The 72,089-nt window shown below is 31.6% G+C and overlaps 5 protein-coding genes and 1 long non-coding RNA gene across 21 annotated transcripts; all 6 read left to right on the top strand.

Moving 5' to 3' along the window:
- Nucleotides 1-7,579: 7,579 nt before the first annotated feature.
- Nucleotides 7,580-11,298, top strand: LOC106765967 (protein NPG1). Its single transcript, XM_014650730.2, has 6 exons — nt 7,580-7,666; nt 7,838-8,008; nt 8,342-8,546; nt 8,776-9,977; nt 10,505-10,670; nt 10,765-11,298. The coding sequence occupies exons 2-6, from the start codon at nt 7,856-7,858 to the stop codon at nt 11,085-11,087; spliced, it is 2,049 nt and encodes a 682-aa protein (XP_014506216.1). The 5' UTR covers nt 7,580-7,666; nt 7,838-7,855; the 3' UTR covers nt 11,088-11,298.
- Nucleotides 11,299-22,509: 11,211 nt separating this feature from the next.
- On the top strand, nt 22,510-23,077 carry LOC106767612. The gene is made up of 2 exons (XR_001376172.2): nt 22,510-22,744; nt 22,881-23,077. It is a non-coding gene; the product is annotated as an uncharacterized LOC106767612 (long non-coding RNA).
- A 10,432-nt stretch (nt 23,078-33,509) lies between these two features.
- Nucleotides 33,510-37,852, top strand: LOC106769232 (probable methyltransferase PMT21). Of its 9 annotated transcripts, none has more exons than XM_022782931.1 (9): nt 33,510-33,650; nt 34,653-34,777; nt 34,873-34,941; nt 35,032-35,180; nt 35,288-35,483; nt 35,744-35,954; nt 36,193-36,865; nt 36,962-37,039; nt 37,142-37,852. In XM_022782931.1, exons 2-9 carry the CDS (start codon nt 34,688-34,690, stop codon nt 37,362-37,364), a joined length of 1,689 nt encoding a protein of 562 aa, XP_022638652.1. In that variant the 5' UTR covers nt 33,510-33,650; nt 34,653-34,687; the 3' UTR covers nt 37,365-37,852. The 9 variants fall into 9 exon arrangements, 8 of the variants coding, with proteins under 8 accessions (XP_022638652.1, XP_022638651.1, XP_014510246.1 ...); XM_022782930.1 differs by having other exon boundaries at nt 33,510-33,654; XR_001376313.2 differs by having other exon boundaries at nt 33,511-33,654; nt 34,653-34,941; nt 37,142-37,498; nt 37,591-37,852.
- Nucleotides 37,853-39,301: 1,449 nt separating this feature from the next.
- Nucleotides 39,302-43,921, top strand: LOC106768386 (probable methyltransferase PMT21). 7 transcript variants are annotated; one of them, XM_022782925.1, is made up of 9 exons: nt 39,303-39,454; nt 40,477-40,503; nt 40,695-40,983; nt 41,073-41,221; nt 41,330-41,525; nt 41,928-42,138; nt 42,619-43,291; nt 43,391-43,468; nt 43,645-43,921. In XM_022782925.1, the coding sequence occupies exons 3-9, from the start codon at nt 40,717-40,719 to the stop codon at nt 43,865-43,867; spliced, it is 1,797 nt and encodes a 598-aa protein (XP_022638646.1). In that variant the 5' UTR covers nt 39,303-39,454; nt 40,477-40,503; nt 40,695-40,716; the 3' UTR covers nt 43,868-43,921. The 7 variants fall into 7 exon arrangements, with proteins under 7 accessions (XP_022638648.1, XP_022638646.1, XP_014509010.1 ...); XM_014653524.2 differs by having other exon boundaries at nt 39,303-39,499; XM_014653527.2 differs by having other exon boundaries at nt 39,303-39,499; nt 40,637-40,983.
- Nucleotides 43,645-49,227, top strand: LOC106768385. 2 transcript variants are annotated; one of them, XM_014653523.2, is made up of 4 exons: nt 43,645-43,698; nt 45,134-45,587; nt 46,428-47,551; nt 48,553-49,227. In XM_014653523.2, the coding sequence occupies exons 2-4, from the start codon at nt 45,251-45,253 to the stop codon at nt 48,595-48,597; spliced, it is 1,506 nt and encodes a 501-aa protein (XP_014509009.1). In that variant the 5' UTR covers nt 43,645-43,698; nt 45,134-45,250; the 3' UTR covers nt 48,598-49,227. The 2 variants fall into 2 exon arrangements, with proteins under 2 accessions (XP_014509009.1, XP_014509008.1); XM_014653522.2 differs by having other exon boundaries at nt 48,549-49,227.
- A 14,769-nt stretch (nt 49,228-63,996) lies between these two features.
- LOC106767206 (mechanosensitive ion channel protein 10) lies at nt 63,997-69,339 on the top strand. Its single transcript, XM_014652046.2, has 6 exons — nt 63,997-64,584; nt 64,681-65,371; nt 67,949-68,072; nt 68,220-68,513; nt 68,657-68,859; nt 68,937-69,339. Exons 1-6 carry the CDS (start codon nt 64,065-64,067, stop codon nt 69,205-69,207), a joined length of 2,103 nt encoding a protein of 700 aa, XP_014507532.1. The 5' UTR covers nt 63,997-64,064; the 3' UTR covers nt 69,208-69,339.
- Nucleotides 69,340-72,089: the final 2,750 nt, after the last annotated feature.

Below are 72,089 nucleotides of genomic sequence, written 5' to 3'. Positions count from 1 at the left end.
TTTATATTTTTAAGGTTATTCTTGTAATTTAATATTGTTTTCAACCAAACACTTCTATATTTTGTCTTTTGTGTTGGCCTTAAAATAATATTTTAGTCCTTGTTTTCTTTGTAATTCTCACTTTCGTCTTTTATAATTTAAAATATAAATTTTTATCTTTCCTATTTTAAATATTAATCAAATTTTTCTTTTTATTGGTTTTAAATTAATTCCATTAATATTTTAAAATTTACTTTAGTAACGATTACAAGTTGACGCAATATTCAAATTGATTTCATTAGTATTTTTAATTTTATTTTTCAATTAAATTACTAAAATTGTTTATCTTTAACTGTTTAAAAATTCGTTTTCTATCTTCTTGTACTCTTTCACCCATTCTTTTTTCCACTTCTATTCATCTTTATGCTCAAAGACTGTATTATTGGAGGGTTTAAAAATTACAGATATCAATTCTAAATAGTATTATGTGAATTATTTTTGGTTAAACAGTCAGTCTCACTTGTTATCAATATTTTATATACATTTTGTATCTCACTTGTTATCAGTATTTTATTTACATTTTGTATCGTATATTCACTGTTCAAAGGACAAATATACGAGTGAGGTGCATGTTGGTTATTTGTGGAAGTAGATGGTTGATTTGTAGGTACTTTCGGTACATTGAAATGTCCACTTCAAATATAATTTTAAAATTATTCATATCAAATATAATATGGTTATTTATATTAAAAAATTGAAAATTTTAGTTTAGATTCAATTATTAACTTTCCCAATTATTCATATCGAATATAATATAGTTAGTTATATTAAAAAATAGTTGAAAATTTTAGTTAAATGCAATTATTAATAAGTTTTAGCATATGAGAAAAGAAAAGACAATCATTTATATATGTATGATTTTTTAATAGTTACAATTATAATTTATTTTCATTGAATCAATGATAGTAATTAAATATATAAATTTTAAGCGTGTTTTTTCAAAAGCATTAGTTAAGAGTTGTGATTAGGTATTTTCATCTTTTATAAGTGTTCTTGTTATTTATGCATTGTGTAAGTGTTCTTTTCTTTTATGTAAAATCATGCGCAACAACATGACACTCTCGTAAATTATGCATGCAGCATGCATGTAAATATTTCTACATTAAATAGTGGCTTGTGGATAGGGATTATAGATTTCACACTATTGGAATCGACTTTGTGGAGGTGGTAATCGATTCTCTATCGTAATAAAAGATTTTGTGGAGGTGAGAATCTATTATCTATCATGGGAAAAGATTCCTTATCAGGTAGAAAGAAAAGCTTTCTCTCCTCACCACATTCAATTTAGACAATCAGTCTTCTTACTTTTCAACTAATTCTTACTCTAATCTTATCAAACCAAGAACTTGAATCTTCTTTCTGTTCTAACCATTTGTTAACACTTCCTCACCTCAAGATTGACACTACAACTTGAAACCATAGCTTAGTTCATCTCCTTTGTTTACTGACCCGCTTTCTCGGTTCAACATCCATTAATACCCTTTGATTTCAAGGTTGACACCACAACTTGAAACAATAGGTTCACTTCATCTTCTTTGTCTATTGTTCAACCTTCTTTGTGGAATTCCTCACCTTAAGCTTTAAATTATCACTAACTACACTTAACTCCTTCATAAAAACAACATTTGTTAGTTTAAAAAAGATCCTACTCACAAGCTATCAACATAAGAATGAGACAACTCTTCTAGCGCACCTCTTATTGTTAACAAACAGGATTGTCATCATCTGTTGCACTATTCTAATGCTCATACTTCCCTACTCATCAATTTACCAAAAAGAATGCTCCTTTCATGTCAATTGTAACCAAAAAATGATCACCCTTGAAGAACCTTCTTCAAAACATCTATGATCTTGCAAAATCCTGAGAACTCTTCTCTTCCACTATAACCTTGTCATTCCATTTCCCCATCATTGTTTCTACTACTAAAAAATGTACGCCCCAAAAGCTACTTTTGTCTGCCAAAACTTATACTAGATTATTTCAACTTGTCCTCTGTTTCTCTTTTGAGATCTATTAAACTTTTAGTTATTCTGATAATCCTATTCACTTCTTACTTTGACTTTGAACCTTCCACCACTTTCTCTCTTTAGGTCTCAAGCATTACTAGTATGCATAACATGTTGCATTCTCCAATGTTGTTACTCCGGTGTGCATTGACATATTCCCTTCTTTTGAATTATGACACTACTAATATACAAAACCAAGTTGATTTCTCAAATATTGTTACACCAATGTTGACACCATGTCTTCTCTTATTCTAACCTTTGAACTCAACTTCTCTTGCAGAACGTGTGATTGATGATCCTCTAACTCGCTTTTTGAAACACCTTCAAAAGAAAATGTCTCTTCTACAATCCAACATCTTTCCTCATTCTTTGTGGACTAAAAACTCTAATCTTCTAACTCTGAAGCTCCAACACACCACATATCCCTGTCTTTGAGGCAAAACTTGTCTCAAAGGCTTTAATCAATTTTAATAAAGGTATACATTTTAGGTTATCCTCTACCACTATAGAACATAAAAAACTACAAAAGCAAGAGCACGACAAAAAACATTATAGAAAACAAAATTTGGGTCACAACTCTTCCTTCCCCAAACATTTAGAATTAAGAAAGGAAAATAATCTCTAATAGAGTCATGAGTGTGCATCTTCATTACTCTTATTAGGACGTTTTATGTTCTCAATACTTCCAATTAGATACATAAACCCCACAATCTAACTTGGAAAGATATGACAAACCACACTGCTAGATTTAACTCCACACTAGAAAGACACAACAAACTCACAACCCTTAGGTCCTCCTAAGGATGAACTACTCTTATACCATAATATAACATCCCAAAATTTTAACAAAACTAAACTTAGCAATTCATTTTACATAGACAAGAGAATGGTGAAAAACCAAACTTCCCATTATACGTCTTATCTTTGTTAGGATAAGACAAGTTCGTCTATAGAAACCTTGGTTTTGAAGTTTAACTAAACAACATGAAATGAAGAAGTCTCACAAGGTTAGAAGAATAAGAGAATAGAAAATAAACAATAAAAAATAGTATAGAAAACCCTAAATTGGAAAGAATAGGTATCCACATAGGATAGAAAAACCTAAGTTAGAAAGAACAGGTAACCACACGATAGGAAGCCTCATAGAATAAGAGAATAGAAAAGAAACCTTAAATGCTAGGATAGAAAAGAAGTCTAAAATATAGAAAACCATGTGTTCACACAACAAGTCTAAAACACCAAGAAGAAAAGAAGTAGACGATTCTCTAAAATATAGAAAATCACAAAAGCCAAACTAGGCTACAAAAGTAGGAGAATAAGATATCCAAAAACCTAAACTCTAGTTAGATACAACATGAGAAAAATAGGATTAGACTAGCTAAAGACAAATAAGAAAACAATAGGAAAACACAAACAAAGCATTAATATCAGGCAAACCAAGGTAAACACTTAAGACTCTAGAGAACATAAGACTTAGAACCAAAATCCCCAACATAGAAAAGCTTAGGAAAACACCTAGGATTTTAGGAAACAGAAAATTAACTAGGTTAAAACACCCAAATGCAGTGCCAAATGACTATTAAGTCAAAAACATCTAAAAAAGTTGAAGCTAAATACATAAAGCTTTCATACCTAAAGGGTATTCAGTTTAAATCTCGGGAAAACGAAACAATGTCAAGACGATGTCGTTGACAAAACACTCTAAAAGACTAAAACTTAAAATACCAAAGAAAACACAAACATTGCTAAACGATGTCTACATAAAAAGGCAGAATCACAAGAAGTGTTTACTCTGTCTAAATGATAACATGAGCTAAACATTACTTCATCCAACGATGAACTCTTTACTCAACATTGATATCCTTAGAAGAAAATCTTAATCGTCAAACGCTATCTTAATGGTAGGAAATCAAAAAGCACTTTGTTGTTTTGAGTAAGCATTAAATGAAGTTAAATGCTCAGTGTTCAAAAACAACAAAAGTGATATTTGATGAGTGGACTACACATCAAAAACCCCAATCAAATTAGTAGTAGGTGTTAGTAACAAGAAAGACATTCATAAAATGTTCTTATCATAGGAAATTGTGGCACAAGACCTACATTTAAACAAAACATGAAAACAATAAGTAAGCGACAACCAAGAAAGAGTCTTTTACATACTAAACGATATCAGCTCAACACACAAATGTAACATTATAAGATAAGCTTTTGAAAACACCAAAATAAACAGGAAATAAGATATACTTGTTGTACAAACTTTTGTTTTGTCTTGTGCAAGACAATTGCTGCAAACGTTCATATACCTCATCTTATAAGCATCAAAATAAATGTTGGAAAGAAGAAGATAAAAGAAGAGTTGATCAATTTGTCAAAAGTCGTGCCAAATGAGAAGTCAAATATGTTTTTGATAAAAGCTCTTAAAACATGTATGCTCTCACAAAAGACTTCATCCTATGACAAACACCCACGCTAGTAGCCATGAAAGAACAAATCTCAAGACAAGCTTCGTTAAACGGTCATATTATCAAATCTTAAGAAAAGTTTCGTTATAACAACTATATCATCAAGGTGTATAAATAAAAGACAAGAAGAAGAAAGCGATGATGATGTAGATAAGGTGGATATGCAGGTATATTATCATCAATTGAACAAGGAAATCCATTTTGAGCTACAAAAAGAAAAATTCCTCTAACCAGGAAGACGGTAAAAAAGAAGAGCTTAAGAAAAAAAAATATTCTCAAGCTTCATCAGAATATCCACAAGAGAGTAATTGAGTGAAACACTTAGAAATTCTCTCAAGTCTTATTGTAATATCATCTCAACTATGAGGGAAGAGAAGAGTGAAAAAGGAAAGTCAAGCAATACTCTTGAGCTTCATTACATTATTTGCTTACTTTTGTAAGACAAGAGAAAAGAGTAAGGAGAGAAACACCGGTGAGTGTTTAGACTACTTTATATTGTAATCACATCCTCTCTACGAGAGTTGTCTAAATCACCTGTAAGAAATTATGGATTGCAATTATGGGGAGAATAAAAACACTTACAACTTGACTCTTGAGATTTAAGGAAATCTAGGCAAGGGTGTCTAGTACCAGGAGTGGTGCGAATACTTTTCCAAGTCTATGGTAACAGGTGGTTATCCGTTGACTGTGGAGACCAAGAGTGGTGAGAATACTCAACTAGTCTAGGGTAACAAAAGGTTATTCGCTAACTAGGGATACAGGGAGTGGTGAAGAATACTGCACAACCAGGAGTGTGTGAAAATTAACTAAGCGGTGTCGGTGAACACCAGGAGTGCCTAAGGATACCAGGAGTGGTGCGAATACTCAACTGATCTAGGATAACTAAAGGTTATTTGTTGGTCAAGGATACCAAGAGTGGTGTAAATACTCAACCAGTCAAGGGTAATTAACAACTACTTGTTGTCTGAGAAACCAATAATGGTTTGAATACTCAACTGGTTTAGGGTAACTAGAGGTTATTCGCTAATCAGGGATACCAGGAGTGGTGAAAATAATTCACAACCAAAAGGAGTGATACTCAACCAGAAGTGGGTGATACTTAACAAGACGATGTATCATAATGATACTAGAACCGTCTAGGGATACTAGGAGTGGTGAATAATACTACGTAATCAGGAGTGAGTCAAACTCAAGTAATCAAAAGTAACGATAGTTACTCAATAGGACTAGGAACACCAGGAGTGGTTTAAAACACTCAATTGTACTTCATTCAATATTTAATAAAACTCTTTGAGTTAACTTATAGGAGAATTGAATGTAATCCTAACAGGTGGACCAATATAAAATTATTTGCGTGCTATAGTATTTTCTGTAAACGACTAGCTATTGTTGAAAGCAATCTTTCTAGGTGCTTAAGTTAGCTTTAAGCTTTCGGCTAGAGTTTACATCTTCAACGAGTTACTGCTTAAGTATCCTTGGAGAAAATTGAGTTAGTTATGTAAACGATCTTTATGGAATAATGTTGATAGACGAAGCATGACTAACTCACAAGTGTACATACATCATGCTTAGTTCTTCATCTGTGAAAAGATCTAGAAAACATTATTCAACCCTCGTTCTAGAGTTTTCTCACAGCTTCAAGCTCCATTGTTTCCTATCACTTGCTCACCCTTGACACTCTCCTAAGCTCACACCATTAAGGTGATTATTACAAAAGAGAAGACAAAACATAGAAACAAACAACACAAAAGCAAGGACAAGCTAATATCAAAAGAATCAACATAGGATATCAAAATTCATCATACATATAGTTCATACCAAATTAAACAAACATCTTAAATATACCATGAACCTAGACTTGACCATCCAAATAAGGTATGAATGTTGAGTTATGACGAGTCATGCACGGTTTGTATTGTTTTGTAGAGTCATTGTCAATGAGTTTCACCCTACCACATTCACAATGTTATAGTTTGTATCGCATCTTAGGTCATACTAGAAACATAAAGACTAAGACCTCCTACTACTCTAAAACTAAGAACGAAAAGGAAAAATGAGTCGAAAGTTACTTGTTCTAGAAGGAAACCTGATCGGATGAGTGATCTCCTAGGCACTTCCTGGTCAAACGGATGATTTAAGAGTTAGAAATTGTAAAGAAAAGTTAAAGAGAACTTAGAGAATGAGTTTTAGAAAGATTGTAAATGTTTTAGATAATGATACAAGTTTATAAAATTATATTTATATCATTGAATTATTTTAACATTAAAATACTCAGTCTCTTTGTTTTAAAACACTCATCAACTCTAATATTCTATTTTAAGAAAAAAAAATTAATTCAAGATTAAGATTCTCAGTTTATAAGTCATGACATTGAGTCTAAATATCATGTTCATTGCATTTTTAGCTTTTAAATAAACATTTGCTTCTCCTAGCTTATATTTTTAATAAAGGACATCTATATTTTTAGCTTTTAAATAAACATTTACTTCTCCTTATTTTATTTAAAGTTTAACACATTAACTTAAATTTAAATTAGAAAACACGAAAATTGGAAAACAAAATTTTAAAATATAAAAATTAAACAATTTTAAAGGAAAAATCGAATAAAGCTATTATCATATATTAAAATAAAGTGTATTATAGAGATATAAAACACCTTTTTTAATAAAATAATAATTTATCTTTTTGTTCACAAAAAATAATATTTCAGAAATAAAAAATCATTCAAACTGTTTATGAAAATGCTAATTTTGGTAAATTTTTTATGTAAGTTTTAAGTAGTAGTTATAAATATCGTAAAAGATGTAATATTATTAGTTTTGAAATTAGAAAGTATGAGAGTTATTTAGCAGTACAACTTTTAAGGTTTATATCAATCATTTCTTTACGTTCCTCATCTCATTTTGCATGGGAATTAAAACTAATTCATTATCCTTCCACGTTTTTTTCTTTTTATTTGTTTGTGTTACAGTAAAAGATTAAAAGAAAAAAACACGAATTTTCAAATAATTTGTTCGTGGGATCTGAAAATTGCATTGAAACAAAATTCAGAGTAAAAACAAAACAAAACTGCAAAATTAAATCTAACACCGAACAAGCAAAACCTCCCCAGAGATCGCTATTTGGAGCCAAGCCATATTGTTTTTGACGACGCTAAGGTTGTATTTCTAATCTTCTTGGTTTTATGGATCCACCCTTTTATTTTCATTAACTCTGTTCACAACAATGTTTCCCTTTCTTTCTGTTACGTACGGACATTTGATAAGCAACACAACAATCTTAAATGATAATGTCCGGATTTATTAAAGTTAATGCATACATTTGTGCAGGTGGTGAGATAATGATTGATGGAGTCTGACAAGAACGAACGTGAGACGAGTCGCGAGGTTTGCGCGAATGGAAATAGCATCAATGCGGCAGAACTTGAGGCCAAACTTGATGCAGGAAATGTTCAAGAAGCAGAAACAACATTGCGTGATGGGTTGTCACTAAGTTCTGAGGTTCACTTTTGTTTGTTAATTGAATATTCATCTTCCAACAACCTGAAACCAATGTTACAATGTCACATTGTTCATCACCATAGTTAAATTTGCTCCCTCACTGTTACTATTTTGAATTGGTAGGACCTTGTGATTGGATTTTGAATTGGTTCTGTTTATATATTATTATATTATTGACATAAAGTTGTTAAAGTGAGTATTTATATTATTATTCATCAAATTTCTTACAAATACAAATATACGACATGTCTCATTTCTTATTGGGATTGAATTGATGGATCACTTTGAGTTAAGTCAATGTATTCACTTGTTTTTATTTTTTTATGTTGATAGGAAGCAAAGGCTGTTCTTGGAAAATTAGAGTATCAAAGAGGTAACGTGGAAAATGCTCTTCAAGTGTTTGATGGAATTGATCTTCAACCAATCATACAACAATTACAAACTTCCCTTTCGGAAAAAGGACCAGTGAAGAATGCTTTGTTGTTTGAAGTCGTCTACCTAAGAATCAAGTGTCTACAAAAGTTGGACAAATGTACTGGTATTAACCATTATTTCAACTATTGAAAGTTGTTTTCTACTTGTGGTTTGATTTGTCTTTCTAAATGGAGGTGAATCCTCCATTATAAACTTTGAAGTATTCTATCTTTACCACAACATCCCACTAGATGAAGTTGGGTAAATGGATTACCCAACACTATTACTTGTTTAAAAACCAAATTCTAAGGGATATTAATACATTGAAAAACTTGTTTCATGGATTTATACAGAAGCTATTGATGAGTGTAAGTCTGTTCTTGATGCTGTTGAGAAGACATATGGTCAGGGTACATTTGATACACAAGTCGACAATAAATCGCAGGAGATAGCCAGTCGTGTAGTGGAGCTCCTTCCAGAGCTCTGGAAACAGGTTGGTCGTTATGATGAGGCATTGTCTGCTTATAGGAATGCCCTACTTAGCCAATGGAACCTTGATAATGAATTTGTTGCAAGAATTCAGAAGGCACTTGCTGTGTTTTTGTTGTACAGTGAAGTGGAGGCAAGTCCACCTAACAAGACGGATGGGTCTTATGTACCCAAAAGCAATCTGGAAGAGGCAATTCTTCTTTTAATGATTATTTTGAGAAACTTCATCCTTGGTAAGATAAAGTGGGATCCTTCAGTTATGGAACACCTGGCTTTCACACTTTCAACATGTGGACAAACCTCTATTTTAGCAAAGCAATTTGAAGAGTTGATACCTGGTGTATACCACCGCATTGATCGTTGGAATTTTATAGCCATGTGTAATTGTGTTGCTGGAGAAAATAAAAGTGCTTTGAATCTACTTAGGATGTCTTTGCATAAACATGAACGACCAAATGACCTAATAGCATTATTATTGGCTGCCAAAATTTGTAGTGAGGATCCTCATCTTGGTGCTGAGGGAGTAGGTTATGCACAAAGAGTAATCAATAATGCCCGAGGATTAGATGAGCATTTGAAAGGTGTGGGTTTTAGGATGTTGGGACTTTGCCTAGGAAAACAGGCTAGGGTTTGTTCTTCTGACCATGAGAGGTCTAACCTTCAATCCAAAGCTCTACAATCATTGGAGAAGGCAATTAGATTGGAGCAAAACAATGCTGATCTCATTTTTGAATTGGCTATTCAATATGCTATGCACCGAAATTTAACTGTTGCTTTATCTTGCGCTAAACAGTTCTTTGACAAAACTGGTGGCTCTACATTGAAAGGTTGGAGATTGCTTGCTCTAGTTTTGTCTGCACAAAAAAGATTTGCAGAGGCCGAAGTAGTCACTGATGCAGCTGTAGACGAGACTGCAAAGTGGGAGCAAGGGCCATTACTCAGGCTGAAAGCCAAGTTGAAAATCTCCCAATTACGACCCATGGATGCTATTGAAATTTATCGGTACCTTCTTGCATTGGTTCAAGCCCAGAGGAAATCACCTGGGCCACCTAAACAAGGTTCACAGGTATGATTATGCAATCTTCTCTTCTTCCAAGGAATATTATCTTTAAATTTAATTCAATCGTGATATGTTTTATCGAGTAATAGTGATGATGACATGTAACTTTGATGTAAAACACATTCAATCAATTTCATCCATTATTTCTCCCCCTTTCTCTGTTTTGTTGAGTTAAACATGAATCTTATTATCCACCATAACTTGTCATGTCATAGTTTTGCTGCAATGTTCCTAAAACACGGAAATATTTTGTCAAGCTGCAGTTTCTATTAGTGTTTAATGACGGCAAAACATAAAACACTATGGTTATTTACCCTTAAATTAAGGTAATGAAAAAAATAAGGAAACAGATAAACTAGTCCTAAGAAGCAAAACTTCAGAATATCTGTATCATACATAAAAAGGAAGTTTTGATTTAACAAAGGAAATGAGTTTTTTGTCTAGATATTTTAATTGCTTAATATGAAACTCTTCGATTATAAAACGATGATTCCAAGGCTAATCTTACATTTATTTTATTAACTCTTTTGTAGGTTGAGGATGATAAGATAAACGAACTTGAAGTTTGGCATGGTCTGGCAAATTTATATGCCAGCCTTTCTCACTGGAAGGATGCCGAAATTTGTTTGCAAAAGGCGAAAGAATTAAAGGAATACTCACCAGCAACAACACACGCTGAAGGCAAGAACAGATCTTTATGTTGTCAACAGTATACTTTACCACATTGAACTTGTGTTTTCCCTCTTGTTTTAATGAAATTGACATTTCATATTGTTCAATGTGATTGTCCCAGCTATTTTGTTCGAAGGTCGTGGGGAACATTTAGAAGCTCTCATTGCTACTTTGAATGCGGTTCTGCTCGAACCAAACTACGTGCCAAGCAAGATCTTGATGGCTTCTTTGATACTGAAAATCGATTTTATTTCTGCTGCACCTGTTGCTAGATGCCTACTTTGTGATGCACTTAGAATAGAACCCACCAACCGCATGGCTTGGTATTACTTGGGATTAACTCACAAGGCTGATGGCCGAATATCTGATGCTGCTGATTGCTTCCAAGCAGCTTCCTTGCTTGAAGAATCTGATCCCATTGAAGGTTTCAGCTCTATGATTTGACTACTGTCCTTGGTTAACTTTTACATATTCGTATAATCTTTGTTGTCACTTTTGAAAATGTATCATGTTTTTCTTTTCCTTTTTTTTTTCATTTTAAATTCTTATCATAAGAATCTAGTTTCTAAGAAGAAAAGTTGTCTTATATCCGAGATTAGGAAATAAGATAACAACGAGGTTCATTAATTGTAAAGAACTTAAGGGGTTTTATTGTGTTGGGTTCCTTTATTGCTTGTAAATGTGAGATGCTTACTTGAAAGGTATACTGGAAATATTCAATTTTCTTGTTCTTTATTTGCATATACCTTCATTGATAAAATAGTCTTTCACACTTGTGTTGTTATGTACGTCTGTGTGAGAATGTGAGAACTTGAATGTTATTTACTAGTGTTTTTACTCGTGCAATGCGCGAGATAAATTTAAGCACCATAATTAGAATTAAGTTAGAATTTTGAGAGATATATTTTATTTCTGATATATCAAAGTTTATACACAATAAGATTTTGTAAATTGTAAACATCATCATCATTAGGATTGTTAATTCTTCCACTTAGAAGAAGCAATGCCGAAAATATAGCTATCGTTACATAATATTTTTCATGTTTTCACTTAGAAGGATAAGAGTCCATACCATATGGCCTGGATGGCCATATAGTCACCTTATAATCAAGCCAATCGATTGGTCTCGTAAAGCCGAATGCAGCCAACTAATCGAGTGTGGTTGAAATTCTAAACTTAGGTTGGACGGTCAAAAACAGAACGTTCGATCTAAGTTAATAATTAATTTTTTTTTTGCAAAGATTAAAGTAAGTAATAATTTCTAAACCTATGACAAAAACTATAAATACAGTCAAATGTAAGAGATATATGATCCTTAATATTTATTGTCACTAAAAGTAAGAGATAGGAATTATTTGACCTCGTACCCGAAACATTTAATAAAAATAGAAAATTAAATAAAAAAACGAGTCATTAACAAAGACTTCAATATTTATAGCTTGCTTGTGAGCTTGAAAGAGAACTTGCAAGCCATTGTCACTACAAAATTGTCGTTGCCATTATATTCATTAGGATCACGATATGTTGGCAACGATTTTTTAACAACATTTTGAAAACGCCACGAGTCAACGTTGTATTGGCCAATTTTTTTTTTTAAAAAAAAAACTGGTTTGAAAAAGGGGACTTTTTGTTATTTCGAAAACACCCTCCCTCCTTCTCAGCCCTCTTTCTCCTTTTCAGCCCTTTTTCTCCTTCGAAGCTCTCTCTCCATTTTGGGATTTTGGTTTTGCTTTGAAGCTCTCTCTCCATTGCTCTCTCTCTCTCCATTTTAGGTTTTTGTTTTCCTTTGAAGCTTTTCTCTCTATCTCCATTTTTTGAAGGCGTTGAAGTCGTCATTAAGCAATCTCTGTTGACGTTGAGGAATTTCCTTCGTTGTTGGCAATCTTTATTGAGTTCGAGTGAGCGCTTGTTTGGTTGGGTGTCGTATTCTTCGAAGTTCTCACCCTTTATGTGTCATGGGTTCGTCAGGTAACATTGGTTCTTCGAACAAGGTATGAACTTTATCCTTGTTCTGTATTCGTATTTGGGTTATGGGTTTTTTTCATTTGTTGATCATTTTGTATTTTTTTTAGGGGGGGGGTTGGTCATTTTTAGCATTTATTGGTTTTTGTAGCCAAAGCTGTTAATTTTTTTTTATGGATTCGAGTTGTAAATTCTGGTGTAGCACTTTCATTTGGAGTAAAATTTATTCGATTAAGGTGAACCGTCAAATGTGCTACATTCGTTTGAGCAACTTGTATGATGTAACACCACAACAATAGGTCATTAGAACTGTTAAGGTAATTTGATTTGTTGTAAGTGGGTGTTTGGGGATAAAATAAGTTGGTGGCCACTATCAAGGACCACTAGAAATAGCACTATTAAGTGCTCATTTCTTATTTGCTGTCAAAAGTTATTGAGTATCACTCTAAGTGTTTTTGCTGCATAATCTTGGTTTACAACATGAATTCGTGATTCCATTGCATTTTTTTATTTTGCAGTCTTTTGTTCGCCATTCATTGAAAACCAAGTTTGTTGCCGGTTTGAATGAAATTTTGACCGAGGAGCAGAAGACTATTATTTCAAAGACTCCATTTCAATGGTTTTTAGAACTAAATGATAACCTTAAGATTGGTAGGAATATTTTGAGCGATTTATTGATTAGATGGGTTGATGAAATGGGTGGTTTTTCTTTTGGAGAAAAAATTGTGGAATTCAAGGAAGTAGATTTTACCTTAAGCTTAAGGTTAGGTTTAGTTGGTGACCAGATTAAATTGAATGAAAAAAACTTAGCAAAAGTCATTGTTGAAAGCACTTTGGTAAAGGAAAAGGAAAATATGAACTGCAAGTGATATATGATTTTATTTTGAAAAAGCAGAAGTTGCCTTCAATAGATGTTTGTAGGTTGTACATTTTGGTAGCAATTGCTCCACTAAGTAATTTCTTATTACATCTATTTAGACTTTTTACAATATATGTATGTACCACACTACTCCAATCATAATTTGACAAACCATCTAAGTCATCTAATACTAAACAAGGCATGTTAGAAACACGTCTCGCCTTCCTAGGAAAAAAAACACCACAAAACAAATTAATATATTCAAACGACATACAACATCTACATCAAGATCATCATTATGTATAAGGACATTAAACATCTTTATTAGGTCTTTCAATTTCATTGATTTTGAATTAAAATGTTCAACAACTTTACCCACAACTGACTCATCCAAAGGAACCTCCAAACCCCCTACTCTGAACCCTAAACTCATGACCACATCCAGCACATTGAAAGGCACCGATTGTTGCCTAACTTTAAACGCTTGATGGTGGAGAACCCATCGACGAACCATCGGTTTCAACAATTTTAGGTTAACCTCTAAAGGATCTTCAATCTGTAAACACATCTTAAATGGAGTTCCAGAAATGCGCTTCAGATGTCTCAATCACAGTAACGAATTCATTTGGGCAATATAGGATGTATCCATCCAAGCTCTAAGGCGCCACTGTTCAACAGTTCAATTTTATAACAATCAATTTATAAAACAGTACTCCAAAACAACAAAGAAAACAAAAAGCTTAAAAATCTACTTACATTACTTTTACAGGGTACCATTTTGAATTGTACTAATACCTTCAATCAAATATTAACCTAAGATAATAAATTTCAAAAGGGGAGAAAATTAATTTCAATACATTTCCTAACATTTCAAGTAACGGTGTTAAAAGACGAAAACCAATAACACATGACATTCAAGTAATCGTGAATAAAATGTGCCAATAAAAAGTCACCTAAAAAGTGTGGGAATACGAAATACCTTTCGATTAAAAAGCAAAACACGATGCACAGAAACTCACCAGCGCACCCAATACCCAAATCCACAATGGCGACAGCGAAAAAACACATCCTTTCAGAGTTCTTCACCACCGCAACCCAACAACCAAAGGCACAACGCCGACAACGACCCAACACCTCAAGGCACAATAAAGACAGCGAACAAACCTCTCCTTTCGACAAAAAACGACAAAGCTTGCCCCAACAGAGACTTCCTCAAACAACTTCACTGGCGGATATAGACAAAGGATAGGTCGACCCAAGCACCAACAAAAGGGGACTTCAGTGGCGCGAGAGACTTTGCAAGAGACTTTCGATTGGAAAACCTTGACAAAGAGAGAGCTTCGAAGAAATTGAGAGAGAGCACTAACAGAGATGAAGGAGAGACTTTCGTTAGACAATGCGAGAAACTTTCGTAAGAGTCGAAGGCGCCAACAGGTTTCAACAATTCGTTCTGCCAAAAATGCCCTCCAAAACTATTTTCAGTTCAATTAAAAATTCACTTAAAACAACAAATGACATAACGACATGTGTCGTTGTCAAATTGTTATCAAAATGGCGTTGTTGAAGAAACGTTATCCAATTCATTAACGCAAAAAGAAAAAGAAACAATATTAGTTTAGTGTAGGAATGAAATCGAAAGAAGACTAGGAGGCGCTGACAGAATATCCTCAAAATAAAATAACTTTAAATTATATAACATTTTAAAAATAATTAATGGAATTAATTAAGTAATAAAACAATTGAAATAGTTCCGTAATAATTTGAATTAATAATAACAATAATAGTCTAAAAAATATGATTAAATGAAATAAAAAAAACAATAAAGTAATGTACCATCTTTTTAAATTAATTGATGGTAAAGTAAAAATTTTAGTCATAAAAAAATTATTATTTTCGATTTTAAGATAATGATATTTTAAGGCAAATAAACTTATGTATAAAAAAAATGTGTAAAGTTGTAAAAAAAAAGTATGAAAAATAATGAATTACAAATTTAACTTCATTTTATTAAAAAAAAGCTTTTTACAATTTTAAATTGTTTCAAACATTCAACTCCAAAACACTTGAAATTTTAAGAAAGTCATCTTTCAAATAAATTTGCATTACCAATAAAAAGTTTTATGCCATCTTTTCAATTTTTTCTTGAGTGTTTCTTCTTGCACCTCACTCATCTTATTCTACACCTCCTATTTTATAATTTTATCTTTCATTGATTAAATTTAATGAAGACTTAATAATGTTTCAATGACCACCAACCCTAAACTCTTGTTTCTATAAATCCTACATTCACCCCTTTCCCATTTCTTCAGTTTTTTTCCTGTTAAATTTCCATTGGTCTTGGTGGTATATTTCACAGTGTCATTCGTGTCCTTTCTCTTTCTTCGTTTTTTTCCTCAATTTTGACTTTGGTTTTCTTTAGAGAATCCAATAGAACCCCATCCCACTTCTTCATTCAGCGTTTCATACACATTCTTCTCAAGAGGCCTGCATGTGAAAGACCATGTGCCACCACCATTTACATCAGCAAAACAAGCTCTTAGTCCACCCATGAAGAGCTCGAGTTCGTGATTATAATTCTAAGTCTTGCATCCATTCTCATTTATAGCATCCTTACAAGTATCATCTGAATCTTCTCTGAGTAAAACTTGCAAAGCCACCGCTTCAGCAATTGCAACGCCCTCTTCATCAAGTCTTTGTTGCTCCTCTTTCTTCTTTTGTTTCTTTTTCTCCAATTCAAAAATGATGGCAGCAGAAGCAGCTAGAGATTTTTCCAAGCACCTCTTTTTCTTTTTAGCATCCAACTTATCTTTCACTACCTTATGACAGTATTCTCAAGTCAAGTACAATCTATATTTGCTAGTGAGAAAAAACACAAACTGTATTTGTTAGAGACATGTTGAAGATTAAAAATTAATGAAGGGTGAAGAGTAATGCGGAAAGACATACTAAATAGCTGTGAGAATGAAAGCACACTTAACTGCAACTGGAATTGCGGTGAGAATGAACTGTACTTTGAAGTGCGACTACCGCATTTCCAAGTGTGTCGAGCTATGAACCGCACTTCCAAGTGCGGCCAACGTGGACTGCATTTCAAATTTCGGTGAGCTCTTAACCACACTTTTAAGTGTGGCAAGCTATGTAACCATACTTCCACCACCAGAGTGTTCTCAACCGCACTTCCAAGTGCAATTACGACCTTCAATCTAGCCGAGAAATGCATCCCAGCACATACAAACAATACATACAAACTTAAAGAAATCAGAATCAATCTGGACACCCAACAAATGAAAGAGAAGAAGAGACTACTATAAACAAATGAGGGAAGAGGGGAGGAGAAGCACTCAAGAGGAGAAAGAGGGTGTAGGGATTGTGAATATGAGATGCTGAGAGTGAGGAAAAAGGGATGGATGGTGTAGGCTTTTAATTATTTATGGGTGAATTAAAAAAAAAAAGTAACACTCAAATATTCTCTGACAAGGGTACAGATGAAAAAAAAAATAAGGAGGTGCAGGATGAGATGGTGAGGTGTAGGGAGGAACACTCTTTCTTCTTTGTTCTCATCAACTCATTTTAATACTTCAAATTGAAAGTGGGTGCTAGTCATGTCTGTTATGACGTAATTTTTGTCACAATCAGCGATCACGTGTTTCTTCTAGGATGAACCACGTGTAAGAAGGAGAAAGAGTTACAGTTACCATTAAATTTTTAGGTAATTATATTTTGTTTTGTTTTTGTTTGTGTATTATAGATAGATTGGAAAAATATTGTCTCCTTATGAAGATATAATAAATTCTCATTTTATGACAAATATGATTGTGATATGCTTTATTATATTTATCTATATATATTCCATTTAAATATATTTTATTTATTATTTTAATTATTTATTTTATACAGAACATGTAAAAAATATATATATATATATATATATATATATATATATATATATATATATATATATATATATATATATATATATATATAAATACAAGTTAAATGTATGGTTGTTGGGACTTTTATGATGTATTTATTATAACATTAATTGCTTACCTAGTCAAACCTGAATTGACTTAAGCATAAGAGTATTTTTAGTATATACATTTAATCAGTTGAAGATTCTACTATTCGAATAGAAGGAGGACAAAAGAGTAAGCGACAAATTATTTTTTTTTAAGTAGACACTGAACTTCGTGTACTTAAAACAATAAGTAAATATATTATTAACATAATCCATTATTATGTTGGATTCATAACAATAACAAAAAAATATATATATAAGAATAAGATTAAAAGAAAGTATTTTTCCTCTCATTAGAAGGTTTTATACATTAAATCATTATCATAAGACATAATGTGTTAGTTCAACTAATAAAGTTATTTATATATAAAACCTAAGAACCAAAATAATAGATAATTGTTAAGACAATCATGCTCAAACATTATTAATACACATTAAGACAATGACAATGTGATAGATGGTTTATTCATACTTAACATTACTATATATTGTATTGCTCAACAAAAGATCATGATTTAGAGTTTAATATTGCAATTCTCCACCCCAACTTCAAGTTATGGAAGAAATATTTGCATCACCTTCCTTGATCATGAAATGAAAAAGTAATTTGCTTTAGACATTGTTTGAATCTCGATCTTGATGAGGACTTTGTAAATACATATACAATATTCTCTTTTGAAACTATCTTCTCGATTCTAACTTTCCCAGACCGAACGTCATCTCCTACGAAGTGTTGTATAATATCTACGTTTTTAGTTCTTTTATGGTAAATATAATGATCATGTGTATGAAACTTTGACTGTCACAATGAGTAGTCATATAGTTATACACAATACACGAGTCTCCTATCATCCCTTTCAACCAGAATGTGTCATTCACCCTTTTCATGAGGACAATATACTATTTTTGGGTAGTATATAAACCCGTCATTAATTGCAAACTAGCTTTCCAACAAGCTTCAATTCAAAACAATACAAAAACATGCCCAAAAAGTGACTTTTGATATCAACATCCTTGACATAGTCTATAACCATAAGCCTTTCTATAACACATTCATTATGGGTATATCATTTTATACACCAAACTGTATAATATTGTTTCATTCATATATCTCAATATTCACTTCAAATCCTTTTAGTGAGCATATTCAAGATCTACCATGAATAACTGTTAACAATACTAATAGCATGCACTAGGTTCAATCAATTATGCATTACCTCGTACATGATGTTCTCTACTTCATAAGCATATGTGGTAGTTTTCATCTCCCTTTTACCTTCTTCTAAACTATGAGCTAAGGTAACTGAAATTTTCATTTGATGTCCCAAATTTGTACACATATTTAAATCCATGCATCATAAAACTCTCAACCAAATTTTCTAATCCATAATAAGATAGACACAATACCCTAATGGCTTAATCCATTTGTAAATCCATTCCCAGTATTCACCTTATAGGACCAAAATCTTGTTAGAGGACCTTATTTGCTTCCTGTGAGTAGACGGGACAAAAGATGATTGGTGGGTTTTGACAAAGGTGGTGATTGAGGTATACTTAAAGGGACAATAACTGAGGGACATTTGAGTGGTGATAAAAAAATCAGCCAACATAGTGTTTTCCTTTGTGCAACAACAACTATTTATCCATTGTCACTTTTATTTGTCATACCTTTACTATTTTAAGAAAGTTTTTGAAATTCAGCAAGTAGATCTTTATAAGATTTGAGGCACTAGACTTTATGCAAAGATTTTTACAATAAACATTTATTCTCATAAAATTTGCATAAAATGAAAACAAAAATAGTTAGGTAAATGTACCATGTAGAATAATATGTAGGGAGAAATGGAAGTCTTATGGAGAAAAATGTTGTATGGTCATCAACGAAAGGTGTGCTCAAGAGACCTTTACTGCTTATTGGTAAAGGAAGATTTTTTATCATCTTAGTGTTTATCTTATCCTTAACCTTAAAAAGATACTCAACTCTTGAATTAAATTTGTCAAGTCTATGCCAATGAAGGAAACATGGACTATGATAAACTTATTTCCAAGATTGTAAGCCAGGATTGTGGGGAGAACATTTCAGGTTAAAGAAGTTTTAAAAGGAAGAAATGTAAATTATGAATTGAGGATCATGTTAAGCACCATTGAAAGATACCTAATTGACTTTTCAACCATGTTTTAACTGAAAAAGTACATAAACTTATCATTGATTGGGGTAATTTGAAGGTAATGCAAAGTATTTGGAAAGCTTTTAAAAAAACCCAGTTGTTAAGATGAAGTTGGTTAGGATCCACATTCGTGGATATTAACATCCTATATTTAAAAGGCAAAAAAAAAAAAACAACTTTAAGCTCGTTGAAGAAGAACTCATATACAAAGATGAAATCTAATTATTGGTACTTGGTTTGTTGTAAACCTTATCCTTAGTATCGAAAGCCTCAAATGTAATAAATAAATCCATCCATGGTATTAAAACATGCATCAGAAGATGAAACAAGCTTTTCCACATTACTAAAGGAAAAGTCAAAAGGATAGACAACAAACCTCCCAAAGTATCTAAAAGTACTTGAGATCAATGATTAGAGGTAATTTGTCTTTTTTTTTTTTTTTTTTTTTACTTTTGACCATACTTGGCTCAATTATTTGTAGGCTTAATATCCCTGATAGTCTCTATTTTTGTCAAGTGCGTTCACATTGGTCCCTATGCTTTTTTTTTGTTCAATGTTGTCCTAAAGAATGTAAATTTTGTTCAATTTGGTTCTTTTTGTTAACGTCGTTTAAATCGTTAACGACAGACAATCCAAGTGTGCACAACAATGTTGAGATGACATTTAACTACTGCCATGTCACCATCTTCTTCAACCTTCAGCCCACCGAACCCTACCGCCACCGAACCCGAACGCCACCACTGCCACTGAGATCGTCCAAAGTCACCATGCCGCCGTGAAGTCACACCTGTAGAGAACCATGGCAACTATCACACGCAACCTCCATGGCCACCACCATCAAAGTCGTAATCTCTCCCAAATCATGAAACCCTAATCTCGAACTCCATTCGAATCTTCATTCTCGCGTCTCAGCCATGAATCATCCAAATCGAGAGCTTCATCGTCAGCGCGACAATCTTTGTCGCCGTTGTGCAAAACTCTAGGGCCATCATCTTCTCCAACCTACAAAGAACCATAACGAAATCCAGAAAAATCCCAAATCAAAGAAACCTAGAATCGCGCCGCTGCTTGCCTCCATCGGCCGCCATGAGTGCTTTCTTACACAACTAGGTTCGTCTTCTTCATGCTACCATGAGATGCACAATTCACAAAATCATCCTCCATTGAAGCAAAGCGAGCAACATTTTCCTTCTTCTTGCAGCGCAGGTGCAGAAAGGTTTCCCTCAAATGTAGAACCCTAATTTTGGGGTGGGGCTGCCACGAAATTCTACTTTTGGTGACGTGGTAGTAGTTAAATGCCATCTCAACACTGTTGTGCATACCTGGACTGTCTACCGCTAACGATCTAAACGACGTTAGCAAAAAGGACCAAATTGAACAAAATTTACACTCTTTAGGATAACATTGAACAAAAAAGAAAACATGGGGACCAAAGTGAACGCACTTGATGAAAATATGGGACCATTAGGGATATTAAGCCTTATTTCTAATACCTCATGAGAGGAAGCCTTATGTTTGATCACTTTAGAAGAACCAACCATGACCTTTATAATTGGTGACGTGGTGGGAATCACCACGTCCATGATGGAGGGGTAGGGAGAAAAAAGTTCATTTACATTGTCCCCTTTAGAGAAAAAGAGAATGTGCAACTTGAAAATGTCTATTCTTTACTCACAACAACTTTTTTGCTTATTAAAAAGTTATTTTTGTTCAAAGAGTTAGAAAAGAAAGAAGTAACCATAGGGAAGGTATTTGTATGAAAAACGGTGATAAACGATGATAGAAAAAGCTAAATGTTCTCATGAAGGCTTGAAAGGCAAAAAAAGATATTAAGTATTGCTAGTTGGAGCAATGTTTGAACATAAGGCAAGTTAAGAATTTAAAACACTCCACACTTCAAGCAAAATAATGAGAATTCTAAACATTATATTAGAGGTGTCAAAACGAGTCAATCTGCCTTAGTTTTGACCTGCCAAATTTAGGTTGGGTCCAACCAATAATGGTTTTAAAAATTGAACTCATCCTATCTTTGGATGGGTAAGTGGACTAGTGACCCTGAGTCTATGTTTTGTTTTGTTTTTTCATGTAGATGTTTAGGTGATTAACAAAAAGGAAATAATACATTTAAAACGAATTACGAGTTAGCCTGCATTATGGTCTAAGAGACTGATGAGTCAAGTTGCTTTAGGTTGACAAATTCAAATACATGACCCGACCGATATTTTTTTATCAAATTAATAGATTGACCCATTGAACAAAACTTTTTTTTAATCCCTAATTCACATCATAAAACAATATATATATATATATATATATATATATATATATATATATATATATATATATATAAAAAAAAAAAAATATATCATGAAAAAAAATGAAATGTCAACTATTAGAATGATATAATATCTAAAATGATAATAACTCATTCTTAAAGTTAAAAATTTCTCATAATATACATATGCTGAATATTTTTTATTATTCTTATTAATCTAAACACTGAATATTTCATAATTACTCTTTCCTTTATCTTCATCAAAAGTTCAGCAATTAAAATATTAAAAGTTTCAACTTAACATTTTAAGAAATTTGCTTTTTTTTCTTTACCTCGGTTGAGCAAGTTCTGGTAAATAAGAACAAAATCTAATTCAAAAATTAAAATATTTCTAGTTGTTTAATTTGTTTAAACAATGTCTTAGTTTTCTTTTACATTTTTACTTTTGTTTTAAAAAATGTATTAAAACAATTTTATTGTTTTTATTTTAATTTTTAATAATTCCTTTGCATTCTCTCTTTAAGCACAATAAAATAGAAATATTAAAAAAAAAAAGCATGGCTGAAAGTAAATCTAGAAAATAAAAAAGGTAAAACATCTCTTCGAATTTCAAATTAAAAAAATAACAATGTTAGTACTTTCTGGTTAGTTACGATAATTAGGGTTGGCTGTAGAAAAGGGCAAAGTGCAAACCCCGGGTGCGGCTCCACTCGCTATATATTCTCAACTCCTAACGCTGCCAATCCAAACCCTAGCCAGAGCAGCTGCAATAGAATTCACGATAGCTCTGGATCAACATTGCTCACCAGCAAAGAGCGAGTATTTTCGCTTCTCTCCCATTCTTGTATTTTGAAATACACCGATTATCGTTTTCTCACTGTTCATTTGCTGAATCCGTTTGTTTTCCCTTTGAATCGTTTTTTGCTGGTTTTTTGAATTTGCGGAAATGTCACAGTTGGTGTATAGGAATGTGTTTAAGACGCACCCTGTATCGTAGGCCCCTCCGATAACGTGGAGAGGCCTTTGAGCTATTGTGCGTAAAGTGAGAGCTGATTCGTCAGCAGGCAGCCAGACAACTGCCGTGGTGGATCCACAGATGAACGGATCATTGTTAACGCTGTTTGTCTACTAATTCCACCACACATCTCAATACTTTTACAACCGCTATGTTAATTTGATTTCCCCTTTCCAATGTTATTGCATGGTTTGTTTCTTCGAATTATATCTGGCTGTGGAACCGATTTGATCTTGGTTTTTTATCTGCAGATTTAGGTTTATCTTTCATTTTAATTTTTGTTTTAATTTAAATTAAATTGTTATAGGAGCTAATGGTATTATAGGAACCAAATATTAGTTCATTTTTATTGGATGAAAGTAAAATAACCTTTAAAAATAAGGGAAAAATACTAGTTAATTGTAACCGTACCCAAATCATAAACATCAGAACAAATATAGGCAAGGACCTCCTACACACTATCAAATTTGATGGTGCATGCACTCCATCAAGTTCGCAGAAGAACTTGGGGGTGATTGTATGCTAGAAAAGAAAAGATATATTTTAATTTGTTACAGGGTGTAATATAAGAAAATTTGATAGGGGTAGGAAGTCCTTGCTTACACAGATACTTAAATGGGCTTGGTTTTGTCCAAATATGTTTTACTAGCCCGCATTTCCATAATTACTAATTGTACCTTGTAAACATCTTTTACTTTTAGAACATTCTTAAAATTTCATTTAAAAGACATCATATATGTTCAGATAATTTTATTCCGAAAAACTGATTTTGAAATATATGTTTTAAAATTTGTGTTTTGGAAATTATGTTCTGAAAATTTAGTTTTAAAATTTGGAAAACTTTATACCCTTTTATAAAATTTAGTTTTATAAACATGTTAATAGTAACATTATTTTTGTTCTGTATATTGACCACATGTGAAGGGTATGGTTTAATACGATGGAAATTATTATGTTGAAGAAATAATTGACATAAAATTTTAAGATGAAAGATCTTAATCTAAATCAAACAAATTTTTGGGATGGGAATCTCTAGAAATAAATCACAAGTATTTTGAAGTTGTCGGATATGTTAAGAGTAGTAATATCCCTTTGGAAACTTACTTAGCCTGTGTTTATATTTGCATAAATACTATTTACACGAATGGCCCAGCTATTCCATGGCATGCAGAGGTTGGGGAAGAAACTCGTGTGTTGTAGGTGCTTGGATGAGAATGGTGATTGATTTTGGTGGTTTTGTGGGAGTCAATTCTCCTCCCACAAAAAAAGGTTGCTTAAGTTATCGGAAGCTAATTGATTTTGAAAGATTGATTGATCTATTCCGAAGCTAATTGATTTTGAAAGATTGATTGATCTATTCCGAAGCTAATTGATTTTGAAAGATTAATCTATTACTAATGTGGGTTGTTTTTTTATTTAGATTTGATTTAGTTGTATTGTATTTCATTTTTTTTTTTAACAAATTATGTTATGTCTTTATTTGGAAATAAAGAATTCAAATTGTTTTTAAATTTAATTATTGTTGAAACCAATTTACGTTTTACTAATGATAGTCTATACATGTTTAATACGGTGATTTGCTACAGTGAATAAATTCTTAAATACGAAATTATATGGTACTGAGCGTAATATTGATTTCACCAACCATGTTTTTTTGTGTGAAATGCATTAAAAGTAAACAAACCTAAACAACAGATAAGGGGATATAAATTCTATTATCCCAAATTAAAGATATCCTTTTGAGATGGAACAACCACATTCTTAGAGGATATTGAGTTTGGAGGGAAGAATAAGATTACAATTGTCTTAAGGGAAGAATTAGTGGAAATTCTAGATCTTATTCATGTAATTGCTTATGATGAAACAATTTCAAAACCTTTACCAAGTTCATCATCTCTACAAGAACAAACTTAAGATCCTCAGAAACCTCTTCTTCATCAGGAGTATAAGTTTATGCAAGATAATAAGGTTTGAGAACTTATTCCACTACTAGAAGGTGTGAGACCTATTGGTAGTAAGTGAATATTTAAGTCCAAGAGGGATTTTAAAGGTAATGTGGAAAGATATAAGGTTTGTCTCGTGGCGAAGGGAATTACAAAAAAAGGAAGGGGTTTATTATTTTTAAAGAGACTTTCTCTTTAGTTTCATCGAAAGATTCTCTTAGAACAATCATGACTCTTGTTGCACTTTATGATTTAGAGCATTATCAAATGGATGTTAAAACGACGTTTCTCAAAGATAATATTGACAACCCAATTTATTTGGTGCAACAATAAAACTTTGTATTAGAAAACCCAAATAATATGGTTTGCAGACCGACAGAATCCATTTATAAAGTAAAACAGATATCGACAGAATCCATTTATAAAGTAAAACAAATATCTTGTCTTCTGGTCTTGTATGTTGATGACATACTTAAAGGATTCAACATGAAGGATTGTAAATAAGGGGATTATCTAGTTTTTAAGGAAGACAAGTTCAATCTCAATTGATGTCCAATATAAATTTAGGTAGATATTTAAGCAATACATTAAGGGATCATTAGAAAGCATTAAAAAGAGTTATGATGCTTTTTAAGAGAATAAAGGTTTATAAGCTCACATATGTAAGGTCAGACTAGTTAGAGACCATTGCAAAGATCCACTTCAAGTTACATCTTCATGCTAACTAGTGGTATGGTTTATCGGTCTAATGCCAAGCAAACCCTTAGGCTTCATTCATTATGGTTGCATAATTTGTAGCATGCTATGAAACATCAAATCAAGGAATATGACTGAGTTTTTGTCACACGGTTGTGCATTGTATAATGAATTGAAAGACCACTTAAGTTATACCGTGACAACAAATCAACTGTATTATAGTCTGATGACAATAGGAGCTTAAGCAAGTCAAAACACATTGACACCAAGTTCTTGGTTGTTACAGGGTACATAGTGGAGATATTTCCATGATAGCATATCTTACTATTACACTTAAGGTCTTTCATGATCATATTCCTCATAGTGGGAGTTAATCACTTTTGTGTATTTGTGTTTTATGTTTGGTTTCATGTATGCATACATGGTTTTTTGGACATATTTGGTGTAATAAATATTTGGTTTATTATTCATAAATTACACTTTTTATATTAAGGTTATTATATTGATCTCATTGAGATAAAGTTAGGATCAATTGAAAATAGATCTGCACATGTCACTTTCATGCTACACATTTTGTGATGAATCTATGTCATTTGATTATGTCAACATTAGTGATCATTTTCAAGTTTGTTTGCGATTGATGCAATGAAAACTGTTTTGATTTTATATGCAGATGTAATTCATGGATGAGATCTTTTTTATATGTTTAAGATATATAATGATAATTTTGAGCTCATAAAGTCTAACATATATGTAAAGATTGATAAGATTATATGTATTTGTGACTGGTAGAAGATGATTAGCAATTTGAGTCATATATATATATATATATATATATATAAACCAAAAAAAATTAATATTTAATAAAAATTCAACAAAAATAATCATTATATTATATTAAAAATAGGATGATTATATTTTATTAGCTAATTGATCTAATTAATTAAGTTATAGTTAAGAAACATATGTCATAAACAATACTTTAATTTATTGAGAGATTAAATTAAAATATGAAGACTTAAAGAAAAATAACTAATACATATTAAATAAAGGGATTATGATAATCATCTATAATCACGTATAATTTATTTCCTGTTTTTTTCATCCTATAGAAAAAAATCAAGAAACTAAGGTGTTTTACAATTAGAAGATTATATACTAATTTCATTTATATTGTTGTCAATAGTCAATATAAATAAGCTGTTACATATTGTTTTAATAATGAGTATTAGAGATTGTTTAATTAATAGAAAATTTTATTGTTCATTAATATTTGATCTGTTTTAAGTTCAGAATGTAACATTATCATGAATTATAAATTCAGAGTTTGACCTTTGTAGTTTGTTATTGTTTTCATTGTAAATGAAATAGAAAATGCATTTAAGTTTTGACTTGTCCTATCTTGTTGTGAGGCAAAAGAATGGAACATAACACCAAGTGTTCCGTCAAATATGGAACTTATTATCTACAAGAAATTACCATTTTCAACCATTTATTACTTTCTCAATATGTGAAAGAAAAATCATCACAAAAAATTCGTACAAGTTTAAAACATTACCAGATATTAAACATCCATTTTCAAACCAAAGAATTTTTCAACAATTTTGTTCATAGCTTTTATTGATTCACGTTGTTGTTCCTGACATCGACGTGCTCAACCTTTGACAGTAGTACCACCAATAATGGAATAACCACATCAAAAACAACCTTATCAATCAATAAAGTCAACCGATAGAAAGTGCTCTCTTTATTTTTTTTTATTTTACCATCATTTAGTAGTGTTGTTGGATTTTTCAAAGATAGGTTAACTTGAAAATAATAATATATTAATCCAATCATATAAAAAATTGATATGATTTTTTATTAAAAATTTTAAAATAATAAATTAATATTTTTTTATTTTTATATAATGTTTTACTTTTTTTTTAATATGAAATTTATATTCACGTCTCGATTTCTAACAATTTAGGTGATCTAAATTCATATCTTCATCTTTTATTTAGCTTTATGTGATTATATCATGATATTTATAATTTTTTTTTAATACAAAAATGTTGTTAGATTCATTTTTTTATATTTTAATAAAATTACTTTTAAGACCATTTTTTTTATTATAAATTAAAAATCTTAAATACGTTATTTAATAAAGTTGCATTGAAAAGAGTGTGTTTGGACAATTGAAACCTAATAAAGTCGTACAGCTACCTGCCTCACCAAACTCCACAAGGAAGACATGTTAGCCATGAAAATTTTCGTCATATTTTATGAAAAGTATCAAACATGACTTTATTTGGTTATTATGAAAACATCCAAACCAAATATTATTGGTAATTAGGATTAGTTGGGTTATCTTAGTATTGTGAGAAAGTTAGTTAAACTTTTTTTTTGGTAATTTTGAATTTCATTTTTCTTTAAAATAATGGACTAAATATGTTTTTAGTATATGGACTTTAAGATAAATCTGAAATTTGTTCAAAATTTTGATACATTTTAGTTTTCAAGTTTTAAAAATGAATTATTTTAATTTAATTACATAAAAAATATTTGGCTTATTAAACATATTTCATATTAACATTTAAATTATTTACACAACACGATTTTGCTTTATTATTAGTTAAAAAATGTATTTGACATATAAAAAAAATAACGTAAATTAAAAAAAATTATATTTAATTAATTTTAAAATTTAAAAACTAAAATATATTAAAATTGAAGACAAAAATGAATTTAAATATTTCATGCTAAGTGTTTCGAGTATAGGGTTGAAGTCTCTTACTCAAAGTATTCCATGTTGTCTTGAAAGGGTTGAAGTCTCTTACTCAAAGTATTCCATATTGTCTTGAAGACCAGACGGGTTTCCTAGTTGTCCTCCATTCTCCAAGTTACATTGTTCGTTCTCCCTCTTCCTTGTCCAAGTCGTGTGGATGAGTATCTATCAAAGACACTCTGATGCTCAAGTTAGTAATGTAACTGAACGGTTGACACATCAAGTAATGCATATATTGTACATCGTGATCCAAAATTCATACCTGAAACCTTTATTTATACTAGTCGTGATAGGTCTTTATCTTTTGCTAGTCTAATGATGACTCAATAACACTTTAATTTGTATTAGAGACTTAATGAGTCATTATCGCTGGACATAGTCTGGAAGGAAGTTCTGAAGAGACGACCTGATTGGTTGGACAAACTCGAAAGACATCTTAAAAGAACGACCTGATTGGATGACAGACCATACGATACACAGTGGTGACTATAGAACATACGGTACACTAACTAATAAAATATTTAAAAGAAAAATAGAAGGCAAGTTTAAACAATAGAAAATGGTGGTTTGAGACAAAAATTTCTTTTAATATTGATGATGGTGATAAATGAACGTCCATTTATATTTATGCATATTTTAGTCCACTTTTTGGAGACTACAACTACTTTGCATTAATTACAATTTATTACGGTAGTTATTGATGCATGGTGACATGTTCTGTATGAGCGTGCTATAATACTGAGTTTTTCAACTAATGGAAGTTAATAAAACATCATGGTTGGTATGATTGCAAGCACGAAGCATTACTATGTTTCATGATCTTTAATAAGGATCTGTTTGTTTCTTTGTTGTTCTCTTGTCATTATTCAGGAACCAATTATGGTCTACAATACAATATGATATTCATCGTCCCATTAAATACTTTTTACAAAAATGAGTGAGAAATTGAGTTTTCATCTTCTTTTTATCGTCATTTCATTTCCCTTTTTCACATATATCAAATCCAACACACCAATAACGAATATCAACCATTAATTAAGTGTTGAAAACGATTCATATTAATAACATAATTACAATACAACGAAAAACAGTAAAATACAAAACATATTGTATTTTTCACCTTAAGTGTTGTTAATAAGAATAATGTGAAAGTTGTAAACAATAAGTTATAGGTACAAAGTGATAAAAATTTATGATAGAAAAATATTCTCGTCATCAATGAGTTTGTGTAGATCACTAGTAAAAAAAAGTGATTCAAACATATGTGGTAATAATACCATACGCTCATTTCATAACATGAAAAAAAAAAAAGAATAAATAATGTTGAAGCTTTAGTATGTTTTTGAAAGTCAAGACTTTTTAAATATATTTTATTCTATAGCAAATTAACTCTTAAACTTTTACTTTGTTTTATAAATATAAACATTTGACATCTTAACCTACTATATGTTAATAATGCCATTTTACGAAGAAGTAAGAAAATTTATTGGACGAGTTTATAAACTAAACAAGTTGGTACGTAGTCTTCAACAAACAAGTAGACTAAGAAATGAGAAATTTTGTTTTTATTTCACAAGGATATATATATATATATATATATATATATATATATATATATATATATATATATATATATATATATATATATATATATATATTTCAATTTTGGTCACTCTTTGTCTTTACAAAATACAAAGTAACACTATTTAGTATATGTAACATCTCATTTTAGTAGAATAAAACTACTAAAATAAAATATTACATGGATGATAACTTACGATAAAACTTTAAATTACTAAACACGAAGATTCTACCATTAAAGAATAAAACTCTCTATTTGGTTGTTTATCTCTCAACAAACTGATGGATCCCCTGAAAGATGTCCTCCCTAAGCTCACACTGGTTAAGGTGATAATTGCAAAAGAGAAAACAACATAGACAAACAAGCACAGAAGGAAGGGTAAACTAGTGATACAAAACATTTTCATAATACATTAAAACATATCAAACATTTTACTTAAAGATACACATCTCACACCAAATCAAGCAAACACTTTATGCATGACAATCCTTTTTTTTTCAATTTGATTATGCGGATTATTATGAATATGTAGCTATGACAATTCCTGCACTTGTCGTGGTTAAACAGCTGGCCTACCCCAAACTGTCACACAAGGTTAGTCCGTTATCACTTGCCTTAGGTAAAGGTAAAGCCCCTAGACTAAGATCTCCTGCTATTCTCACGACATGCCTCACCATTCTCTACTTGAAAATTGGGTGACCATTAGAATGTTAGGATGAACTCCAAGACTGAGTTTTCCATATTCATACTTACAACCCTTGAAACCACCATTGAGAAATTTCTCCTTGGAACTCTCTTCCATACATTTGAAACCATAATTATACCCATATACTTTCACATTGAATTACAACATATAACATTAATAATCATATAATATCATAAATACTTCTACACCATTCTAAAAATCAAAACATAGCTCAACGTTATCATAAAACAAAAAAAGAAATTATCAAAATAGGTTTTAGAATAGTCGTTCAACGCACCAAACTCGTTGTGCGAAACAAAAATAGTGGATTCTGCTCACTCACCTCTCGCTCAGCACACCAAGTCTATTCGCTCAGCTAAAGCCCACTCGCTCAACGTACCAAGTTTGTTTGCTCAACGAGACTGCATAATTCTGCAGCACAAAAACTGCAGAATTTTCACATCTCAACCACTCCTGACCAATTTTATGTCTTTTTTTCAACTTCTAACACTCCTAGATTGTATTATACACTCAAATGGACCTAAACAAATGTATCTAAACCAACCTAAACTCATTTTAAAGTGATTGCTCACAAGATTCCAATCCAAAATTAACCAAAACCTCACTTTATAATCCCAAATTGAATTCTACTAGTTTTAACTTGTTTTTAAACAAGTTAGGGACTCTAACAAGTCCCAAAAGACTCAAGAACATCAACCAAAATGACCAATTTTTCACAAAACCCCCAATTCAAGTTTTCACTAGTCCAACCCCAAGAATTTAGTTCTAAACCAACATAGGCTTTACCTAATTACCACCACATCACTCATAACTCAGATTCTTTCCCTTTTAAATATTTGATCAAGTCACAAAACAACTCCTAGACACTCCCACTGCATCAAACCAGTTCATCACCCCTTTCTCACAATTTCATTACCTAGGATCTCATCTTTTTCAAAAACACCATTAAAACTTCTACAGTTCAACTCTTTAATCTATAAACTTCATAATACACATTCCAAATAGACAATTTAACATATCAACATTCAATTCCACTTCAAATCAACATACAATACAATTCACAACAACATTTCATCATCACATACCTAAAATACTCAATTAACTTGGTTGCAACTAACATATCACAAACTTTTCACTACAAACCATTAAATACTCATATAGAACATCAATTAAAGAAAATATAGCTTCCCTTACCTCTAAACCAATTTCCCAACTTTTCAAAACGCTTCGCCGATTACTTGAACCATAAGGAAATACCTAGACGAGCCTGCGAAATATCAAATTTGAAACGGACATAGTCCTTAGAACTCTAGATGAATCAAGAACGTGTAAGAGATGCATGATTACACATGTAACATTATTAACTTCCTTTAAAACAGATTTATGAACGAAAAGGAAAAAAGAATTGAAACTTACTTGCTCTACTGAAGAAATTGATTTGGTAGAAACATAAACCTCATTACTGTGGTCGATTAGGTACTTCCTGATCGTCAAATAGATGACTCATGAATTATAACTCTTATAAAGAAAGTAAAAAATTCTATAAAGTTATTTCTAAAAAAATAATTTTAAAATAATGAAACTGATTTATAACAAAACTATTTATAATAAAACTGTTTAATATTAAAATAATCAAATCTCATTAATTTTTAGATTGTCACTACATCTAAAAATATCATAGATTTTACCGTATACATCCATGATATTATCTTGTTAGAAACAATATAACTAAAATTAATTCTACACTGATGATGTTATTAAGATATTCAAATTTAGAAATTTAATATATTTTCTTATTCTAAAAATAGCTACTAATAAGACTGAAATGTATCAAAGAAAATATATTCCGATACACAGGTCATCTGGCTGCCATGGATGCCGTATACAAAGCAAAATATAACAAAAACAACCAATGTGTTGAGAAAGATTAGAATGAAAGAAGAATAATATATATATTTTTTTCAGAAAGAATAATTCAGAAAAGTACAAACAAAAAAGAAGAAACAAAACGGATAAGAACACAACATAAAAAAAAAGTTAAGTCTTTTGAGTATTCTATTTATTCTTATGAAAATATATAAGTTTTTGAACAAGTATTACTAAAGTTGCACATCACATCTGTTCACATGTGTGTTGCCATTTGGATGAACTAGTTTCACAAGTATTTATTATTATTATTCAAAATTTGATTAACCCTGCAAATAATACGCCGTAATTTCCGATAACTAATAACGCAACTTCTCTACACATTCCCAGTCTTCTCAAAATCTGACTACATTCTTAACATCGTTACATTACAGCTAATTCTCCCTCCGACCATTCTACCTTAATGTTTAAATTCAGGATTCTAATAATAAAATTATTAGATATATAATTAATTTCATATTATTTGAGACAGTGGCAATGAAATTAAAAAGAAAAAAAAAAAAGAGTGAGAGATAAGGTGCAGATAACAGTTGAACGTGGCAAACAGTGTTTAGCTGATAAAAAAGAATAGCAAGTGGCAGGGTCCCTTTGTTTGAGCAAAAGTGATTTCTAGGGTTAATAACATATTCACGTCATTGTTTCTGACAAGAAAGAAATTTAAAAGCTGGCGTCACTTTTTTTATTCCACAATATTTTAAATCCACATAATTACATAAAATAACCCTAAATTCTTCCTTCACCTCCTTTTTCTTGATTAACTAAATTTTAAAAACATAACTTATTTATTTCTACATTTCTTGTCAGAAACAGAATAAATCTACATATTTCTATATTTCTTTTCAGAAACAGAAAAAAAGAAGAAGTTGAGTTAGACTACGTTGAATTGAAGCGAAACAAACATGAGCACATGGTTTTGTACTTATAATATATATATATGTGCTAAGCAAGTTAGTCATAGCATTAGGTATCTGACTGGTTGTTGCATGGACTATTTTTCTTCTTAGTTCATCTTTTCTCTCTCTCTGATCACTGTTTGTTTCTGTTCACTTTTCATTCTTCCCAACACAAGCTGAGACTACACAGAGAAGGAGTAAGTAAGTGGCCTCCTTTCATATCTTTCGCTTCCTTCCCATCTTCTTCTTCTCTTTCTTTTTGTTTTCTTCTGGCAGATCTCTTTCTATTAGGATCTTTGTCCCCGTCTATGATTCTTCCTCTTCTTGGATGTTTTCTTTTTACCTTATTTTCTGTCACAGATCTGATTTCTGCATGTGGGTTCTCTGCATCCTTTCATTTCGCTTAAATTTCATGTTTTTGTTACTTGCACTGCTGCTATTATTCCGTGCTTTACTATTTTTTACTAGACAAAAAGTTTTATTCTTTTTCCCGTTTCACAATCAGACGGGGTTTAATCATTTTCTGCTCTTCTTGTTTTTTTTTCTTGGACTAAATGTGTTGTTATACTCCCCGTGTTCTGTAGTCTGAAGTGAGCCAGTGAAGCTTGGATTGGAGGGTTCTTTTACCTTTGTTTTCTTTTTCAAATGTTTCACTCTCGCGCACCTATGATTCAGGGAAAGAGTATTCATCGGTTTGAGTGAGGACAACGAAATGATTGTTATGTCCCTGTTATTTGATGCTATTGGTGTCACATTTGTCTTTTCTTCCTTTGTTGCAGAGCATGGTGTATGATCTAGAGGTTTCTTTTTGCTTTTTGAACTGTGATCGATTACTGAGTATTGACCAACTGGGATTCAAGCATAATTTCATATTCTCATTTTGTGGATCAATCATGGGAACTTGTGTATTCTTGCATTGATCTGATTGTAGTAATCGTGTTTAAGTCCTGTGTTTGGGAGTATCGACATGGTGTTCGTCTATAACTTCAGTAGTTAAACTAGTATGATTGGATAATTTAGGTACAATGGTTTTGTCCAAATGCTCTTTTTTGTTAGTGACTATATCTATGTCTGATAAAGACTGAGGGCTGAGTATTTTGAATGAGATATGAATTGGGGTTCTCATTCTTTAAAAGAATAGTTGAAAGGGAGGTTGAATGTTTCCATATTGTGATGCTGATTTTATTGCTTTTGTGCAGATAGTTGATTATTTCACTGACAATGAACAATAAAGATGGAAAACCAGTCACCCAGACAGACAAGGGCAGGATTGTCCCTATGGCAGTCATATTTGTGGTGCTGTGTGGATGTTCTTTCTATATGGGTATAATCTTTTGTTCTGAAAAGGGTAGTTTTGAGTCAATTTACAGCCAGAAATCCGTTGAATCCTCAAAGGAGTCATCAACAAGTTCTCTGCAGATTAAATACATCAGTTTTCCTGAATGCAGTGCAGACTATCAAGATTACACTCCCTGCACCGATCCGAGGGTGAGTAATACTAATTGTATTCCATTTTCTGATGCTATAGAATTTGTAGGAGAAAGATTCCTAATGGACTGAGTATGCTCAAATTTACAGAGGTGGAGAAAATTTGGATCCTACCGGCTTACTTTGTTGGAACGCCATTGCCCTCCAAAATTTGAGAGGAAAGAATGCTTAGTTCCTCCCCCAGATGGGTATAAGCCTCCAATTAGATGGCCAAAGAGCAGAGATGAATGTTGGTACAGGTACAGTGTATGTTTTACAAGTTAACAGCAAAAGGTTCACTTAATTTAAATTTCCTGAAATTGATGATTTTCCACTCCTTCATGTCTTCTGCTATGTATAATTTCAGAAATGTTCCATATGATTGGATTAACAAGCAGAAGTCTAATCAGCATTGGTTGAAAAAGGAAGGCGAGAAATTCATCTTTCCCGGTGGAGGTACTATGTTCCCCAACGGTGTTGGCAAATATGTTGATTTAATGCAAGATCTGATTCCAGAAATGAAAGATGGGACCATTCGAACTGCCATTGATACTGGTTGTGGGGTGAGTCTATTTTTTTTGGTCTTACTATTTATATAGGGAATTGCGAAATTACAATTCTAGAAGTTGCTTCATAAACAATAAATTTCTGGTTTAATTGCATGTTCTGTTGACAAGTATGTTGTCAAATCAAATTAATTTTTCCCCAAAGCACAAAACTGATTAATTGCATGTTCTGTTGATCCGATTCTGTTACTCAAACATGTTATAGCCAAGACTTGCATTATATCAACAATTCTGATCCGTGTAACTCTACACTTTAGGTTGCTAGCTGGGGTGGTGACTTGCTTGATCGTGGGATTCTAACTCTTTCTCTTGCACCAAGAGACAACCATGAAGCTCAGGTTCAATTTGCTCTGGAGCGTGGTATTCCTGCAATTCTCGGTGTTATTTCTACTCAGAGACTTCCATTTCCTTCAAACTCCTTTGATATGGCTCATTGCTCCAGATGCCTTATACCGTGGACAGAATTTGGTACCTTCTCCTATGCATTTTGAACTTTTAGCATCTAAAAAGAATTTATTCCTGTTCATGCAACACTCCAATGATCCTCTTAACTTTTGGATTTCAAACTAGGTCCACATTTGTTTCAGACTTTAAATATCTCCCTAATCTTACTGCTTTGATGATTTGTTACTAGTTTTCTACTTGGAGCTAAGATGTTGGCTTGAATCTAGATTCTCATTCTTTTTTACTGGCTATCTGATTTTAGGTGGAGTTTATCTCCTAGAAATACATCGGATTCTTCGTCCTGGAGGATTTTGGGTGTTGTCTGGTCCACCAATCAACTATGAGCGCAGGTGGCGTGGATGGAACACAACCGTTGAAGCACAAAGATCAGACTATGAGAAGTTGCGGGAATTGCTGACTTCACTGTGCTTTAAAATGTACAAGAAAAAGGGTGACATTGCCGTATGGCAGAAGTCTCCAGATAACAATTGCTATAATAAACTACCTAGAGATACCTATCCACCTAAATGTGATGATAGCCTCGAACCAGATTCAGCATGGTATACTCCTCTTCGTGATTGCATGGTGGTTCCAGATCCTAAGTTTAAGAAATCAGGTCTGTCATCCATTTCTAAGTGGCCTGAGCGGTTGCATGTTACACCGGAACGGATCTCAATGGTTTATCATGGCAGTGATAGTACTTTCAAACACGATGACAGTGAATGGAAAAAGAAAGTAGCGTACTACAAGAAGTTGATACCTGACCTTGGGACAGACAAAATTCGAAATGTAATGGACATGAATACCCTATATGGAGGTTTTGCTGCAGCCTTGATTGATGATCCTGTTTGGGTCATGAATGTAGTCTCATCTTATGCTTCCAATTCACTTCCTGTGGTTTTTGATCGAGGCCTTATTGGAACCATCCACGACTGGTATTTTTCCATATTGAATATGAAGCGCGAGACTTTTAGTTTTGAATATACTCTTGTCTTGTAAGTTCTGATGTTGATTTCATTTTCTTATGTTAGGTGTGAGGCTTTTTCTACATATCCTCGAACATATGATCTACTCCATCTTGATGGTCTGTTCACAGCAGAAAGCCACAGGTGAGTGTTCTTATGTTTATTTAAGTTACAGTGTGTGTATATATATATATATATATACATGACTTGATTTGGACTGCTCTGACAAAGATTGTTGCATGGCAGGTGTGAAATGAAGAATGTGTTGCTGGAAATGGATCGAATCTTGCGACCTTGGGGTCATGCAATCTTTCGAGAATCTAGTTATTTTACCAATGCTATCGAAACCCTTGGCAAGGGCATGCGTTGGGAATGCCGTAAAGAGAATACTGAGACTGGCAGTGACACTCAGAAGGTATTAGTATGCCAGAAAAAGCTATGGTATTCATCCAACCAGGGTTCAAGATGACAAACTATGGAACTTGAACCTCAGTAGAGTATAGTGGATAGAGGCAAAAGGGAAGCCATTTTGGAGATGAGACAAATTCTATAATATAATGACCCAAGAATCATTGAAGTTCAACTTTGTCAAAAGATCATTTGGTAACACACTAATCTGATTTTGTTAATTTATACAGAAGAATTTCCTATATACATAATTATGAATCAATTGCTTCCTTTTAAACACTCCCCAGCCCCTTTCAAACAACAAGTGTTTTGGTATCCAAATGCTGCCATTGTGAAGGAATCAAACTCCACGGAAAGGACGATGATATTTTTGTACAGATTGTTTAACGGAGAACTACACTGGACTTATTAATGCTGAGCTTGATATAGTAATACTATGATTTTTTTCTCCACTGTTCAAAGATTGTGTTCATTGTGAGTTGGTATTTAAACTGTTACTTTGATTAACAAATATTTGGCTGTATTGTTTAAAGATGTTTATTGGGATGATCTTCATACCTCTCAGATTACTGATGCACGTGTCTTAAATTGCTCAAACAATGAAAAACCTTAAATTGCTCAAACAAGGACTGTTGACATTTTATCAAATACATGCAATGCGTATGAATTCATCATCAGAAATAAAGGAAGTCGGAACAGTATGGGAAATAGCAACATAAAAGAGAGATTATGTAATCGAGTTAATTCATCACACAAATTCAAGATTATAAGTTGACAAATATGTGAATTTTTATTCTGAATAACTCAATGAGTTTTTAATATATCAGGTTTAGTCATATAATTTTAATAATATACAAATTCTAACAGTTTGATACCTAAGTCTTCAATTAATCATAAAACATGGCCAGGGAAGAAAGAAAACACGAAAAGACATAGGAGAGAAAAATATAGACATAAGATTAGGAAGAAAAAAGAGTGAGTCTTCCTTAATCTCTGCATAGTCTATTTATAGCTGATTAATTGGCTCTTATTTATAGGTCATTACAAATGAAATTCAACAAATCCACCTTGATTTCAAAAAGTCATAAAATCTAGTAGAAAATATCAACAAATGTTGACTCATCGATTTTCTTTTTCTGATTAAACATTTTTTATAATTTTTTCTAAATATTTTATCAACATATGGAAAGATAGATTTCAATTTCATCCAACAAAAATGAAAAAATCAACACTAAAGTTTACCAAAAAAACTTTAATTTTAAGTATCAATAATTTATAACAAATGAAATTTATAAGTGCCAACTCATAACTTATATAATTTTATAAGCACCATACAATAATTTAATAAATATTTAATTTTTAGTGTGAGACTAAATTGCTAGCTATTTTTTACTTGGAGATTCTTCTTAGGCATCAGAAAAAATTATAAGTAACATTATGAACTATAAGACACTAAATTCATAAGAAATGAAAACTTAAATATTTTAAAATTACTTTCTACCACAGCTAACTGTATTTTGAATAGGGTAAACATCATATCTAACAACGTCACATTCACTCACACCATCAAGTAATAATCAAATTGACTTTTTACTTTTCTAGAAGTGTTTACCAAGAAAATTGTATAATTTTTATTTTTTGAGAAGTTAATTTTTTGTAATAATTAAGTTTCTGCATTTTAACTGCTTTTTATATTCAATGGAATTACGATCTGTTTAAATAAATTTACATTTCATAAGATTTAAAATGTTTATTTAAAAATTATCCAAAAATGATTCACATTATCGTTGACTCGATACGGTATCTAGACAAAAAGAAAAAAACACTAAACATCTTAATTACAGTTATTTATTGGTCAGTCCATGATGGTTATTTATGAACAGATAATTATTTTTATGACAAGAATTAAAAATAAATGAAATGTCTTTCTATTTTGAACAAATTTATGATTTATAGTGGATGAATTTGAGATCAAGGAAGCTGATTATAAATGGAAACACCCCAAAAGGTTAAAATATGAAGGAAAACCCCTGTTTCAAAAAAATCGTTTTTTTTTTTTTTTTCATTTTTGGTGATTTAAATGAAAAAAAGGGATTAGGATGGTCCAAGTTGAATTGAAATCAAACATGGGACGAAAACAGCAGAGATTTGGTAATATAATGACTGAGCTAGTTAGTCATGGCATTAGGAATCTGAGTGAGTTGTTCCATGGATTCCTCTCTCTTTCTTTTTTGTTTACCTGTGTCGGATCTCTGTCCTCGTGTCTCTGTTGGATTCTTCCATTTTCATTCTTTATTGTCACGGATCTGATTTCTGCATGAGTTCTCCTGGTCTTTATATTTTTCGTTTTACAATCAGATGGGCTTTAAGTAGTGTAAATTCTAACTGTTTATTGGACAAAATACATAATTATATGCCTTTTTTTTTTTTTTTTTTTTCTGAAGTCTGAACTGAATCGGTGAAACTTGGATTGGATTCTTTGGATTTAGCCCTTTTCTGAAATGTTGCACTCAGATAACTCTGTAGTGATGACAATTCATCTTTTCAAACAAGGACAACGTACCAATTAGTTATTGCTATGTTGCTGTTATTTGGTGCCCTTTTTTTTGTTTTCTTCCATGGCAAAAGAGCATGGAGCAACATCTAGAGCTTTCTTTTAACTTATTGAATGGAAAGTGGGTGTTATGGTCCAGTGTTGTGTGAAAATCATGATGGCAAGAGTGCGTGGAAGGTAGCTGCTGTAGTTGCTGAGTATTGACCAGCTGGAATTTAATCATAATCTCATATTCTCTTTGCCAGTTTTTGGTTCCACAATGCTGAGCAATCATGGGAATTTGTGTATTCTTGCATTACTCTGGTTGTGATATTGGTGTTTAAGTCTTTTTTATCTGAATATCAACATTGATAACCCCTTTACAGATTGCTGATTTCTGTTAATCCACTGTTCTTCTTTGACCTAAGTAGTTAAACTAGGATTGATAACCTTAGAGAAATTGTCTTTTTAGATTTGAATGCATACTATATGACTTTGATACTTGTTTGATTTCTGTAGCTGCTAGGAAACCGATGTTATTTTCCCCCTTTTTCAGTATTTTAGCATCTTCTAGACTATTATTGTAATTATTATTATTAGGGGCAAAACACATAACTAATGGAACTTGATTTCTTGGCAGGTGGTTAGAGTGTGGCTCTTGAAACTCGTGAGTTCCGATTGCCCTTTTTTTCATCAGTGATTGTCTATCTATGCTTGATAAATGTTGATAACTGACTATTTTGATTGGGATATGAATTTGATTTGTTTTTTAAATTGTTGAGTTTATCATTCCTTAATAGATATATGAGGGGGAGCATGTTCCGTGTTTGTGATGTTGAGTTTATCGTCGTTCTTCAGATAGTTGATTATTTCACAGACAATGAACAACAAAGATGAGATACCAGTCACCCAGCAGGAAAAGAGCACGATTGTCCCTAAGACAATCATATTAGTGGTGCTATGTGGATTTTCTTTCTATACGGGTATAATCTTTTGTTCTGAGAAGGACAGATTTTTGTCAATATATGGCCAGATATCCATAGGGTCCCCCGAGGAGTTATCAATAATTCCTCTGCAAATTAAATACATTAGTTTTCCAGAATGCAGTATTGACTTTCAAGATTACACTCCATGCACAGATCCAAGGGTAATGTTACTGATTGTAGTCCATTTTTTCGTCTTATAGGACTTGTAGAAGAAAGTTTTCTTATTTATTATGTATGCTTAAACTTATAGAGATGGAAGAAGTACATATCCCGTCAGCCTACTTTGTTGGAACGCCATTGCCCTCCAAAATCTGAGAGGAAAGAATGCTTAGTTCCTCCCCCAGATGGCTATAAGCCTCCAATTAGATGGCCTAAGAGCAGAGATGAATGTTGGTACAGGTACAATATGTCTTTTAGGTTAACAATAAAAGCTTTGCTTAATTGAAAATTCCTTTAATAGATATCCTGCCTCTCCTTCAAGCTGTTTTGTGTTATGTCTAATTACAGCAATGTTCCAAATGAGTGGATTAACAAGCAGAAGTCCAGTCAGCATTGGTTGAGAAAGGAAGGCGAGAAATTCATCTTTCCTGGTGGGGGAACTATGTTCCCCAACGGTGTTGGCAAATATGTTGATTTAATGCAAGATATGATCCCAGAAATGAAAGATGGGACCGTTCGAACTGCCATTGATACTGGCTGTGGGGTGTGTGTTTCAGCCTTTTTTTTTTTTTTTTGTATACAGGGGGTGGCTGGCTTATAAGAATTCTCGAAGTTCCTTTGATTCTAGTTTAATTGAACATGCTGATTTGTTGTGCTTTTTGAACTACTGTATGAATATATTTTGAAATCAATTTATTTTGTACCGTAAAACAGAAAGAACCAATTAATTTCGTTGTGCCTGTAAAACACCTATTAAGATTGTTTAAAGTAGAATCACAAGGGGAGGAATGGGGGATTAAAACATTTTGGTTTATTCTTCACTTGCAAGTGCCAGTGTTGTCATTCCTATTTCTTGACTCTATTTCTGATCCAGTCCCATTACTCAGACATGTTTAGGCACGAATTAAATCAATTAAATCACCATTCTCAGTTTATATTATATTAGGTTGCTAGCTGGGGTGGTAACCTGTTGGATCGTGGGATATTAACTGTCTCTCTTGCACCAAGAGATAACCACCGAGCTCAGATTCAATTTGCTCTAGAGCGTGGTATCCCTGCAGTTCTTGGTGTCATTTCTACACAGAGGCTTCCATTCCCATCAAACTCCTTTGATATTGCTCATTGCTCCAGATGTCTAATCCCATGGACAGAATTTGGTACTTCTTTCTGGGGATTTTGAACTTTAAAATTTATTCCTTTTTATGCAACTCTTCTTGTGAACATGAACTTCAGTAATTACCAGTTTGTATCTGCCTAAATTTTGGATTGAATGCATCTGTTGAGAATACGTTCAGTGCTTTCATACCATGCTGGCATATAGTTTTCAATGAGCACCTGAATTTTTAGATCTTAATCGGACACATTTTCCTACTTTGCTTTTAATAAAGGTGAAGCTGTGACTATTTTAGATTGTTTTTCCCATCCGAGTCTATCAATTTTATAAAATGGTAAATGGAATGCCCTATAACTAGGAGGTCCTACATTTATTTCAAGCTGTCAAGTTCACTCTAATTTTACTGTTTTGATGATTTTTTTATTATTTTTTTAATTTTTTTTATTTCTTCTAATCTCTCTCGTCTTATAGCTGAGAAGATCACTCTAAATTCTAGTTCTTTATGATGGCTATCTGATCTTAGGTGGTGCTTATCTCCTTGAAATACACCGGATTGTTCGTCCTGGAGGATTTTGGGTCTTGTCTGGCCCACCAATAAATTACAAGCGCAGGTGGCGTGGATGGAACACAACTATTGAAGCACAAATCTCAGATTATGAGAAGTTGCAGGAATTGCTAACTTCAATGTGCTTCAAAATGTTCAAGGAAAAGGGTGACATTGCTGTATGGCAAAAGTCTGAAGATAACAATTGTTATAATAAGATGGTTAGAGATGGCTATCCACATACCTGTGATGATGGCCTTGAACCAGATTCAGCATGGTACACTCCAAGTCGTGCCTGTATTGTGGTTCCAGATCCCAAGTTTAAGAAATTAGGCCTCTCATCCATTGCTAAGTGGCCTGAACGCTTGCATGTTCCACCAGAACGGATTTCAATGGTTCATCGTGGGAGTGCCAAAGCTTTCAGACAAGATAACAGTAAATGGAAAAAACAGACTTTGTACTACAAGAAGTTGATCCCCGACCTTGGGACAGACAAGATAAGAAATGTTATGGACATGAACACAGCATATGGAGGTTTTGCTGCAGCCTTGATCAATGATCCTCTATGGGTCATGAACGTGGTCTCATCTTATGCTACCAATACACTCCCTGTGATNTTTGATCGAGGGCTTATTGGAACCTTCCATGACTGGTAATTTGCAAATGTTTGATATGAACCATAAGTCTTTTATTTATTTACTAACATGCTTGTGCTTGTTAAACTAATGCTCATTCCATTCTTCAATGGTAGGTGTGAAGCTTTTTCAACATATCCTCGAACATACGATCTGCTTCACCTTGATGGACTCTTCACTGCAGAAAGCCAAAGGTGAGTGTGCCATATGTTAATTTTCTATGAATAACAGCCATCGTGCAGTTTCTAATACAACACAACTGCTAATCCAATCTATAAATGGATCCATTTGTAACCCACTTGACAAGATTTTGTTCACTGCTATATGACTTGCAGAATGTATATACTTGACAATGATCGTTCTGTTGCAGGTGTGAAATGAAATATGTGTTGCTGGAAATGGATAGAATCTTACGACCAAATGGGTATGCAATTATTCGTGAATCCATTTACTTTACGGATGCTATCACAACCATTAGTGAGGGTATGCGTTGGGAGTGTCATAAAGAAGATACTGAGAATGGCAGTAACACTCAGAAGATATTAGTATGCCAGAAAAAGCTATGGTTTTCATCTAACCTTGGTTCCAGATGACAAATTATGAATACAATATCTTGTTTTTAAAAAAAAATTAAAAGTTCAATTTTAGTCATCTTCAAATTTTAAGTTTAGCTAATATAAAACACTAAGGTTGATTTTAGTGTTCGTAAGTTATGTGAAACTGTACAATTATTTTTTATTGAGAAAATTCTACTTAGTCTGATAGGATCTCTTTTGAGTTATACACTGGAAAAAAGTTTTTTTTAACAATTTTTTTTATAATATATTTGTGATTGATTCATTTTAAATATATATTTTTTAAAATAAATTTTAACAAAATAATAAAATGTATTTTATTATAAAAAAGTTAATATATTATATAACTTTCTATTTTCAACTCACTTGTCAAGTGAGTAAAATTCTATAGACTAAAAAATTATATAATTTTCATCCTCAAACTAGTAAAACTCTGTTTCCATTAATAAAAAGTCTGTCGAAAACTCATTATATTATTATTTTTTGGAAATAGAAGTAGTCATTTAGTAGTAATAACAAGAACTAACATGACCGTTACTCGGTAATTTTATCCTTGAACTTTTAAGAATTAATTTAGTTCATTGGTTATTAGTTGTTCGAAAAAAGGTTATTCATTTATAATCATTTATAAATGTAATAACATCATTTAAAATTAAGCTTAGTGAATAATAATAAAAATATTTAATATATTTTTTAAAATGAGTTTAATTTTGATAGGTAATTTTTTATATTAGTTATTAAAAAATCCTAAATCTGATTTTCCAGCCATTATTATTATACAAATAAAATATCTTTCACTTATAAAAATCGATACGCAGATAATAACTTATAAATGATTCTCAAATTTAGTTATAAAAAGAATAATCTTTGCATTTTTCCTACATAAATATTTATGGTATAAATTGGTAAAAAGAAAATTAAATATGTTTTTAGTCCTGTACTTGGAGTGATTTTGATTATAGTCTCTCAAGATACAATTTAGTTCTTTTTAGAAAACTCTGGTTTTAGTCTTTTTTACTAAATTTTTTTAATTTTATTTATGGTTTCAATCACATTTTATTGTAGCATTTGGATTGTTTACACTGTTTGACATATTTTTATTCCAATATTAACTGAGAAACACATTTGAAACAACAAATAAAATCATCCAAAGTATAAAAACTAAAATCATATTTAACCCCAAAAAGAAAATTTCACCTTTTAAGATCTTAAGATTATAGTTACAAAATTCATCAAATGTTCTTAAAAGTAACCGCGTCTTATTTATTTATGTCTATTTGAAAGGTTGGCGACATGGTAGTTCGGAGCGGCGTGACAATTTTCTTTGCTCCGTCGCGTTAGGGTTTTCAGAGTTTCCCAACACAAGTTCGTAGAGTTCGTTCGTTCATTGAGAGCAAAACAATGATCGACTTGTTGTTGACGAAGCCCAATTGGAACGACGTCGTAGACGACGACGATTTAACTCGATCCAAACTGTCTCTTTTGAACGACTTGGAAACCGTTATTTGGTCCGCGGTGGGTCGCGGAGAAGCGCGTTTATGGCTCTGCAACACCGTCGCGGGTTTCGACTGCGTGACTTTCGTCGATCAGCGTGACCTGTTTCGGGCTTTGCTAAGAACACGACGGACGAAGCGCGATTTGGCGTCTCAGCTTCTGCATTTCATGGTTGACACTTCGCCGCACAAACTTGGTTCCGTTTTGGGTCGGAGGTGTCACCTTCTTGAGAAATTTTTTCAAGGTTAGTCCGTTTGTACATTCTTTGCTCTTTTAAAGTGCTGCTAGGAGTAGTCACTGAAGTTGCTGTTAATTGGGAACAAAAGCTCTGAATTTTGGTTGTGTTGCAATTTGTACCGACTCTTAAAGACTGAAACCATAAAATTGAGGTCACGGTTGGTGGTCTCAATTTCAATGCTTTTTTTGTTTTAAATTATGATCATGTTCTTGTTGCAACGATGCCATAGGAAACTGTGGACATACTGGTGAATTGCTGTCGGAATGCTGTTACAGTGATTTCAAAAACCTGGACATTGGGGTTGAAATTGTGGTCAGGGATTGTCTTTTGAAACACGTATCTAATATATAAATCATATAAGAATTTTCGTACATTTTTCAACATGCATATATTACGTATCATATCCTATCCTATTATTATTATCGGCGTATCATATACGTGTCATATCTGTCACATCGTAGGATGTGCCAAGGGTGAAACGATGCATTTTATGGTCAAGTAGATATAGAGATTTGAAGGATTAGAAAAACTAAAAGTGATGAAGAATGCATATACTAGGAGAGAAATTGGGTCTTTCTCCTATATTATACTCTCTTGTTTGTTCCTTAATGCATTGTAGTTTGTTTATAGCGATATCTTGTTGCCCTTTGATTGAAACAGTGTAACATTTGTGGATTTAACCTTGTGAATTTTTGAATGGTTTCTGGTTGAACTTTATATATATGTGATGGGTGCTCTAGTATTCATTAAATCAAACTTACTATGATTTGTGAGCTTTTCATGATAGCAAAACAAGTGTGTGGATCAGTTCTTTCTTTGATTGTATAACTTGTGTATGGGATGCAGGTAATCCAAAGCGAATATTGCAGTGGTTTTCCTGCTCTTCCTCTGGTGGTGGACTAGAGCAGGGGAAAGGTTTTAGGGCACTGTCCCAGTTTGCATTTAAAAATAGAGATATTTGTTGGGAGGAGCTGGAGTGGAAAGGAAAGCATGGGCAGTCGCCAGCAGTGGTTGCTACTAAGCCCCATTATTTTCTAGATCTGGATATTCTCCAAACTGTAGAAAACTTTCTAGAACATGTACCTGAGTTTTGGTCATCTGATGAGTTTGCTGAGTCAGTGAAGGATGGTGATATTTTTTTTATTGATAGGTCCTTCTTTGTGCAATATTTCATCGATTTAATGTATAAGGAGGAATTTAAAGACATATGGGATGTTGTAAATGAATTCCTCGGGCAGCAGCCCTTCTCCTCTCTGTGTGGACGTCTTCTTATTGCTCTTGAAGATCAAGACTTGTGCTACCTTGTGGAATCACTTTGTAAATCTCTTGGCCCAAGAATGGAACTTCAACATTCCAATAACATCTCTAATTTGTTTGTGATTTTAGTTTTCAAATGTGGTGCTTATGGATCTATTGACCAATTACTGCTGCTAAATGCTGTCACTGCACAGGCGAGGCAGCTTCTACGCCTTTTACGTGATGAAGAGGCTTGGGAGCCACATGAAAAAATCAATGAAATTGTGTCAAAGATGTCTGCAATCCCAAGCAATCCTAATATCTTGACAACAATCTTCAAGAACAAATATAAGAAGAAAACTATAGAAGTGATAAAGTATCTGGGACTTCTGTCATGGCTTATTTACTATAGACTGTCACGAGAATGCCAGACCCCCGAGTCTTGGGAGTCTTTGTTTGTGAATAATCAAATTAGTTTTCGTAACTCTAATAAAAATGCATTGCCAGAACCATTAGATGAAGATTGTTCTGGTTTTGATAGCAGTTTGTCAGTTAGAGTAAAAACTAGAAGAAAAAAGAAGGCTAGAAAGAAGAGGAGGACCTATTATCGTGATGAAGATGGTGATGATGATGAATTGCTAGATTATGATTCTGCTAGCCAGAAGTTAGTTTCTCTGTCAAATACTAGAAGTTGGTTGCTTTCAACTGATGGGTACTCTTCAGGATTGAGCAGTGTAAGTTCCAAAATCCATATATTTAAATAACCTTTTAGCCTTATAAACGTTAGTGGATTGAATCATATTTGCAATATTTTTGGTGAAAGATGTTGGATTTTTATCAAAATGGTTCTGCCAGTAGATGAGATTTAAGTTACCAGAAAAAAAAGGAGATTCTCCTTAGTAGAATTTGGGGCAGTTATTTTGGACATAGAACTGGATGGCTACATTCAAATTAAAAATGTCTGTGGTATTTGTTTTGGTTGTTAAAATTGCGGAATATCTTGATTGAATTTTAGTCTGATTCAAGGAAGCACTGGCATTTCAAAATAATAACCGCATTATGGTGTACGTTTGTTTTACTTCTTGAACACTTTGCATACTCCTATCCTCATTTTATAATTTTATTTTATTTTTGCTTTTGTCTTGTAAGCATCTATATCAATACAGATGGAAATATCACAGACTCGCTGTAATTATTCGATAAATTCTGGCTTATTACAACATGTATTCAAAATGTCATTTCTCTTTTTCATTTTAAGCTGTGTTTTATATTAATTTTACACATTCTATCATAACCATGTCTTTGAATTTTGATAATTTACCCTATTTCTATGTTTGTGTAGTACCTTAATTATGACCCTTGTCTAGTTTTCAGTCTTTCTAGTTTATATGAATAGATCAATTTGTCTCTTCTGACATACCTTGGTTTTTGAATATGATCAGCCTTGACTTTAATTAGCAATTGCTATAGATATTTTGTTTATTACTTTTAAAATATGTTTGATACAAGTATTTTATCCATGTTTTTATTATCAGTGCTCAAATATCATATTTGAATTGAATATGCCCCTCTCCGTCCAATGTGGTTTGTTGTATAATATTTATTGTTCTAATTTTTAAATCATGTCATCTTTTATAGAAGTATATGTAGGAAAATCTATTGTTCTCGATAAAGATGAAATAAAGTTACACTCTACTGTTAAACTAATTTTGTAATGTGTTATTTTTCTAGGCAGATTTACCAGAGTACCTTCATAGACAGTGCTTGTCTAAGTGGATGACATGGCTGTAAGGAAATGAGGTCCTGGTCCCCAACAAAGAGACATGCTATCATCGTCTCCAAACTGTTGAGTAGCAAGATCATTCATCCATCTCTTGTCTTCATGTTTAAGCATGGTTTTTCAACACACACTGGACTTGCTAGGAATGGGAAATATCTGAAACGTAAACATGAAAAGCCAGCCTGATAACTTCCTAAAAAGGCATTAAACTTGGAGTTCATTGTGAAGATCTGGAATGGAAGCGATAAAAAGCTGTGCTCATAAACTGCTACCATCGTACATGATTGGCAACATGAGCAGTCAACAGTATGGTCTGAATTTCTCTATCACATCAACGTTGCCAAGATCATCCAGATTGCTATGAAGATCATGCTCGGGCTAGTTATGATACTCAAGCTCCATGATCACTTCTGTGGCGGCATATTATATCTGTTAGTATTTTATATAGCGTAGCATTCCTTATTTTCTAATAAATGGACATGCACGTTATTTGAAGTTGATTTATTGTGCTAATTTCTACTTTTCAAGCTAGGCAAGGAAAGAAACTCAAGGACACTTACTATTTCGGAATGTAAATTTTATACTTTGAAATATACAATTCAAAATGTATTTTTTATTTTATATTCCAAATTATGAAATTTGAAATATAATTTGTATTTTATATTTTGGAATATATAATTTGAAAGCCAAAAGGTTATATTTTGAATTAATGGTGACGCATGTTGAAATTAAGGAGATGGGAAGAAATTGCCCATTGGTGGACATTATTTTCCCAGTTAAATATCTTTGATATCTACTCGATTTATATTTTTCTAAGCAGGTTTGTTGAAAAAGGATGACGCATTTTTTTAGAATATTGAATAAAACAGCTCAAGTGTTTTTAATTTTCTCTTCCATACATTATTCGGCTCTCTTTGTTCTCACTCAGTTTTCAGACTGGTTCTTGGACAGAGTCTCTTCAATACATGTATGTTTAACTTTGGTCTAGTTTTAATGTTAACTAAAATGGATATATCTGCTAGGTTTGAGATGATAGTGTATTCTGCCTCTATAAAAATCCTTTTCCAAATATATATATATATATATATGGATGTATAATACACCAAGAACTGTCAAACTGGGTTAGCGAACTAATTCGGCCTGTTTATTTGGGTTAGATTTCAATTTGATTCATTTAAATCCAGTCATAGGGGTTGGGGGATTGGGTTGTTCCATCAATCTACCTACCTAATTTTATTTCATTAAAATTTAATTTTACTGTTATAAAAAAATATTATTTGTTTTTTTGCTTGAAAATAATATGTAAGTTCCATGTTTTGAAAATTAATTAACAAATGTTGGAGTGAAATTTGTTTAAATTTGAATTATAGGAAGTTTGTAATTTTTTTTATTTTAAAAAAATTGTAATTAAGTGAGTCAGTGAGCCAACCCGTTTACCCACTAACCCGTGGTGGGTCGGATCAGGTTCAAATTTTTCTAGCTTGCTGATAAATGAGTCATATTGCGTTAAATCACTAAGTGACCAATCCGGACCAGACCGGATCGGACCGTGACCCATTTTCACATCTTTAAATACACTAAAAAGGGTGTTGCTCCCTTCACTACCCAAGTGCTCCTGCACCTCCTCACTATTTTCATTTATTCCAAAAATATTCTACACTCCTTACTATTTTCTTTCATTCCAAAAATACCTTACACTTCCCCACTATCCTCAGTAATCTTTCTCTTTCTCTCTGTATTAATGGAGCATTTACATGACTCAGATTTGAATTTGTGATATATTCCCTTAAATAAGTTTGATTCAATCTTATTTTCACCGTTCAATATAATTTTTTTTCACATTACTTAATAAATGGTAAAATTGTTCTAAATTTCTATAAAAATATTTATATATGTGTGTGTTTTTTTTTACATTTAATATCTATAGTTTTTAACATTAAATTATGTTTTAACTTACCGACATGTTTGACTTAAATAAGTTGAATAAAGTATTTAATTTATTAGATAAATAATATAAAAATATTATTAAATACTTAAAATATAAAAGAAAAGTTATTTTTGTTAAAGATTTGGAATTTATTTAGTTTTTTCGTCATTATAAAGTTAGTATATAATAATAATATATTATTATTTACTATTAATATTATTATGTTTATTATTTTGCATTTGCATTTAACTTTTAAGTTTATAAAATGGTAATGATAGAAGTACTAATATTAAAGTTTCCTCAATTTTATATTTTACAATATATCACAAGTTCGAATCTGAACTATGAATGCTCATTAACGGAGAGAAAGAAAGAGAGATTTCTAAGGATAACGGAGAAGTGTAAAGTATTTTTAAAATAAAAAAAATAATAGAGAAGTGTAAAATCTTTTGAAATAAAAAAAATTAGTGAAGAGGTACAAGAGAATTTGAGATGATGGAGAGAGTAACACTCCCGTAAAAAAATTGGCACGGCCAGCACCCAGACTCACGGGTTGACACACTTATTATATTAAAATATTAATTTTGCCAATAAAACAAATTTTCCCAATATTTGGTTTTTGAAAGTTAAGAACTGCTCTTACAAATAGAAATCAAATAAAAGACATTAGTGGAAAAAAAAAGAAAATAAAATAAAAGACAAGAAAAGAATAGTACAAATTGTTTAGTAAAGAAACAAAAAATGAACTTTTTAAGAATATTTGATTCAAAAAATATTTTGTGATCTAGTTAACTCCTCCCATGTCGTGGTTTAAGTGCATCTTGGATAGTTTCTTATTGTTTTATCCCACTCTTCTATTTTTCTCCACATTTCGATTATATACAAAAGAAAACATTAGTGTATCCTGAGATGTTTGGGGCATTTAATTTTGAAATAATGAAAAATAAAAAACGAAACAAAGAACACAAAATTATTTTTCAGTTTTGAAATTTTATTTTTCCATTTTTTCCTATTTCTTTTTAATCAAATACCATTAATTTTAATTTTATGTCCCTTCTATTTTTCTACTTATTTTAATTCAACCTATTAGATAACATGTACATCAAACAGTTCCAAAAGATACATGATCACACAGTGTGGGTATTTTTAGCTAATACAGTTTAATTCATATTCAAAGTAGTTAGCACTGTTGCTGGTTCACAAATTATTATGCTATAATAAAGTAGGTTTATTAACCTTCTACAGTACAATTTATTAATTTCTTATTGATCATTTATATTAATTAGTGAAAATATAAATGTTTTTATGGATACTTTTGTTAATTTAAAAAAAAATAGATTTTAAACTTAAATTAATTTCACAAAAACAACTTATGAAATAAAATTTAAACTTATTGGTCTTATCTCTACTTCACTTTCCTCACAATAAAAATGGAATAATATATTTAACAAACACAAATCTTAAAAAAATATATTTTAACTGAAAATTTTAATATCATGTTAAAAAATAAATTTTAAGTCACTGATCTCACAAAATCAAAATCAGTCTGTAAAATAATGTTTATATATATATATATATATATATATATATATATATATATATATATATATATATATATATATATATATATATTATTTTTAATTAATATGATATTTCTAACATAAATAATAAATAATCATTAATCACAATAAACAAAATTAATATATTTATGGTAAGAATAAAGTTGTACATAAAATATATTTAGGATTGATAATGCAGACATTGAACTCTGCTACTAAAACTTTTACGTTTCAGAATATCGCATGTATCAAACATACGTTCAAAAAATGAATTCAACTTGAAATAATTACAAGTTGTACCATAATGAAATTGGACAATTTCTTTCCATACCTCTCTTGTTATTAAGATCTCTACTCTTACAGGTTAAAAATGAGCTTATACTGAATCTACAAGGAATTTAAACATTTCTGTCAAACCTATGTGAAACAATCTCATTGTTTTTTTTAGTCTTCTTGTCGTTGTCTTGATGTTATATCCTAGCCCCTTTCATCATTATGTGTTTTTTTTTTTTAAATTTTTTTTTTCAATGTCTTGAAATCAAATGTACAATTTTTTCTTTAAATTCTTATAGTGTAGAATGGAATGATTTTCAGAGGACAAATTTTGATTGTCTTCTATATTAATATTCTTTATGTACAAATTATATTGGGGTTTAGAGATTTGAAAGTGTAAAATAAAAATTAAAAAAACTATCAGAATTGAAAAATTAAAATCAAGAATATGAAAAAAAAAATCCATAGATTACCAAAAAATTTCATCAGAGTTTCTTAAATATTTAGATTTAAGTTTGAACCATTAACTCGTTCAATTAATCAATTAATTCAAATCAAAAACAAATTTTGAATTTTTTACCGAAGGTCGATAACGGTCGGTAATAAAAAAACAGTCGCCGGTAAACACTGATTTTCGACGCTTCAGAATTTTTTTTTCCTCCCCACGCTTTCTAATGGCTAGTAATGTTCATGTTCAAGACAGAGGAGATTGACATTACAGGAATCTTCCAGCTATCACTCCAAGACAAGATATATGAGAGGAAAAAGAAGATGTATTTGATATTATCATCAATGTGAGAGTGCATCCCACAAAACCGGCTTGTAGGGTGAGGTTTGCACCCACTTATATACACTTAAATGGCCTCATCTCTAGTCGATGTGGGACTTCCAACACACCCCCCTCACGCCGAGGTATATACATCTCGAGCGTGGGATTAGACTTTTTAATGGGTGGTCCGATAGCGGCCCGATAGCGGGTGGATCAATATGCCCAACGACAACAGAAATCGCTAGGATGGGCTCCAGTCATGGCTCTGATACCATGTAAGAAGTGGACTTTAAGCCTAACTCAACCCCACAAAACCGGCTTGTAGGGTGAGGTTTGCACCCACTTATATACACTTAAATGGCCTCATCTCTAGTCGATGTGGGACTTCCAACACAAAGTGTCCGACTCTACAATATACAATGCCTTGGTAAGGTCTATTTTGTAGACTCTAAAAGGTTCAGATATAGACCGAAGGCTTGTCCTTGCCTTCTAAACCAAGAACAAAAACAAGTTTTAGTTTCTGAAGCAAAAAGGAAAAAGAGAAAAACTCCAAATAGAGATGAAAACCAAATCCAAAAAACACAAGAGGCATTGGAAAGCATAATGGCAGGAAGTGGAAGTGGAAGTGGAAGAAGTGTCACATGATCAGCAGGATTCAAATTCCATTGCAAACAAACTGTTTTCGTCCTTAATAATATCTAACCTCGTTCGATCTGCAAACAACCAGATGACTTATTCGTCCAAGTTTAGAGCTGTACCAAATCTCCACCTTGTTGAACGGACCAAGGAGTCCTTCTTCAGTACTGTCGCCTCCTGCTGCCAACGTCGACGAACCACGAAGCCTTCACCGACCACCAAACCCTATAGTCCTACCACGATTGAACTCTAATGGAGCCTCCTATCCACAACGACGTCATTAAACCACAAAGAATTCCAGACATGGGTGAGATTGGGGGAAAACAAAAATTAAGAAAGGGATTCATGCAAGGAATTGAGAGAAAATGAGAACGCAAATACTCACCTCTTCCTCACAAAGCTCACTGCGAAGCACTCCTCCAACAATTTGCTGGCCAAGATTGATGCAAAAACCACATCTTTCAAGTTTCAATGGAGAAGGGTTTAGGGTTTTCGTTTCCTTCAAAAAGGGACGCACATTAATTAGGTTTGGTGTTTACTGATGTTGCAATGAATGAATATCTGAGTTGGGTAAAAATTAATCGAACACATTATCGAAGGTTCATTGGCCCTTGATATATCGCCGCCGATAATGTGTGCGCTGTTGGAAATGAACTTACCGACGGTCGCATACCTTCGGTACTAATGCCTTCGATAAAATACCATTACCCACGGTACTAGGCCACTGGTAAGTCGTCCTCAGTGCCTTCGGTAAAATTAATTTACCCACGACCATTTTGCCTTCGATAATATGCCCTCCGTAATTTCTTCTTTTGCTGAAGTAAATCAACTTATTATTCAATTTAATTCATATTTAATTATATTTAGATTTAAGTTTGAACCATTAACTCATTTAATTAATCAATTAAATTGAGTAATTGAAATCAAATCAACTTTACAATTCAATTCATATTTAATTATTAAATAAAAATTCAATCTATTTGAAATTTGATTTCTAAAATCACAAACAAAATTTATAATGACATAAATCAAAACTAAAATTTAAGAAAAAAAAACAAAAACAAACTTGGAGAATTCAATAATTGGTTCAAAACTTATATTGACTTGTTTATTCTTCATTTCTGAATTAATTTTCAGAGATTAGTTATACATTGATAAAGAATAACAAAGGAATTTAGGATAATAGAATATAAGAGGAATAGTCGAAAACAAATATGATGAGAAAATGAGACAGAAAAGATGATTCATAAAATTGAAAAAAATTTGGGTATAGGTTTGAAGCACATTTATGCCCTATATAGATTATTGTATGTTGTATAAGCTGGTTTTTAGTTGTAAAATAATAATTTATTGTAAAAGAAAAGTTGGTTTTGAATGTTGGGTAATGTTCAAAAAGCGTAAACGTTTAGTTCTTTTATTTATTATTTATTATTTATTATTTATTATTGTTGATAAAATGTTTTTTATTTTTACTTCCGTATTATATCACATATAAGTTTTTAAAGGATGGTGATCTATATATTTCAGATTTTTTATTTTATATTATTAATTTTTCTTCCATAATCTTAAGAGATTGACGTCAACAACCAAATTCCAAAAAGTCAAAAAATTGTTTCTGAAACTTTACAAAACTACTTCCGAACGTGTCAAAAGTTGAGGATTTCTCTCGACAAAATTTTAGGGTTGGCAAGAACATATATCCATCCTTTTAGATATGTATGAAGTTGTTGATGCTCTTTCATCTCCGAAGTCCAACTCAAGTATCCCTTCAAACTCAAAACTAGTTGAAGATTGGATTTATGCGAAAAAGGTATGTCGACACACTTTGCTTAGTGCAATTTCTAATGAGTTGTTCGATATGTACTATTCCTACAAGGAAGCAAAAGATATTTGGGACTTGTTGATTCTCAAATACATCGCCATAGATGTTGTCAGACAAAGATTTGTCATAGGAAAGTACTACCATTGGGAAATGATTGAAAATATGGACATAAAGACTCAAATCAATGAATACCACAAGCTACTATAAGATATCAAAGCGAAGAATATTCCTTTACCAGATGAATTTGTTTCAAAACTTCTAACCGAAAAGTTGTCGCAATCTTGGACAAACCACAAACAACATTTGAAGCATAGACACAAGCATATGTTACTTCTAGAGCTTATCACACACAATTATTGAAGATACCAACAAGAAATTGTTGTTATTGCAAGGACTAAAGCTTTATCTGCAAAAAAGAAAATGTGGTAGAAGTCAATCCACCTTCCGAAAGGTATGAACACAAACCTGATCACAAAAAGAAAAATAATTTTCGAAAATCAAATCCTATTGGATTTAACCCCACCTTTAAGAAGAAAGGAAATTGCTTCGTATGTTAAAAGTCGGGCCATCATGCACCATAGTGCAGGCGTAGAGTAAGAAACGACAATCCTCCTAGGACAAATATAGCCGAATAAGATGACATCATTGTTACAGTCGTTTCTCAAGTAAATCTGATAACTAATGTGAGCAAGTAAGTGGTAGACTGTAGGGCTACCAGGCAAATCTATGCAAACAGAAGTGCCTTTACCTCTTATATTAGTGTAAGAACTGAAGAAGAACATGTGTACATCGGTGATTCCAGGACAACTCATGTCCTAGGAAAAGGAAAAGTTCTTCTTAAACTCACATCTGGAAGACTCTAGCATTGAGTGATGTGCTGCATGTGTCTTTTATCAGAGTTAATTTAATCTCTGTATTAATATTGAAAAAAACGGGGTTTAAAGTGTCATTTGAATCTGACAAGATTGTTATGACAAAAAATAATGTTTTCATGAGAAAGGGATATTCTGATCAAGGACTCATCATACTGAATGTTTTTGAAATTATTAATGAATCAAGTATTTCTACTTATATTGTTGACTTGTATGATATATGACATGCTAGATTATGACATGTGAGTTCCTTATATGTTTTGAAATTACAGCGACTAGGATGAATAATATGCATGATAAACAAAGTAGTGAATGTGACATATGTATAAAATCTAAAATGACAAAGAAAACTTGTTCTGTAGAACTTCAAACTGAACTGTTAGGCTTAACTCACACTGATCTAGATGATTTAAACAAACCAAGTCTAGAAGAGGTAAAGATTATTTTTTGACCTTTATAGGAGATTATTCTAGATACTAGAGTGTACTTAATCAAACATAAAAATGAACCTTTAATGTGTTTTTAACTTATAAAGTAGAAGTGGAAAATCGATTAAATAAGAAAATTAAGAGAATTAGATTAGAGGTGGGTAAATATGTATTATTTAATTAATTTTGTGTTAAAAGAAGGTATTATCCATAAACTGACCCTATCATATTCATGTGAGTCTAATGGAGTAATTGAGAGAAAGAATAAAATTCTTAAGGAAATGATTAATGATATTCTTATTAGTTTTGGTGCACCAGATAATCTTTTCAATGATTACTACGTGATCTTTAGTTTTCTATCATGAATGAAGATACATAAGTGTAAAATTAATCCTTCTCGGGATCACTTCCAAAAAAATCAAATCATTTTTCAAAATCATTTTCTTACATTTTCTTAAAGAACTATGTAACATTATGTATCATTTTGTTTGAGAATACGTAGGAGGAAGACTAATCTTTGTTGAATTTAAAAAAACCAAAAAACATTTTTTTTTATTTAGAGTATTATTTTTAGGAAATAAATGTAATTGATTCTTGATATCTCACAAGGGTTTAGTGAGTATATTATATATATATATATATATATATATATATAGGTAAATAATAAGGTGCAAAGGTTAATGGTGTGTTTGTTTTTATAAGATAGATTTAAGGAGAAATAGAGATGAAAATGAGATTCTTTAGAATATGGAAAATATAGTGAAAAATAAAGATATTTTATATGAATGTTTATGAAAGTTACTCAGTGATATAATATAGGTGATAGAATGAAAAAATATTTTAATAGATAAAATTAAACGATTGCCATTTTATCCTATTAATCATAAAAATAATTTTAAAAAATGTAATTAGTGTAAATTATGCTAAAATTAAAATTATTATTATTATTGTTATTATTATTATTATTACACTAAAAAACATGTAAGTACTGACTTTTATTTTTGCATTTTATGTCGTTTTTAACTGTGATTGTTATTTATGGAGTGATAATTTTCATAAATGCTATAAATTTTATTGTCAACAAAGTATAATATGAAGTTTGTAATGAACCGTCGTCATTTTATACTATGTATAGTGTGACCTTCTAAAAAGATAAAAAACGTCAAATCATTATATCACGACATTTTAATTGTTATTATTATAAATAGTTTTCAGGTAAATTACGTCATGATTATAAAAAATATTTTAATTATGGAAAATGATATTTTAACACCATTTTTTTGACACCATTTTGACATTGTACACGTGTCAAAATATGATTGGACGATTTCAAATTAAAAAAGTTGAGGCAGGAGTATATTTGGAAGAGAAAAACTAAAGTTTGTTTTTTTAATTTGAAATCGTTCAACCACGTTTTGACACGTGTACAATGTCAAAATGATATCAAAAAATGGTGTTAAAATATCATTTTCCTTTAATTATATCAAACTACTACTACAAAGTATCAAAATATTCAACTATCCAAACAAAAAAAGGAAACAACATTAAAAGTTCATAAAGCAATTATAAAACTAAAGTTGTAGTCCTAATTCTAAATTGTTTTGCTTTCACCACTCCTAGTATATGCAGCAGAGATGGCACACCCACTCCCAAAATCTTGTATTTGAAGAAAGAATAACTATATATAAACATGTGAAGTTCAAATAAAATAAATTAAAAGATCCATACAATAAGTTTAAGAAATTTACTAAAATAAATTATACCTCATTAACATATAGATGTGCTAAACTAGTAGCCATTGCACCAAAATGTTTTGAAAGATATTATAGAGATGCAATATATAAATTTTAGGGATTTTTTAAAATCTTATTTTATTAGTTTTGAGTTTAGTAATATTTGATTTGATTTTGATAGAGATAAAATATAGTTAGTTGATATTCTATTGTCAGATTTTCTTATTTGTATTTGGTTCAAGGTCCTATTTGCACCTATTTAAAGATTATTAAGATTTAATGAAAAATACTCCAGTGAATTGAAGAGTCAAATTATTTGTGTTATGTTACCATATGAGTCCGAAAAAAAGAATAAGAGAGAGAGTAAAAGATGGTTAATCTTGCAAGCAGTGTTTTCCTGATTCAGTTGACAAAGTGAGTCAACTATGGCGAGTGAAGAACAGGTTCTACGAGATTGTAAATGAGTCCAAAGCGGTGAGAAGGTAGCAAAAGATACATCTTCAAAAGACGCGTACAGGGACAATTATGTTATGCAAGACCAGCTTCAAACTCTGAGAGGGGGAGTTTGAAAATTTGAAGGACAAAGTGGCAGATCAACTCGGCAGAACTGGAGAATCGCTACCTGACAACTGAGTTGTGGAGAAAAGTTTGAAACCATAAATGATTTCGAGAGCTTTTGTGTGTCTTGTCGAGGAGTCAAAGGACCTATCAAAGCTCTTGGTTGAAGACTTTGATCAGGTTCTAGAGGCGCATCGACAATAGAGATTTTACTTCAAGTGCTTCAGGAAAAGTTTCACCTGAATGAGAGAAGTTCGGAACACTCAAGTCTTAGATTGGAGCGGTTGAGAATAAGGAGAAGAAGTTTGGGAAAAGAGGTCAACCAGTCTAAAAGATAAAAGGGCCATAAGGAAAAAGAAGTCAAATAAAAGATGAAAAATTTAAGATTATGGAGGAGTTTTGTTAGAATAAACTTAAATTCTAGGAATTCATTAAAATCTTATTTTATTAATATTGGGTTTAGTAATATTTGGTTTGATTTTGATAGTGATAAAATAAAGTTAATTTATATTTTATTGTCACTTTTTATTATTTGTACTTGATCAAAAGTCCTATTTACTGTCAAAATTTAATAAAAAATATTCCTTTATATTGAAAAAGTCAAATTATTTATGTCGGTCATATTAATATGGACAGATAATGTTTATATTTAGTTCATTGTTCTTGACCGTTCATTTATTTGCAAACTCATTTTCTATATTCACAATCTTGTCCACCATATTTAATGGAGTTTCACTGTATAAGTAACTCTGATCAGTACAGATAAAATGAATAGAAGATGAAAATTAAGTATAAGGACAAAGAGAGAAATCCAGGACAGGACACTCTTATTCTTTTGTCAAATTTGCAGTACAAGTGTTGATTATAATGATGAAGACTTTTCTATGCTCTAGCGTACCAAAATTTATATTCTCAAACAATTGTAATTAATTACAGTATCTGAATGAGAGAGAAAAATCAATTGTTTATTGCCAACCTCTCATGAGCGATAGCCATGCACTTACATCAAGAAAGCATGATCAAACCCTCAAAAAGATTAAATGTTAATCTTATAATACTACTTGGACCTTGTAAAAACATTTACTTTATCACATAATTAATACATAAAAATATCATGAAATTACTACCAAGTTTCATTTTATAATAATTCCCTTTAAACTGAAATAATATATTAATATAAAATGTTTATTTTTCAATAGAAAGTGCATCTTTGATTGCAAATACTTTATACCTCAGTGGATATCCCCACTAAGGTGTTTTGATGATGGTGTACCGTTATAGCAAACACTTCATTGATAGAAAGATGGACCACATTCATTTTTAGCTTGTAGCTATATTGGCTTAGTATTTAGTATTATTATTTTGCTGAAATTGTGTACCTTTTCTAACCATAATCGATGTGGTTAAACCTTAAATAACTATAGACGATGATGGAGCACTTTCCGACCTCGTACAGCTGTGTGTTTGGAGGTCGATATCATAATCTATTGATTATATATGTGCATTTTTAATGCTTCACATGTTGATGCAATTAGTCTTCAAATTGATTATGTGATGGAAAAGAAAGGCTATTTCTTTTAATCATCATGTTCTTTTCATGCGCATGACCATCCTTTACCGTCCGCTCATATTCTACATATATTATTTAATCTTACAAAATTAATTTATTTATTTACTAAATTGTTTTTTATGTGAGATATCTAACATATTAAAAAATAAAAAAATATCCTCTAATACATAAATACATATTCAATGATAACTCAATTAAATCATAATAAACAAGAAATTATGTCATAAGTTTAGTGATACTAGTGCAGAAAGAGTTTTAGACGTTTGTTATTTTTGACGTCAGATCCAGACCTGACGTCTATTTGAGTGATGTTAATCGGACGTCGGTTATTTGCAGGTATGATGTCGTTATAGACGTCGGTTCACTAATATGACTGACGTCTATAAAGACGTCGTTCATGGCACTAACGATGTCTACGAGTTGTTATAGACGTCAGACACGGAACTACCAGATGTCTAAGGATACTATAAAGACGTCAGATGTGACACTAACCGACGTCTAAGGGCACTGTAGACGTCGAACATGACACTAACCGACGTCTATGAAGTGTTCGTTGTGTTTTGGTGTAGTTCTGCTCGTGTCTTTGGGTAGCATAGTAGCACCTCCTTCCTTTGCTAGTTTCTTCATAAGAAAAGATTGCGTCTTTTACATCTCTTATGGCATTTCAACCCAAAGACGAACCTGAGTCGTTTCCTAGGTCCATTTTGACCGCCAATGAAAAAGAATATGGTGGGTGTCACTGTATTCTTTTTCTTTGGCGGTGGAAATGGAACTAGGCATGGACTCAAGTTCGGCTTCAGGTTGAAATGCCATAAGAGATGTAAAAGACACAATTTTTTCTTACGAAGAAACTAGCAAAGGGAGAAGGTGCATTACACTACCCAAAGACACAAGAAAAACTGCACCAAAACACAAAGACAACTCATTTTAATTGGTTCAAATGAAACATAATACAACAAAGATTACTTTAATCGAATTAAAAACAAGTTTAAACGGTTCAAAAGAGATCAAACGTGCCTGAAAATGCAATGCAGCGAAGAGAACACGCGAAGGAAGACGATGGTTGCCCTCGCGAAACTGTTGGCTCATTTAACAAGAAATGAGACGTTAGTTGCCTAGGAGACCAACGTTTATAATGGAATATACGTCAGAGACCTCACTAATTTGAGGTCCATTCGATTTAAAAAATAATATTCGTGGTATATATAGACATCAGCTGTAGTGGGGACTAACATCTGTAATCAACTATAGACGTCGGGGTGGCGCATTCAGACGTCTAAATGGTGGAAAGAAATGACTTTTGAAATACTTGTCAGACTATAGACGTAGGGCGGGCGAGGTACTAACGTCTATAATCGAATATAGACATCAGGTGACGAGATCAAACGTCTAGATGGCGGAAAAAAATAACTTTTCACCTTCCTGTCATACTATAGACGTCGATCGGAGGGGCACTGACGTCTACATGGCGGAAAGAAATGACTTTTCACATACCTGCCAGACATATAGATGTCAGTTACTAGGAGCCCCGACGTCTATAGATTATAGATGTCGGCCCCTCCCTAACAGACGTCGATAGGCTTGACTTATTTACGAATTGCCACCGGTCAATAATTTACGTCGCATACCCCTCTAACAATGGTCTAATGGATGACATTAAAAGCCAATTTTATACTAGTGTAAATAAATAATTAAATATACACCAATAAAAGTATTAAAGTAAGTCTAAGTAAATTTAATACCATAAGTTTTGAAAACCCTCTTAATCTTCCCTCAGCAAAATGATTATTTAAATTATTTACTTTGTGTAATGTACATGTCGTGTGAAAACTTCAAGAAATAAAATAAAGAAGGAAGATTTGAATATATTTTAAGTAAAAGAAAAGGGAGGAAAATATAATCATACAGGATATAATAGAAAGAAAAATATAAATAAAAACAAAATGAGTTAATGAAAGTTTTTTTCTTTCTAAAGTTAACTGTATTAAAATTGGTAGTTCCAATTTTTTTTTTCAATATTTTTATATTCAACGTTTAATAAATATATTAATATAATTCATATAATGATTTTGTTAGTTTTGAAAATTTTAAGTATTCAAATCATTAATTTTTTTTTATTATTACTACATTAGCCTTTCAAATTCTTACAGATATACAATATAAAAGTGATTTTTTTATTCTCAACTTATGAAAAAATTTCGTTATACTAATTTACATTTATTTACAAAGTATTATAATGACCAATTTTAAATTATAAATAATTAACAAAATCATTTCTTAAAAAACATCTAACAACCACATGCGCAATATAAGGATTTCTTCAATGTAAGAGAAGTCCTTGAAAAAATACAAAGAAAAAATATTCTGTAAATAAATTCTTACAATAATTTTTCTTAATTTAATATTTTAGAAAAAAAGTGAACAAAGTATTTTTGTGCTTATGAGCCAAAGTTTTTATACAAAAATACTGAAATATGTATTTTATTTAATATAAATTCTTTTCTTATGTAATGATAAAACTTCTTCTTATCCATAAAAAAACCAGTCAAAAATACCAAAGTAAGAGAAATGGACTCCTTTATTAATGGAATTATCCATTACACGACTGCTTTAGTCAATAACTTTATTAGAGTAAAAATATATATAAACTATTGTATGAAGCTTTTTCTAGAACAATTTTCATTAGAAATAATTTTGTAAGATCCGACTTCAAATTTCTGAAAGATTTAGCTAATTTTAAATATGTAAAATATTCTTATATATTTAATAATTACATCTTATGATAAATAATTCAAGAATAATGAAAGCTAAACGTTAAATATATAAACATTCTGAAAATTTAAAGATATTAGTTTCATTAAAAATAAATTTTAGAAATACTATATTTGATCAAACATTTAGATATCACTACTGCATAATAAAACCACGTGCCTAAATGTTCAGTAGTTGACTTTAGCAACATAACTAGGAATTTAGGCAAGTTGCATTTCAAGAAAGTGACCGTTCGCGAAGTGCGCACGCGTTGTCATGTTAGAAAAGTGAGAATCCTCCGTAGCCACTTTCAAACTTTCAAGCTAGCCTACACAAATTCAATTCTTATAAATCTAATATATATTTTTTTAAGAAAGAAAAAAGTAAAAAATAAATAAGGATTTGACAAAAAAATCATTTTTCATAAATTAAATTTGGAAAATTGCATTTATATAAATAATATTTAACCGTATGAAATTTAGATAAGACGATTGGAGTCTCTCTCTCATGTCCATTTAAGAAGAGAGTTTTGGCCACCACTTACTCCTATATAGCCAGCCTTGTAAAAAATGGAGAAATCAAGGCCTTCAGACCAAGTTGTTCTCTTCATCGACCAACATAATCCTAAGCCATCATCCATGGAAGCCGAAAATCATCAAGAGAAACCCAGACACCCCATAAAAGTCAAAACCCTTAACCGTCTCAACTTCTCAAAACCCAAATCCCGAATCCAAGAGTACAACTATGTTCCCCGGAACAAGCTTGCAGCCTCTAAAGAAGAAGATGACATTATACAACCCACCTACAAGCTCACTTCCAATGAAGAAGACGACGAAGAAGATGACTGGAAATGGGACAAGGAAGAGATGGAAGAGGATGGCTCAGAGCATGACACAAAATTGCACCAGAAGAAGAAGTTCAGAGTCAAGTGGAGGCTCCTGATGGAGTGGGCTTTGTTCCTCAATATACTCGCATCCTTGGTGTGTTCTTTGACCATATCTTCCATAACCAACATGCATGTGCTGGGATTGGAGATTTGGAGGTGGTGCGTCATGGTAATGGTTACATTCAGTGGTCGTCTGGTTTCAGGTATATATATAAATATAAATATATTGACTTTAATTAGGGTTTCAAAAACATTTCTACGAAAACTGATTTCAATGCAACAATTTATAATTGAAACAGGGTGGCTAGTTGGTGTGATAGTGTTCTTCCTTGAACGAAACTTCATGCTAAGGGATAAGGTGCTGTACTTCATCTACGGGCTTAGGAAGAGCATAAGAAACTGTTTGTGGTTAGGTCTGGTGTTACTCTCCTACTGGAGCTTGGTATTCGACGATGTCCAGAAGAAGAACCACAAGTTTCTGAACAAGATGTTTCAGGCGTTGGTGGCAGTTCTGGTGGGCGCAACCATTTGGTTGGTGAAGATCGTGCTGGTGAAGATGCTGGCTTCTTCGTTCCACGTGACGACGTACTTTGACAGAATGAAGGAGAGTGTTTTCCACCACTACATTTTGGATACTTTGTCGGGTCCGCCGATGGAAGACGCGGAGGAGATATTGCGGCAGCACCACCTGACGGGGTCGAAGTCGATGCCTGCGAGGATGAAGATGAAGGAGGCGAAGAACTTGTACAAGTCGAAGAAATTTGGGTCGAGGAAGATCGACATGGAGAAGCTGAGAGAGCTGAGCATGGAGAGCCCTTCGTCTGCATGGAGTGTGAAGAGACTTGTTAACTATGTCAGATCTTCTGGCTTGTCCACCATTTCCAGAACTGTCGATGATTTTGGCAATGCCGAGTCTGAGATCAATAGTGAGTGGGAAGCTAGAAACTGTGCTCAGAGGATTTTCAAGAACGTTGCCAAGCCTCATGCCAAGTAAGTGCATATTATCATTTTTTTTACTGGTTTTTTTGTTTACAGATATTAGGTATAGTGCACTTTTAGGATTAAAATGAAACAGAAAATATTAAGTTGATATGTTTACTATATATTAATTACTCATTCGGTTTTAGGCCATCATATTTATGCAAAAATTATGGGAAAATAAAATTTTAACACCATTTTTTGACATCATTTTGACACTGCACACGTGTCAAAATGTGGTTGGATGATTTCAAATTAAAAAATAAACTTTGGTTTTTTTCTTCCAAACATATCCCTGTTTCAACTTTTTCAATTTGAAATCGTCCAATCACATTTTGACACGTGTGCAGTGTCAAAATAGTGTCAAAAAATGGTGTTAAAATATCATTTTCCAAAATTATGGGTTAATAAAAGATAAACCTCAGTCTAATAAGGAAAATAAAATTTTAACACCATTTTTTAACACCATTTTGAGACTGCACACGTGTTAAAATGTGGTTGGACGATTTCAAATTAAAAAACAAACTTTGGTTTTTTTCTTCCAAACATACCCCTGTCTCAACTTTTTTAATTTGAAATCGTCGAATCACATTTTGACATGTGTGCAGTGTCAAAATAGTATAAAAAATGATGTTAAAATATCATTTTCCGTCTAATAAATATTGTGTGAAAAGGAATTAGTCTCCAACAGTTTATATTATAGGAACTCGGAAGAAAAGCTGCTAATATAACTTTAAGATTATGAGAAAAATGCTTTGAAAGCACTATTGGAATTTTGATAGGGATATAATGTGGATATACATACATGAGGTATTCTAACTTAGATAGAAAATTAAAATGACATGATTTTAAAATAAATCTGTATAAATTAAATAAGACACAGTAAAATCTATTGTCTTAAAAGGCATCACTGTTCTCTTTTAAAAAGAGCTAGAAACTTAGGTGACAAAATTTCTAAAGCCACTTTGAGTGGAAAACATTATAGTGACTAAGGTACTTTTATAGAAGTATGGTTTTGTAGGTGTACAGAAAAGGTTGTGCACTTGAGCCTTAGAAATAAAGAAGTAATAAGAAGAGAGTGGGTGAGATTTGGACCATTGAGGGGATTTTATTTTGTTTTTGTGGTCCATACTATAAGCTCTTAAAATATAGTAAAACTAAGGTGTGAGCCATTTTGTCCTTCATTTCGTACTCATCGTCAGTGCTCCATTAGTGTTGTGTTTCTCTGCTTCTTTCATTCACCAATTTCCGCAATTGGTGCTCGGTGCCATTAATGCGTCATCATGCAGCAAGAGAAAAATACACCTCTCAAATTTACATTTTTTTAACGTATTTACCTGTACATTTTCCTTCCTTTCATCAGTCTTTTGACATGTATACGTGTGTGCAGTTTCAAAATGATGTCAAAAAATGATATTAAAATATTATTTTTTTTTCCATTATGTTTTCTTCGTCCAATGTCGCTGATCCTTGACACAGAACCTACAAATTCATTCTGAAGTTAAAAAAACAATCTTTATGGATTTGTGTCCTGGACTTAGATTCCTTGTATCCTGATTTAAGCTTTTTTAATATAAGACAGCATTGTTTATGTTGGGTGTACCGATGTCACACGTCATGTTATGCATTGCTGACTGCACATTTAGCTCCCAGACTTGAGGTATTTTAACCCAAAATCTTATTTTGCAAGAGAAACTTGTCGTGTTGGTATATTTTCCAAATACACTAATACATGTTTAATTCTGCTAGTTCCGGTTTATACATAAAAATACATATTTTAAATAAAACTAAACATTTTATATATAATAGACACATAAAAGCATGTAAAAGTTTCTTTTAACAACTTTCTTTTAACAATGCATACGTATAGTTTATGCTTGATTTGTTTCTAATATTTTTTTAAAATAAATTTAACTAGAAATGATAACATGTATTTTTGTTATAAATAAATTGTTAAAATTTCAGAATAAAAAAGTATTTACCTTTTCCCTCTACCCCAATGTTTGTGGTGCACAATAGTGGTGTGTCAGATCCATTATTTTGCAGCAGCAAAAGATGGTTCTGTTAAGATCTGGTGCAAAATATTCTAAATGTAGTGCGCAAGCAAAGCACTATTGATGTATTGTCCCACCAAGACCAGGTATTTTGGATGCCTTGGTCGGTCCATTTTTCTTTAAGAATAAACTATTTCTTTTTAAGTTGCTAATTTTACCTCGTGTTTTTTTATTCGGAAAATGATATTTTAACACTATTTTTTGACACTATTTTGACACTGTACAATGTCAAAATGTGATTGGACGATTTTAAATTAAAAAAGTTGAGACAGGGGTATGTTTGGAAGAAAAAAACCAAAGTTTGTTTTTTAATTTGAAATCGTTCAACCACATTTTGACATGTGTGCAATGTCAAAATGGTGTCAAAAAAATGGTGTTAAAATTTTATTTTCCTTTTTATTCAACTGCTTGAGACAAATCATTGTGCTAGTGGTTGACTTTTTTGATAAGCAATTAACATCTGAAAATAATTAATTAGCACCAAGTACATATGTTAACAGTGAATTAAAATATGGTAATTTGGAAATGATGGAAGGTATATTGAAGAAGATGATCTGATGAGATTTTTGAAGAGGGTTGAGATACACACCATATTTCCACTCTTTGAAGGTGCTCTGGAAACAGGACAGATAAGCAGGTCTTCATTCAGAAATTGGGTGGTAAGTTTTTACTGCAAAATAAGTTTTGTAGTTAATACAACTTTTCTAATTAATTTTTATTTCTTTTAGTTTTTAAAAATGCTACTTGGTAAAAAAAATTTTTTTTAATATATTTAAATAGTGCTTTTATTAATTAAATGTGATCAGATTCGAGCATATTATGAACGAAAAGCCCTAGCACAGTCACTGAATGATACGAAAACAGCAGTGCAACAGCTTCACAAAATAGCAAGTGCAATTGTCAGTGTGATAATAATAATTGTGATGCTTTTGGTGATGGAGGTGGCCACTCTCAAGATAATATTGTTCTGCATAACACAAACAGTTCTCATAGGTGTTGCCTTCCAAGGTACCTGCAAGACTGTGTTGGAAGCCATAATCTTTGTCTTTGTCATGCACCCTTTTGATATTGGAGACCGATGCGTCATTGATGGAGTTCATGTAATTTCAAAACCTTTCTTTTCTGATATATATATATATATATATATATATATATATATATATATATATATATATATATATATATATATATATATATATGCAAATGAAGTGAACTTCAATTCTGTGCTTACTTTCACTGACAGATGATCGTGGAAGAGATGAATATCTTGACAACAGTGTTTCTTCGATATGACAACGAGAAAATTTACTACCCTAATGCAGTTTTGCTCTCTAAGCCAATAAGCAACTTCTATAGGAGTCCAGAAATGGGTGATGCAGTTGATTTCACCATCGATGTTTCAACTTCCATGGAGACCATCCTTGCCCTCAAGAAATCAATACAGATGTAGTTCTTTAATCAAATATTTTTGACACCTTTTCATTTTGTTAATATATCTGACACATGAGTGATTATGATTTTAGGTACATTGAGAGCAAACCCAAGTATTGGAATCCAAAATACAGTTTGATAGCCAAAGGAATAGAGAATGTGGACAAGCTAAAGTTTGCGCTATGTGTGCAACACACTATCAACCATCAGAACTATGGTGAGAGAAACGTTAGGATAACTGAGCTTCTTTTGGAACTGAAGAGAATCTTTGAGATCCATGGTGTGAAGTATCATCTTCTTCCTCAGGAGATTCAGATCACCCATATGAATATTGAACATGGCAAAGTTCTCTTTCAATCATGATCAACAACATTCCATCATTATGCATTTCCCATGTATTACTACCTACCCCCACCAATATCACTTCTTAATTACTTATTTGCTTTTAAACATCAATATATATTACTCTCATAAATAGAGACAAGAATGAACTCATTTAACATGTGCCTTTGAATGTGATATGACGTGAACTATTTTTTTTTTTTTACTCCATCTAGGACCATTTCATGCAATAATTTGAGCAATTTAATGAAATTTTTTTTAGATTATCCATTTTTTTGCCTTGATGTTAAATAATCTTAATGTCGTTTGACAAACATATGAAACTTGTACAACAAGGATATAAAGTTTATTTCGAATAATCTTTCAGTGAATCATATACATGTACTCATTGGAAACTATCTTCTCTAATATCAAGAATCATATCCTTCATGCGATCTTCACAATTTACATTTGATTCTTGAGATTGAGATACAGTTAGAAGGTGTACAACTTCACCATATCAGATCCACATTCTCACTAGTGTAGATCTGGCTTTTTTAATTCGTATGATATGCTTTGATTTAGAAAAAAACAAAACATATAAAGATGCGGTGACAAGTATATGGCCACAAATTTAAAGTAAAACAAATTCTATTAAGAATGGACCAAGTAGATTCTTAAGCCTTATTTTTTTTTCATGTAGATTCTCCCAATATCAACCTTAATATTGTTTCTAGAAATCATAGTTGCATCTGAACACAAGTAGCTTATGCAAATTCTAAGTTCAGGGTACTCAATAAATTTATAAGGAAAATTGTGCCTAACAATTATTTTTCTCTACATATCTTACATCATTTGAACAATCCTTAGTTTTACTTTTATCACATTTAAAGGCATGACGATTCAAATGAGAAGTGTGATATTTTCTTCCACCACACACAAACACTTTGTTGCAACGTTTGCACTTTGTCTTTTCTTTTCCATCCTTATCCACTCTAACCTTAGTAAAAAAACCATCAAAAAGAGAGAGAAAAATAAAAAAGAGAGAAAAATAAACTACACAAGAATTTAATGTAATTCAATGTAAAAATATATGTGTATTATATGCTTATGTCTACATTACATCAGAAAATATATTTATTTTAATGAATATTTTAAATATTATAGAGAATTGTCTATATAACTAAACGAAGAACATACTCTTTCAAATTAAAGGATATTATGGTTTTTATTACTTTTACTTTTTTTTATTTATATTTCACATTATTTGTTTGCTAAAATTTATATGTTTAGCACATTATTTGTTTGCTGAAATTTATATTACTTGACACTTAAAAACTAGTGAATGTTAATTATCTATTTTTTAAAACAGTTTGAAAGTATATGATCAACAAAATTACTAATTATTTTTGTAAAACAAGTTACACGAATAAACTTTTGAACAAGTCAAAGATAAAAGTAAAGAGGAAAAAAGTCTAATAAATAAAGAAAAAATAGTCAAATTTATAATGTAATAATAACCACGTAAGTTCAACTCAAGTTTAACTTTTTAGGTGATTAATATTGTTTATGGAAACAATGTTCTAATTATTAGAATGATATAATGTTTATAAAAGAAAAATATGATTAGTTATATATATATATATATATATATATATATATATATATATAATTTTGAAAATTGTTTGTTTTAAAGTAAAAATTCACTACAAAATGTACGTAATTACACTAAACAAACTATTTAATGTAATAATTGCGATTAAAAACAAACAATTTTAACTGTGTATATCTTTTTTATTGTTTATAAATTCATATTTGTATAAAATGAAACATATAGATCATATCCATAACTAAATAAATATGAATAATTTTTATATATGAAATATTCACGTCCATGATACATTCATATTTATATTTTTATTTTATACATTTCTAAAATTATCTTACCTATATTTATCTAAAAACATATATGTTTGATTGAAAGTAATATTTTATACTATTTGAATAAAGATTTAGTTTGTATTTACTTGAAGGTTATTATGAATACAAATTGGTTGAATAGACTTATTGTTTTAAAAAAAAAACTTACAAGTCAAATTTAAAAATTAACCGGGAAGTAATGAATAAATAAGTGCGTGTTGATTTTTTTTTTATAGATTTTTTTAAATTGAATTCTTTTTAAGATTTTAACAATAACTATTTACTAGAAGTTATGACAATTATCATACATGAGTGGTTGAATATATTTAGTGTTTTGCAAAAACTGTCCAATCAGAAATAAGAAATAATTGAGAAGAAATCAACAAATAATGTGTTGAATATTTTGTACAGTTTTTCTTAAATTAAATCCTTTCAAGGTTTTAATAATAACATATACTTCGTATGTACTACAAAAGTCAATAATAACATATTGAATAGGTTTACTGTTTTGCAAAAAACTATCAAAACCAGATATAAAAAATAACTAGGAGCAATGAAGTAGACACTTGAATTTTTTTGTACAGGCTTTCTTAAATTGAATTTCGCTTATTGAAATTTAATTGGATTAAAAGCATTTGTCATTGTTACATGAATAGGGTGAATTGCATTGTGTGAAATTTTGTTTCGCTCTATACACCCATGCTCATGCATATTTTGTAACTATGTTTTTAATTTGATCTATTTAATAATTATCAAAGGAGAAAGAAAATTATATGTTAAAGTTGGATGGTGTATCAAATGAGGTTATCTGATTGTTTTAACGAATTATACATGAATGATTTGATAATTAATGAAATTATGAATGTATAATATAAGTATATACTCAGTTTAATAAATATATTAAAAAGCACGGTCTAATAAGATTTATTTATTATTATTGATTTAAAATGGTTAAATAATATTAATATAGATATTTGATTGTATAATTATTGTATATTAATAGA

The sequence above is a fragment of the Vigna radiata genome, chromosome 7 (genome assembly GCF_000741045.1).
Source record: "Vigna radiata var. radiata cultivar VC1973A chromosome 7, Vradiata_ver6, whole genome shotgun sequence".
Lineage (NCBI taxonomy): Eukaryota > Viridiplantae > Streptophyta > Magnoliopsida > Fabales > Fabaceae > Vigna > Vigna radiata.
Note: the sequence above shows the minus strand (reverse complement) of the source record. Positions and strands in the feature narration are given on the sequence as shown.

What these genes read in the sequence shown, in the direction of transcription:
- LOC106768385 (XM_014653522.2), top strand. Translation starts at nt 45,251, where the DNA reads ATGATCGACTTGTTGTTGACGAAGCCCAATTGGAACGACGTCGTAGAC. An exon ending in TCTTGAGAAATTTTTTCAAG is followed by an intron (nt 45,588 to 46,427) that starts GTTAGTCCGTTT and finishes TATGGGATGCAG; the next exon opens with GTAATCCAAAGCGAATATTG. An exon ending in ACTCTTCAGGATTGAGCAGT is followed by an intron (nt 47,552 to 48,548) that starts GTAAGTTCCAAA and finishes TTATTTTTCTAG; the next exon opens with GCAGATTTACCAGAGTACCT.
- LOC106767206 (XM_014652046.2), top strand. Translation starts at nt 64,065, where the DNA reads ATGGAGAAATCAAGGCCTTCAGACCAAGTTGTTCTCTTCATCGACCAA. An exon ending in GCGTCATTGATGGAGTTCAT is followed by an intron (nt 68,514 to 68,656) that starts GTAATTTCAAAA and finishes TTTCACTGACAG; the next exon opens with ATGATCGTGGAAGAGATGAA. An exon ending in CTCAAGAAATCAATACAGAT is followed by an intron (nt 68,860 to 68,936) that starts GTAGTTCTTTAA and finishes TTATGATTTTAG; the next exon opens with GTACATTGAGAGCAAACCCA.
- LOC106769232 (XM_014654760.2), top strand. Translation starts at nt 34,675, where the DNA reads ATGAACAATAAAGATGGAAAACCAGTCACCCAGACAGACAAGGGCAGG. An exon ending in AGAGATGAATGTTGGTACAG is followed by an intron (nt 35,181 to 35,287) that starts GTACAGTGTATG and finishes GTATAATTTCAG; the next exon opens with AAATGTTCCATATGATTGGA. An exon ending in TTCACAGCAGAAAGCCACAG is followed by an intron (nt 37,040 to 37,141) that starts GTGAGTGTTCTT and finishes GTTGCATGGCAG; the next exon opens with GTGTGAAATGAAGAATGTGT.
- LOC106765967 (XM_014650730.2), top strand. Translation starts at nt 7,856, where the DNA reads ATGGAGTCTGACAAGAACGAACGTGAGACGAGTCGCGAGGTTTGCGCG. An exon ending in AAAGTTGGACAAATGTACTG is followed by an intron (nt 8,547 to 8,775) that starts GTATTAACCATT and finishes GGATTTATACAG; the next exon opens with AAGCTATTGATGAGTGTAAG. An exon ending in AGGCAAGAACAGATCTTTAT is followed by an intron (nt 10,671 to 10,764) that starts GTTGTCAACAGT and finishes TGATTGTCCCAG; the next exon opens with CTATTTTGTTCGAAGGTCGT.